The sequence below is a fragment of the Phacochoerus africanus genome, chromosome 2, assembly GCF_016906955.1.
Source record: "Phacochoerus africanus isolate WHEZ1 chromosome 2, ROS_Pafr_v1, whole genome shotgun sequence".
Taxonomy (NCBI): Eukaryota; Metazoa; Chordata; class Mammalia; order Artiodactyla; family Suidae; genus Phacochoerus; species Phacochoerus africanus.
In genome coordinates this window covers 162,907,909-162,979,997 of record NC_062545.1, presented here as the reverse complement: position 1 = coordinate 162,979,997, position 72,089 = coordinate 162,907,909, and the positions used below count along the sequence as shown (strand labels likewise).

At 35.7% G+C, this 72,089-nt stretch overlaps 1 protein-coding gene across 1 annotated transcript; it reads left to right on the top strand.

Moving 5' to 3' along the window:
* The first annotated feature begins 19,037 nt into the window (after positions 1–19,037).
* Positions 19,038–42,659, top strand: LOC125120780 (glutamate decarboxylase 1-like). Its single transcript, XM_047769207.1, has 13 exons — positions 19,038–19,344; positions 21,190–21,280; positions 24,614–24,726; positions 25,051–25,166; positions 26,720–26,799; positions 28,766–28,820; positions 29,330–29,446; positions 30,517–30,581; positions 30,683–30,761; positions 33,598–33,747; positions 38,620–38,727; positions 40,172–40,261; positions 42,486–42,659. Exons 1-13 carry the CDS (start codon positions 19,038–19,040, stop codon positions 42,657–42,659), a joined length of 1,545 nt encoding a protein of 514 aa, XP_047625163.1.
* Positions 42,660–72,089: the final 29,430 nt, after the last annotated feature.

The following is a 72,089-nucleotide window of genomic DNA, read 5'->3' as shown; positions in this document are numbered from 1 at the left end:
TATAAAATGTATATGGTAAACCTTAGAGCAAAAAATAAAACAAAGACATATAGGTAATGAGCCGAAAGTAATCTAAAAGAAGGCAGGGAAATTGAAAAGCAAAACCCAAAAAGCCAGGAACAACAACAAAAAAACAGATGGGACAGATGTAAATCAAATAGCAAGGTGGCAGATTCTGAGCCATATGCATGAGAAATTATAATAAATGTAAACTTCTAAACAATAAAGAAAAGGCAGACCGTATAACAAAGCAAAGCAGTATTAAAAGCAAATGGAATGAAAAGATGTACCTTGCAAACCCTAATCAAGAGAAAGCTGAAGTGGCTATATTAATATTAGACAAAGTAGATTCCACAAACAATGAAGATCATCAGGGATAAAGAGGAACGTTTGAAAATGATGGAGTGGTGACTCAGCAAGCAGATGCAAAAATCCTAAAAGTATACTCAATAACAGCTGTGGTTGTGCAGGAAGCAAAAACTTAAGGAACTGAAATAAGAATAAATAAATCCACAATTATAATTAGAGAATTTAATTCTTACTTCTCAATATTAGAAAGAAGAAGTAGACAGTGAAGGTTTAAAATTTTATAGTGGAAAAGAAGATGAAGAAGCTAATTAAAGAGCAAATTAAAGAAAGAAAAAACAAAACAATGATAAAAGCAGAAATCAAAAGAAAACAGAAAATAGAAAAAAATCAAGGAGATCATGAGCCGATTACCTGATAAGCTCAATAAAATAATATACCTTGGCTGGACTGATCAAGATAAAAACAAAAATAATAAATATTAGGAAAAATTGAAGAAATTACTACCAATTTTACAGATATCCAGCAGATGGTTATGAAAATATTATGAAAAAATTATAATAAATTTGACAACTTAGATAAATGGAAAATTTTCTTGAAAGATGCAAAGTTATCAAGTCCTCAAAATTTACTGCAGAAGGACTAAAATATCTAAATAGTTCTATATCCATTAAAGAAGTTGAGATTGTAAGGCAATTTCCAAGCTCAGGTTGGCTTCATGCTTGAACTCTCAAACATTCAGAGATGTTCTGGATGTGCTGTCTAGACAAAACAAAACTAAATGGATGAATCTCAAAAACACAATGCTGAATGAAAGAAGTCATACACAAAAGATATATCCTATGAATCCATTTGCATGACAGGGATAAAAACAGGCTAGTGTTTTCCTGGGGCTGGAAACAAGGAATGATGATTCCCCATGCCTGGACACAGAGGAATGGGCATAAAGAAACCGGAAATGGTTTGCATCTTAATTCTTGGCGAAACACCAATGATTATAATTTGTTAAACTCATGAGACTATACCCCGAAAATGAATACATTTTATAATGTAAATTGCTTCTTTATAAAGTTGCTTTTAGAATGTAAAATACAAAATTATCAAACTCAAACTCTTCTTGGATGTGGTATTTCAATTTGATGTTTAGTTCTCACTTCTGGAGGATTGGAGAAAAGTGATTTTAACTTTTGTTCTAGTAGTTTGCTCATTAAAAAACCCTTGTTATGAGCTTTTTTTTTGTCTTTTTTTTTTGTTGTTGTTGTTATTGTTGTTGCTATTTCTTGGGCCGCTCCTGCGGCATATGGAGGTTCCCAGGCTAGGGGTTGAATCGGAGCTGTAGCCACCGGCCTACGCCAGTGCCACAGCAACGCGGGAATCAAGCCACGTCTGCAACAACCTACACCACAGCTCAGGGCAACGCCGGATCGTCAACCCACTGAGCAAGGGCAGGGACCGAACCCGCAACCTCATGGTTCCTAGTCGGATTCGTTAACCACTGCGCCACGACGGGAACTCCGTTATGAGCTTTTTATTTGACAAGTATACATGTTGTTGGGCGGGGAGGAGATAAAAGGTAATGTGGGGGATGCAGACACATTTTTTAGGCTATTTTCCAATTCTAAAAACTTATTTTGACTGAGAGTAGCAAAGACACTGGTTTGACTCAGCAAGATATTTTATTTGAGGCCTACTCTGTGATAACTGGAGCAGCTGGACTTATATAATGAAGGCTCTGAAACTACTAAAGTGTCATTTATTTATATTTTATTTGAATTATGACTAGTTCCTAGGTATTAAAATTCCTCATTGTGATTTATCTGAGAGGCTTAAGTGAAGGTTAAAGGAGAGTATGTAAAAGATGTAGATATTTCCCACTGAAATAGTCACCGTGGATTTTATAAAAGTTCGGAATTAGAATATTTTAGCAAAATTACCCTTTTCTAGGATGTGAAACACTTTTAAATTAGACTATTTAAATCTTATGAAAATGATTGGTCTGAATTCTTTGGTTAATACTCAATTTGTGTGTTTTAACTAAAGTCTGGCATCAAAACAAAGGTAAAGCCAGGTAAAGTTACATAATCTATGTAAAAATTCAAACATATAATATTTATTCTTCTTGCTCTAATGATCTAATATTTATGTTTTGCTTCAAAATAGTCTTTTATTTTAAAAAACAATGTTTCAGTATAAAAAAACAAATTGAAATTATTTGCTATTGACCACACCTACTCTCTGATGAGGCGGTAAGGAAGATTCTATGGCTTGCCTATATACAATGTGCTTGATATCAGTGACACTTCTAAATAAAACAATGGCTCTTTATAAATACAGATCTGCAAGATTCATGATTTGCTTTCTAAGAGAAGCCTGAATTAAGCCCCAGCACTTTTAATTTTTTTTATTTATTTTTTTAAAGGTGTAAAATATTTTTTTTATTACTCAAATGAATTTATCACATCTGTAGTTGTATAATGATCATAACAATCTGATTTCACAGGCTTTCCATCCCACACCCCAAGCACATCCCCCCACCCCCCAAACTGTCTCCTCTGGAGACCATAAGTTTTTCAATGTCTGTGAGTCAGCATCTGTTCTGCAAAGAAGTTCCGTCTGTCCTTTTTTCAGATTCCACATGTCAGTGAAAGCATTGGATGTTGGTGTCTCATTGTATGGCTGACTTCACTTAGCATGATAGTTTCTAGGTCCATCCATGTTGCTAAAAATGCTGGTATTTCATTCTTTTTGATGGCTGAATAATATTCCATTGTGTATATGTACCACTTCTTGATCCACTCCTCTGTCGATGGACATTTAGGTTGTTTCCATGTTTTGGCTATTGTAAATAGTGCTGCAATGAACATTGGAGTACATGTGTCTTTGCAAGTCGTGGTTTTCTCTGGATAGATGCCCGGGAGTGGGATTGCTGGATCAAATGGTAGGTCTATGTTTAGTTTTCTGAGGAATCTCCATCCTGCTTTCCACAGTGGTTGCACCAATTTACAATCCCACCAACAGTGTACTAGGGTTCCTTTTTCTCCACACCCTCTCTAGCACTTATTGTTTGTAGACTTTTGGATGATGGCCATTCTGGCTGGTGTAAGGTGATATCTCATAGTGGTTTTGATTTGCATTTCTCTAATAATGAGTGATGTTGAACATCTTTTCATGTGTTTCTCGGCCATCTGTATGTCTTCTTTTGAGAATTGGCTGTTTAGATCTTCTGCCCATTTTTGGATGGGCCCAGCACTTTTAATAAATGTTGAAAGTAAAGGTTTATAAAAATCATACTATAATCCTTTCATGAAAACCAATCATTCTTCTATGCTGATAAGAAAATTGTAACTAGTCTCCAAAATAACTGTAATCCATCATGTGGAAATTGAAAGTTTCAAAGGGAAGATTGATCCAGTATTTTCACCTTTGCAGAGAGGATAAAATTATTTTGATTCCAGAGAAACTAACAAGAGGGTAGATTCTAGTGTAAGAGAATATGATGCATCATTTGACATCAGTATTTCACAGGAGATGCTCTATCTTTGATATAATAATTAAATGAGATGATCTCATGACAAAATGTATTGCTTATTTATACTATAGATGACTGCTATAAAAATGGAAGTTGAAAACTTGCCGAGTTGATGTAAGTGATCTAGTCAAACTATTCTATTCTGCTCTATTATTATTCTCTCTTACTCTCTTTTCTGGAGACTAGGCTTCACAAAGTAATAGAATATAAAGCTAAGTACAATTACAGGATAATAATGCCAATTACATCTTTCCACTGGAAGACACTCTACTTTCTTTCCATTTGTTAAATTTCACAAAAGAACAAACAATACTTGAATGAACAGTAATTTAATTTCATGTCCTATCAGCCAAATTTAAGGATGCTCCCAGTTATTGTCTCAGAGCACAAAGCATGGGTTTCATTATATTCAATGTAGAACAATATCCTTTAGAGCTGCTGACCTGAGCTGTGAGAGGCTGTGTAAGGACAAATACCTTTTCAAATAAGCAAGCCTTCTGAGAGTTCATCTCACAATAGCGACTGCTGGTTGAATTAAACTCTACCCTAATGTTCACCTTTCTCATACACAACACTGAAAAACTTAAGACAAACATATATAATTTTCAGCATCAGTAGTAATTTGGAGGTAAAATAGTTATGCTTTAACTCAACACTCTGACCTTCCAGGTTGTTTCACCTTAACTCACCTACTTGGTTCTTATGGTAAGAAAATGATTACCTTAGTATGATAATCAACCTACCAGGCATCCTGCTGTAGAGAAGGGAGGGAGCAAGTCAAGGTCAGAGGGGAGTGAAGGCTCAAGAATTGGGGATTTATTTCCAGGCTGGATCTCTGCAGAGAGATGGAATAGTTTAAATGCCTGTGCCCAGTGCTTGGGAGGGGTCGTGCCAATGCTCCCTTCCCATCCACACATATTTCTATGACTGAGTATTCATCAGATAGTGGCCAAGGTTTGTCTCAGAGCTGGGTAAACCCAAATAGCTCTAATCATTCCCACTTTCCCATCTCTAACCCAAATGCATTCAACAGAATATAGTGTAGAGTCATAACTAGCACCTTCAAATCTCTATATGTTTAGACCCACAGTCCTGTTTGCTTGAAATGCTCTCCTACCCTTCTTTACAACTTAATTTCAAAATCTAGTAAAAAGTTACCTTTACTTCTCAAACCTCCCAAATTCCCCCAAATTCTCTCAGGCAGAATGCTCCCCTATGTTTTATGCATCTCTCTTTTTTACCTAAACTACTTTGAATATTGCTTTCAGATTATTTGATTTTAGACCAGTTTTTTTAACTTTAGACAGGCTTCTTCTTTTTTTTTGTTGTTGTTGTTGTTGTTGTTGTTGTTGTTGCTATTTCTTGGGCCGCTCCCGCGGCATATGGAGGTTCCCAGGCTAGGGGTTGAATCGGAGCTGTAGCGACCGGCCTACGCCAGTGCCACAGCAATGCGGGATCCCAGCCGCGTCTGCAACCTACACCACAGGTCACGGCAATGCCGGATCGTCAACCCACTGAGCAAGGGCAGGGACCGAACCCGCAACCTCATGGTTCCTAGTTGGATTCGTTAACCACTGCGCCACGACGGGAACGCCCCTGACTTTTTTTTTTTTTTTTTTTTTTTCCAGGCTTCTTCTTAATTTGAGTCTATTGGAGAATTTTTTTTTTTTTGTCTGCCCCTTAGGTAGGTCTTTTTGAAAGTCTCTTGTCAGTTTCACAATTCAGGCAAAAATGCCTTTCTCAAGAACCTGGGAGCCACTGCTTTGAAGTTTAATTATCAAGGAAGATTGTGCCCTATCTCTGAGTCTGGTGGAAGGATAGGAGCCTAAATTAAGTAGGTTGTTGTAAACTACCTCTTGTTAAAAAAGTATGAGGAACTTGATTTTTCCTTTGAATAAAGTCAATTAGCACACACAGAAGGCCTGTGAATCCCCTTTTCCCCAATCTCAGGTCTTAAAACTCTGAGGCCCTTAGAATTGGGCTCAAACTGAGTTCTGGCCTCTCTCCTCTACTGCCATAACTTTGCATAAAGTCTTCCTTACCTGTTAAATTTGTTCAGTGCAATTTTTGCTTTGATGATGTATAACTTACTTCAAGACTGCTTGGAAGGGAAGCTTTATTTCTCATTCTCATAGAAGCAACTTGAGTTGCTATTAGACGTTATTTATAAAGTTCATTGAGAATGTTCCAAAGGAAAAAAAAAATAGAAAAATCAAATTTAAGGAGTACCTTTTAGAGTAAATCTCAAAGTTTTTGCAAAAACCCATCAGTCTCTGTGGTTTCAATTGTTCATGTATGCAAATAGCTGTGTGATTATTTAGCATTTTTTGCTGTTTCCTTGTTGACTGCTTTTGGCTCTGGAATATACTGCCACCACACCTTACAGTGTTTATCTTTGGTGTGTATTTTGTTTTTATAAAATGACTTTGGCTAAGTAAATACATTTCTTTTTCTTTTATTAGAAGACTTAACGTTGTTTTGTAAAACATCTTCTCATGGATATCATTGATACACCCTAAATCTTTGAATTACTTTAAGATATTCAAGTTAGCTATTTCCTTTACCAGTTGCAAAAAAGTCTAGTTTTGTTATGAATGTGCCTTTATTTTAGAAAAACAGATGTTTGAAGTCATATAAGGGACTTGATCCCATTTTTTTTTATCTTTTTTTTCTTTTCTAGGGTCGTATCTGTGGCATATAGAGGTTCCCAGGCTAGGGGTCCAATCAGAGCTATAGCCACCGGCCTACACCACAGCCACAGCAATGCCAGATCTGAGCCATGACTTACACCACAGCTCATGGCAACGCCGGATCCTTAACCCACTGAGCAAAGCCAGGGATCAGAATCCACAACCTCATGGTTCCTAGGTGGATTCATTAACCACTGAGCCACAACAGGAACTCCTGATCCTATATATTTTTTCTACGGACATGTTAGGAGAAACAAACATAATACTGGCAAGTTCAGAACAGGGAAAAGACACAATATGAATGCTTCTAGGGCATTATTAATTGAATGCCAGAGTGTAGTGTTTACGAAATGTTATTGTTAAGTCTCTTATAATTTTCTCATAAAATATTTTGTCAATTATTCCCTAACAACACATATTATTGTTAAAATAATATAGGAACAAAGGAACTAATATTATACTAGCTATATTTGTTAAGGTTTCGTTGTTTTTATTAAGTTCATATTGCCCTTGAAAATTTATAATATGCCCAGCTTTATACTATGTGGGACACAGCAAGGAGATGTTGAAATAGATTTTCAAAAAAGCTATACCAGTTTTGTTTAAAATACCTCTAATGCAAAATGTAGACACTGATTTATTTATTATTTCATTTTACAGATGTTAAGTCAATCAGTCCAGAAACTGATGGAAGCTGATAGATAACTGATAAATGATCACACCATAACAAAAGGATTTTAGGCAGGATAATTTGAAAGTCATATTAGTGTTTCAAACTTATTACTATGAGTACAGTGTCTGTCTGTCAAAAATGGTGATTAGGGAACAGGTTAGGAGACTATGTGGGAGAGAAGGATGGCCTAAACCAAGATATTAGAGATGTAATTAAGAGAAGTGTAAAAATACAGAAATATTGAAGAGGATAAGTCAAAAGTACCTAATTGATATATGGGAGATGTTGGAGAAAAGGGGGAGTAATGGTTGAACTAGAGATAGAAATTTGAAATCATGACCACGGAAAGTAAAGTGAGAATTGAAAAGAGTCAGTGGTGAACTGTAAGTAAAGAAACATAGAAGAGAAATAGGAGCTCAGTAGAGCTGGTGATGGAGTGATCATCTCTAAGAGAAAGGAAGAAAACCAAGCTAACACAATATTATAAAATACAAGATAAGGAAGTATTTGAGGAAGGAGGGAGTGGTCGCCAGGTTAAATTTTGGAGACAAGAAAGAATTTCTATACCTGTTAAGGTAGAATATGAATTGAAGTGAATTAAATAATTGATTAAAAGTGAAGAAAGCACAGGTAGAATGATCTGTAAGTCAAGAAGCTTGACTTTTAAAGGAAATAAAGAAATTGTGTAATAAAAAAGAGGGTCATGTAGCTTCAAAAATGGAGGAGTTTTTGAAATTGGTAAAGTTTTGAATTTCTGTAAGGGTAAAGAAATCTGTATTAGCTTGTTAAGACTTCTAAATAGCCATAGACTAAGTAACATAAACAACAGAAATTATTTTCTCTCAATTCTAGAGGCTAGAAGTCCTGAGATTAAGGTGTCAATAAGATTGGTTTTTGGAGTTCTCATTGTGGTGCAGTGGAAACGAATCCAACTAGGAACCATGAGGTTGCGGGTCCGATCCCTGACCTCATTAGTGGGTTAAGGATCCCACATTGCTTTGAGCTGTGGTATAGGTTGCAGATGGGGTTCGGATCTGGCATTGCTGTGGCTGTGGCATAGGCCTGCAGCTGTAGCCCCAGTTCCACCCCCTAGCCTGGGAACCTCCATATGCCGTGGGTGTGGCCCTGAAAAGCAAAAAAAAAAAAAAAAAGATTGGTTTCTTTTAAGGCCTATCTTTTTGGCTTTGTAGATGATCATCTTTCTCTGTGTCTTTACTTGGTCTTCTAGATGTTTCTGTGTCCTAATATCTTTTTTTCTATAAGGATACCAGTTATATCAGATTAGGACCCATCCTAATAACCCCATTTACATTTATCAGCTATTTAAACATCCTATTTCCAAATACAGGCACATTCTAGAGTACTGGGGTGAAGAGTTCAACATTTGAGTTTTGTGGGGACACAATTCAACCTACAATATGCTCTGTTGGAGCTCTGTTACCTGTTAAAGGGAAGAAGTTGAAGTCATAGGAGAAAGAAAGGATTCAGGAGGGAGTGAGGTCCCTAAGGGAGATAGGATAGAATAAGATGCAGACAAGGATCAGCCACAGAGGGGGGATATTGCTTCAGATAACAGGGATGGAAAACTAGGTAGTACCAGTTATATCAGATTAGGACCCATCCTAATAACCCCATTTACATTTATCAGCTATTTAAACATCCTATTTCCAAATACAGGCACATTCTAGAGTACTGGGGTGAAGAGTTCAACATTTGAGTTTTGTGGGGACACAATTCAACCTACAATATGCTCTGTTGGAGCTCTGTTACCTGTTAAAGGGAAGAAGTTGAAGTCATAGGAGAAAGAAAGGATTCAGGAGGGAGTGAGGTCCCTAAGGGAGATAGGATAGAATAAGATGCAGACAAGGATCAGCCACAGAGGGGGGATATTGCTTCAGATAACAGGGATGGAAAACTAGGTAGATGCAGATGCACTTAAGTTTATAGAGAAATTGGATTCCAATGGCTTTCTACCTTTATATAGTAGTAGCTGGGCTAAAGTTTTGAGGAAGATGTGCTTAGTGGGCAAGAGGCCAGAAAACAGTAAAACAAGAAGTTGATAAGAGAGTAAAATAATGAATGAACTAGGGGCCTCTGCTGGCTAGAAAAGGGACTAAAGCTAGGAAGGAGTTAATAGGAAGGTATTAAAGACTGTGTCAGGCCCTGGAGATCTCAGGATCTAGGACTGATTAATTTGAAAAATAAAGCCTATGGGTTCTTGCTTTTTCTAACTTTTACTATTAGCTAAACCTATCAGTGTTTTATCTTCTCCAAACATTATTAAACTCTCTATATAAGAAAGTTGCTTGTTCTTTCATAGAGATTAATACAATCACCCAGTACATCCTTTTATACCAGATGGGCTTGGTTTACAGTATAAAGCATGTTTATTCACTATCTTGTGATGTTTTGAAAGATGTTGCCCTTGGGTTTAAGATTATAATACTCATTTTGAAGGAACAGAACCAAGGGTTAAAATGTCCATGGCTAATAATGAAGATTGTTTGTTGCTAAGGACAAATAGTTTGCAGCATGCACCTAGAAGTGGGGGGTGGAAAAATAATTTTTTGGAGAAATAGCTGGAAAAGAAAACAATGGTGGGATTGGACTGGGGGAATAGATTTCACCTACAAGGGTATCATAGTAAATAAAATGAGAAATAGAATGACCACAATTTTGGCTGAGTTATAAATGTCTATTTTAAGTCTGTTTCATATAGTTTAGAATGTTTATTTTATCAGCTTCCTATATTATAAATTAATACTGTGCAATTATTAAACTCTGTTAAAATTTATACTTTCAAAGCAAGAATAGTAACCAGTGCATTTTTTAAATATTTAAGTATCAAGTGATGCATTTTTCAATTTTTTTTTAAATTTTCTAAAAGTAGGGCTAGGCTGTCACATGATCCAAAATCACATTGATGATCTTATTGCTCCTAAGATGTAAATTCACAAAACTCCATCATGAAATGTGGGTCCTCCCTCACCTGCTGACTCTGCAGTTCCACTCCTGCTCCAACGTTCCCATGATAACAAAGAAATACATTATTTGATGATTTACAAGATGGAATGAAATGCATTGTACATGCTTATGCTCATCCAGAGTTTTTGTATCTCAAAGAGCTTCACTGTTATATTTTCCACCTTTTTTCAAATTCTTTTCTCTGCCACCTTTTTTCAGCCTTCCCTAGATGCAAGGATACTGCAGATTTGATTGTTGAGATGAACATAAGTAGAATCAGAACCTCAGAGTTAAGTAACTTTTGAGGGCCAGTGGTAATTTCAAAAAGTGAATTTTTGGATTTGGGTACAGATTAGCTGGACTCATCCATATTTGCATTATGGCAACCAGTTTGAGGAAGGGGAATATTTGCTCTGGGATAGATGGAGGATGCCAGGTAAAACTCATCTCAATAAAAACAGGAGGATGTAGGGATGCCCCTCACAGCTTATTTGAAGGGAAGCAGTTCTTAATGTCGTAGATTCAATTCTGAGGCTGAAATAATTTTTTGTTCATTTGAGAAGTCTTAACTTGAATATGTATTATATCCTAGGCATAGACGAGAGGCCAGAAATACAGAATAACCCTTCCTAACCCTGACAAGATCACATTCTAGCTGGAGATATAACTTGGTTTCTATGTACTGGTTGCCATGACTCAATCAATTATATGACTGTAGTGGTTCAAATATCTCTTGGGCGAAGTGGGTAAGGTGTAAGTAACTTTAGGAGAAGTAGGGAATCTTCATAAATATGATAAGGTTAGAACTGATTTTGAAGTATAGTTAGCTAGGTAGAAAAACAGGAAAGTACTCCAGGCAGAGGGGATAATACAAACAAAGACACACGGGGAAATGTTTAAGTGTTTAAACATAATTCATCTGCTCTAAATAGAGAAGGGTTTTTTTTTTTTTCCCCATGATTTTTCTCCAGAAAGAAACAACTAATCCTTATGTGGCCATTTAAAGTTTTAAAAAATGCTTAAGGTAATTCAGTCTTGCAGAATTAAACATAGAAAGGGAACACTGCTGGGACACTATACCAGACTGGTGGGAATTAATCTAAAATGAAATCAAGCTGATGAGTTTACTAGTAGAATAAATTATGATTTTATCCTATGCTATGTATGGAAATCTCTCCTAATTATAAGAAAGAATTGGTCACTAATTTATTTATAGCACGATCCCTTAAATCATATTTATTACCATTATTTTTGTATATTTCATAATTAAACCTGGCTGGCAACAAAAAACTGTAATCTAAAAGCAAAATGTGGAAAGTCTAGATGATTGCATGAGGTAGGTAATCAAGAGAAAATCGGTGTACATGTAAATGTCACCATTTCACTGATTAAAACTGTTTCTGGTTTAGAGTAGCAGCAAGAAATCCTACATATTTTATGTTATTTAGTTCAAGAGTTTGAAAAATCAAAAGGCAAATCACTCCGTTTTTTCAAATCTATAGCTTGTCAGGAGGACAATAACCTTTCCACTTTAAATAAAATCCAAGGTTGTTTTGCTTCTGAAACACCATGTGCTGCTTTCTGTGAAAGTGAGAATTTGCACAGGAAGTTTGTCAATAGGATCACATCAGAGGAGGAAGTATTTCCAATGAAAGGATGTGAATGATGAGACAGAAGAATAGTAGTAGCAAAAACAAAGCCATATATTTTTTTTGGTTGCAAAGGAATAGTCCTAGTAATACTCATGGTAGTAGATTGGAAGTGATTTCATGATTGGAGCTCTCAGATGCCTCCCTCTCTGTACCTGGAAGAGGAAGATGAATAAATCTCTAGAGAAGAGATGGGGAAGGCAATGATGTAAATTTGCATAACAACCATAACCTTGTTTACCATGCTTTTCCTGATAACATCCCATACCTGGTCTCCCCACCAAGCCTCCCACATCTTCTTTTGTCTTTAGCTAAAGATGGTATTTAATGTGGTGGGTTGGGCCATTTTGGAGAGTTACAAAGTTTTTCTTCCTGAGTATCTTTCATGTATACAGGAGGTAAACAGGTTATTAAACTTCTTTTTGTTTTTCTCCTGTTAATATGTCTTTATTACAGGTGGGTTTCAGCCAAGAACCTAGAAGGGTAGGCAGAAGGGCATTTTTCCTTCCCTCCAGACACATTGTAGTTAATAAATGTCTTTTGAATAAATCAGTGAATGAATGTAACACTCACTTGGCCTTGGTTTGTAGGATTAGAAGAAAATGTAATTACAGAGAATAAATTCAGTCAGGAAGATCTTGAGGTGTTGTTGGCAACTTAGAAGATGAGTGAGGCAAAGATGTGATAAAAAATTGACTCCCAAAGTGGAACTCTGATGTCGCAGAAACTGCAGATGCCTTGATTCTAGGTCATATCTCTAATAGTTTCTCTCTCCATATAACCTAACATTTAGTAATTAGGACTTTGATATTTTAAATTTAGAGGAAAAAAGAGACTATATTTACATTTTCCCCAGTATTTAAGAACATACAGTTTGTGTATAGTTTCTTTTACAACAGAAATAAGGGATTCACAAATTCTTACTCAATAATAATGCAAAATATAAAGATGGTACTCTTGATGCTTTATTTCCTTGAATAAAATTTATTTTTTGGTCCTCACACCAAGAGATTTGGACCAAGCTGACAGAACTTGCGAGGTTGTTTAATTCACTTCCTTAACCCAAAATAACTGTCTACTAAGTTTTTGGTTTTGCATCAGATCAGTATAAATAGGTGAGAAAGACACAATGCTAGTTACTTCAAGGAAGTGATAATGTAGTCAATGAAGTAGAATGTATAAAAATAATTATGTTGCAAGATATGTAATAAACACTCTAAGGTAAAAGCTCAGAATAAAACTCAAAATATTCTATAAGGAAATAAAATTATTTAATCATATAGTATTGAGAAAGACTAAGGGAATTCCTGTAGGCATAGGCAGGATTTCAAGTAATAAAGGAAATTTTGGAAAGGCATGTGAAATTGAGTTAATAGCAAAATAAATAAACTTAACCATTAACTCACATAAACTAAGGAAATAAATATATTTTGAACATACAAGACCTTATCTTGTATATTTAGATCACACATGAGAATAAGTGAATGAAAATTAAAAGATGAATTGAACTCCATCGCTCCATCCTTATTACTGTGAAAAATTAGAGAGATGAGTGATAAATGTACTATCCTCTGCTCTTTTCTAGTTAATCATCACCATCTCTGACAGTTTTAAAGCTTTCTAATGTGTAAACAATAATCAAGATCAAGCTAATATCTCATTTTCAAATGGTATTCAATTATGTAAATCTCCATCTTTGCTTTATTTTCATAGTAGTGTCCAGTGATTATAAGGGAGAGCACTTTTTCAAACTATTCGAATGTTATTTGTGTAAGAGGCCAAATTTTTGCATAATACATCTTCTACAAAAGAGCCAATAGATAAATAATTCAGAGAATATTTATGAGTTTATTCATTTGTTTTATCTATAGATGAATTAATGTGCAAATAAATATTCATGAGCCCATTTGTGTTATTGGGTTTTTTTTGTAATATCCAGATGTTATTTTTTTCCTCTTCGCATTCAGTAATAATCATCTGAGATTCAAATGCAAACACTAGTTGTCATACCTGTCCATCATTAGAGAATGAATAATAAATCTCCATGAGGAAAAAAAAAAACATTTAACTTACTGCCTCCTTCTAAAGAAGACAATATCATTGGAAATCATATTTACCTCAGAATAATTTTGTATCTATAACATCTGTGTTTATGAGGCAGCGTCTTATATTGCAAGTTTTCTAAAGCTTTTTGGTCTCAGGAAAATTATTGAAAAATTTTCAAAAATTATTGAAATGAAAACCTCAAAGAATTCATTGTATGTATGTTATATCTAATAATTTAGATATATTAGAAATACTGTAAATTAAAAATGTTTAAAACATTTATCAATTTATTTAAAAGCAACAATTATAAAGCTCTTATATATTATATAAATAACACTGTTTTTTGTTTTCCAAAACAAAATAAAAATAGTACTAGCATTTACTTGTTAGCCCCCTACAGACTAGTTTCTGTTGTTAATATTTTATTGCAACTTTTTAGCAAATACAACCAATATTCTCCACACTGTCTAATGTGACAGTCACTCCTCATCCTATGTCCTTAAACTATTAATTTTATCTGCTGAATCTGAGAAGAGTATTAGTAAATTTTTTTTTTGCTTTAAAAGACAAATCAAAAAAAATTTAAATGTAAGATTAATGACCTGATAACTTTTTCTGAACACTCATCATTTCCAATATTCTTCATTCCTTTGCATAGAAACAAGTTTTTTATTTTGTCTATTTGTTTGGCCGTGCCCCTGGCATGTAGAAGTTCCCAGGCCAGGGAGAGAACCCGAGCTACAGAAGTGGCAGTGCTGGATCCTTAACCCACTAGACCACTCGGCAACTACAAGCCAAGTTCTAAAAATATCTTTTTATAATTTTTATTTAACCCTAAGAGTGTCCTTTAATGTATCCTGCAGCACTATCAACAAATTCACTTCTGTTTGTGATATAGAATTCTGCCTTTTAGTCTTTGCTTTCAATACTTTAAAGAAGTCTTTTTATTACCTTCTGACCTACATTGTTTCTTGTGAGAAGCTCTTGATCATTAAGTTTTAGTCCCCTGTAATTAATGCATCTTTCCTTCTAAGTGCTGTGACTTTTTAAAAATAATTGCTTTTAGCAATTAGATATATTCGTCCTGGTGTGGTTTTCTGTCTGTTCATTCACTTTGGGATTTGTTGAGCTGTCTGGGATCTTGGATTACAGTTTTCATCAAATCTGCAAATTTTTTTTAGTCATTACTTTTTCCAACTTTTCTGCTACTCCTTTCCTTCTGGAATCCCAACTGAAGATACATTAAGCTTCATTATTTTGCTGCATATATGTATATGATTCAGATCATATTTTTTCAGTATTTTTTATCCCTATAAATTCAGTTTGAATAATTTTTATTGGCTTTAAATTCATTAGTTTTGGGTCCTTCTCCCTACCCCCCACCCCATAACCTCTAATCTTCTATTTGGCCATTTTAGGGAATCTTTAATCTAAGATATTTTATATTGTTACTCTCTGAAATCCAACATGGAATTATTCATCCCTATTAGCCCATATTCTAAATCATTCTTCACAATGTGGGCTTTGAGAAAATGTGGGAACTTTTGAGAAAAGAAATATAAATTATGTGTGTTAACAGGCAGAATGTAAAAATATGAAATGGCAATTAAGTTCCCTCAATGTAGAGAGCCATTTATTTAGACATGCCTCAAATCACCCAGATCATTGAAATCATTAATTTTGAAAGCAAATAATCAATATTGCTTTATGTATTAATATTTTATACTGAAGTAAAAACATACATTTACTGAACATAGTTTAAAATACAACATGACAAGGTGAATTTAGAAAGCTACTAGGTGGGAAGAAAAGTATGCTATGTTTCACATGGCTGTGGCTGTGGCATAGGCGGGTGGCTACAGCTCCGATTAGACCCCAGCCTGGGAACCTAGAAAAGACCAAAAAAAAAAAAAAGTATGCTATGTTTTTTAAAGAAAATGAAGAGTTTAAAATTGGAAACTCTGTGTTTTGGTCTGGGGTTAAATTACTTCATTGGCTGTTGCTGGTTGTACTTTGTAGGGGTAAACTCCCTAGGTTTTCTATAAAATAGTTTCTATACTATTTTAGAAACTTTTGTTAGAATTATATATCTAAATAATGTGGTGATTTATAAAAAACAAAAGACAAAAAATAAAGCTTTCAACTTTAAAGAACAGGCTAATAAAAGAAAGACGTCCTATAGTCTAGACACAAAAACTACAAAGAACAATATGGGTTCCAGTATATTTTATGATTGTGATCTTTTCTCCTTACAACATGGAAAATAATATGTTTGCAAGTGCTTATGGGAAAATTAAAGTGAAATGAAAGATGAAAGAGTTACATGAATGAAAGACCAGATACTTCAACACAGCAAGAGCTTTTTACTTTGTACTTTGTGTATTTAGAACATTGTGCTTCATGGTATTATTAAAATAACTTCTCAAAGAAATTCTCCCAGGAGAGATTAGTGACTTATGAAAACAAATCAAACCTTACAAAGTAAACACATATCATTATGTCCTCTGGGTATTTATAAAGTTATCTTTTCATTCCACAGTTTTAGTTGTTTATGCTACCTTCAAATTTATCCTTCTATTTGAACCCAGACAATTAGTTGTAGATCTGTAGGTAAAAGTTGTAATTGTTAAAAGGAAGTTGAAACAAACACGTTATTTTTTTTTACATTAAAATCATACTTTTAAAATGCAAATGATGCTTAAATACAAATCCACTGCAATTATCTCTTAGTTAATTCTCTAAATGAATAAAAGCATTGTATCCCTGCCTATTTTACAAACAATGGAATTGCTCCAAATTTTTGTGCCATCAAAAAAAAAAAAAAGACCTTGAAAAAGTCTGTTATAAATCACAGCAGTTATACATCTTTAATGGTCAAGTTCTTTTTCATTACATAAAAGCACACTCTGCATCCAGGTATTCTATTAAAGTAGATATTCGTTTTTCACTGTACATGGATTTCAAGGAGTGTGGATATAACTTTCAAGTAAGTTGAAGTTTTGTGAGAAGAAATGAAAATTAAAAATGCATATTGTAAAGTCTTGCTTATTTTCTATGATTATTAATTATTAATATATACAGAGCATATTAGCAATCTTTGTCTTATGCATTTAAAACAAGCATTTTGTTATTAAATATTAATTTAATGCAGTTTTAGGTTGCAGATCAGTTGAACTATTAATAGGATATAATTCTTATGCCAGTATATAAAATCTTCTGGTTTCTACATAATTTCTGCATGAATGTTCTGTAATATTGTTTCATGTATAACATTTTTTAATTTTACTTTTTCTTGTCATTTTCCCCACTATTTAAAAGAAGTAATTCTTCTAGAGCTCTAGTCACTTTGACGTTTATTTATTATCAATTATTATTAATTGTTTATATCAGTGAAACTTAAAAAAAAAGCATTTTTCCTCTAGAAAAAAATTGTACAAAGAATTAATATATGTCTGCTAGGTCAGCATGTAATATGGAAATTTATTTCGAAGTATCTTGCATTCTTTGTGAATCATCTCACATTTCTATAATTTATGCTATTTCATGCATCAAGATTTATGGAAAAAGCTATGATAGAACACTTTAATCTGTTATATGTAAACATTTTAAAATGCTTAAATGTATAAATGCTTAAAAATTAAATGAAATTAATCTTGCTGTTAACAAATGCAATTTGGATTATTTAGGGAGATAGATTATTTTATTCTAAGAAAATCTATTAGAACTGGTAACAATACCACCAAGCTTATCAAATCAAAACTATAAAACTTAGCCATCAATCATTTTCTGATTACTTCATGTTCTTTCTACATAGCTACACGTAAGCAAGTTGATTTTATAAATTATAGTTTGTACTTTATTTTCCCCCTGCATTGTCCACAACATAGAACAATGCTTAACAGTGACTTGTTTACTTGACTAGAGATTTGGTTAATACTTTTTCTGAAGAAGATACCACAAGACTTACTATTTTAAAATACTAATTTTTAAAGAGGATAGATAACTTAATGGTCTTTGGACCTAAGCACCTGTCTGTAAATTCTAGTTCTACCATATATAAAGCTATTTTTGTTAATAATAATAGTGTTTACATTATGAACCAAGTTATGAGGATTGAGTAGAATAATAGATATGAGATACTTAGAACAGTGCCTGAACCATAGCAATGTGCTCGATGAGTGTTAGTTGTTACTATTACTTAACTCCTTTAAATCTGTTTAATGTAAGGACATTTATCTGCATAATGGGAAAGATTCCTTATCTTGTAGGATTATTGTGAGGATTAAAATATGTGCAAAGCACATGGGGCTTTTAGTGTAGTAGACATTGTTAATGTTTAAATGTTAATATCTGTGAGAGGAATCTTATCATGTAGTAGGCATTATTGTTTACAGTTAAACATGATAGGTCTTACTGAATTCCGAATCCTCTACACTAAACTGATATAAATCTAACAAGTAAGAATTATGCCATTTGCTCCTTAAGTAATTATAAAAGAGCATTACATAATTTCAGTAGAATTAATGCTTCTCTCCAGTTTATACCTAAACACCACAGATCACATGTAAATGTAAATAAAAATTTCAAATGTTATGAATTTCTTGGAGGCATCTATTTGGTTACAGATAAAAGCAGTGAATACATATTGTTAGTATGTTTTAATAATCACAAATACTTCTTTTCTCAACTCAGATGGGAAACAGATGAGAAAAAAGTCTGTTCATCCTTTTCAGTCAGCTGACAATGATGTGAAAAAAGAAGTTAACACTGAGAATTTAATGACTAATTTATCAAATTCATATGCTTCAGGTATGGATGCCATTAACAAATGTTATTTAATTGTTTTTTTTGTCTTTTTTGTTTTTACAAAATTTTATTTCATCTACATATTTATTGAAACAATTATAACTTCCTTAAGACCTGACCCTTTAACTTCTTTTAAAAGTACAATTAATGGCTCATTTTTTGACAAGACAATCAAATAACATCCATCTAAGAGAACTTGAAGGGACAGTTTCTCTGAACAATGGTGTTAATCTAAAATGGCTAATTTTTGGTAAAAACTGTTACACAGTGGGACTTTGAAGATTATTTGTAGGATTCAGACAAATGCAACTTCATTTGCTATTTTGACATAGCCTTTTAATATCTTTAATTTCCAATGATCAAAACTCTATCCCATGGTGATTATCTTTGGCTCTCTAGTTACTGACCTTACTGTTTATATCTTTTTTTTCTCTCTAGATTTGTTGCCATCCAAAGATGACAAAGATTTAACAAAATGTTTTCTGCTACAAGTGGTAAATATTCTTCTGCACTACATCGAAAAAACTTTTGATGTCAAGAGTAAGATATTGGACTTTCATCATCCTCATCAACTTCTTGAAGGTTTGGATGGGTTTAACTTACAACTGTCTGACCATGCTGAGTCTCTGGAGCAGTTGCTTGTTGATTGCATAGATACCTTAAAATATGGCGTTAAAACAGGTGATTTTCAAATTTGTGCACCCAAACTGGAGACTGAAATGAATAGCCTTGAGTCTATAATTGTGTTGAAAAATATTCCAACTGTATTCATTTTTATTTAAAACATTTGTCTAGTTCATTTTAAGTTGGTGTTGTCATATATGAATTGCTTATTAATAAACAGAGAAAAGTAAATAAAATGATTTTGGTTTGGGGAGTTATATCCCAATGGAAAATAATATACAGTTTTTATTTTCCTTTTTTCATTTTTTTATTTGATCATATTCAGTATTGATGCTCAATTTATTATCTTTATTTGTCAATAAATATAGAGTGCTATAATTATGTATCTGTATAATTTATATATACATCCTATATTTCAGAAGGTGTTTTTTGATTAAATTAACACTGTTGTAACTTGATTCTTAGTCGTATGAAGGAATGATATTTACAGGAACAAATGCTATTTGAATAGGCTGTAGAGGCAAAAAAGAGATTTGTCTGCACATCATCTTTAAGACCTATGGTAAAACTAGTGCAAAGAACAATCCATTTGGGGCTAAGAAGGGGAAGATTAATTTAAACTGAGTTGAATGTAGATTGTTCAATATGATCACCAATGCTTGGTAATTCTTTCTTAATCTAAATCTTCAAAAAATCATTATAAGATAGACCTAAGGAGTTCCTGTTGCAGCACAGCGGAAACAAATCCACTGGTATCCATGAGGATTCGGGTTCCATCCCTGGCCTTGCTCACTGGGTCAGGGATCTGGCATTGCCTTGAGCTATGGTGTAGGTTGCAGACACGGCTCAGATGTGGCTGTGGTGTAGGCTGGCAGCTGCAGCTCCTATTTGACCCCTAGCCTAGGAACTTCCATCTGCTCAGGGTGCAGCCTTAAAAGCACACACACACACACACACACACAAAGGCAGACCTAACATTTTGTCCAAAAAAAAAATGAATAAGCAGCTTTTGAGAAAAAGTATTTAATATTTTAGGTGCCCCCTCCCCCATTCACTGAGGTGGCTGTACAAAACCCATTCTTGGTCTTTTTACTTTAGATGGGTTCTGCACTCTTATGCAAGCCTTTTCTCAATTCATTGCCTTCTCACACTCATAATGATCCATCCCCACTTTTGGAAACAAACTTTAAATCTTCCCTAAACGATGACTTCCTCCAAGCAGCCATCTCTGGAGATTGCCTCTCCTGCTTTCCTGACTGTCTTAGATCCCCAAGGAATGGTCTTAGAATATCCTGAGCTTTCCTTGTGGTGATTTTTTTTTACTGTAATGAAACACCGTCTGTGTCATTCTTGAATTATTATCTTTTCTTCTACCTGTCAGTGAGACCCCCATGATAGCAGCTATGTCCACCTTTATGCCCATCAAATCCCTAATACCCTGCACTGTCCCTGCATATGACAGTTGCTCACTAATGTTTCCTGAATGAAATAAAGTGTACTTGATTTATGTTTACTGACAAACTACAATAAAACTTAATGGCTTTTTAGCCCCGTGTTGTTTTTTTTTTGTTTTTTGTTTTTTGTCTTTTTGCTATTTCTTTGGGCCGCTCCCGTGGCATATGGAGGTTCCCAGGCTAGGGGTCTAATCAGAGCTGTAGCCACTGGCCTACGCCAGAGCCACAGCAACGCTGGATCCGAGCCACATCTGCAACCCACATCACAGCTCACGGCAATGCCGGATCGTTAACCCACTGAGTAAGGGCAGGGACCGAACCTGCAACCTCATGGTTCCTAGTCAGATTCGTTAACCACTGCGCCACCATGGGAACTCCTGCCCCGTGTTTTTATTTTGACCCATCTATAATTTTGTCTTTTTTTATTTTTTATTTTTTATTTTTTAAGGACATCCTCGCTATTTTAATCAGCTCTCCAGTGGGCTGGATGTGATTGGACTTGCAGGGGAATGGTTGACAGCCACTGCAAATACCAACATGTGAGTATCCTTCTGGGTCTAAAGAGTGTGATGCTATTAGACATCCAAGCAAGAGTGAAGATGTAAACTATGAAAGTTACATTTTGCTGGATATGATGTTTACCTTATCATAAACAAGTAGTTGATACCCTGAGAGAAGTTCAAAGAAGCTGCTACTTGTGTAACATTTTGTAATTGACCTTGTCCCCTGCACAGTCTTTCTCTAAAAATGCTCAGGATTTGCATTTCTTGTTAAGCAGTAAAGTTCAGTTGATTAGTCTAAGTTATTAGTGTGCAGACTGGGAGTCCAGCTCTAGAACTGGAATCATTTCAACACTACCCAAAACAGCCCAGAGCACATAGCTGTCTAAAAGACACACTCAGGTATATGAAAAATTGCTTGAATATAAATTCGAATTTCAGTCTGCTCGAAGGTGAAGAAAGTAAACTATTAAAGTTAAATCAAACTCTAATGTGAATCTTTAAAAAAATTGACCTTTGCCACAGGAAAACTTTCAGTTACATAAAAATTAGTTATGATGCTATAGTGTTTTGAAGTAAAGGTAATTTAAGGGCAATATATTTCAAGGTTATAAAGGATAGGGAAATGATTGGATATGAAATTGAAAGGAACAGTCTGTGTCAGATGTTAATATAATTTAACTAGCAATCAAAAGAGATAGCTGGTAGAAATTTAAACTTTAAAACCAAGAACTAAACATTTATGAGAAGCGACTGCTTTGCTATGTGGGAAAATTGTGGTTTATTTTAACTGTTTAGTTGTCATTGAGATGTTAATGATGAACAGGATTTCATAGATGTGGAATGCATATAAAAAATAACCTACACAGTTTACTGTTATTTTTAATTTTATTGCTTGATTGTGGTCCTTTATTTAAACATGCTTAGAGAAATACTTTAAAAAATCATGTTTTTGAGACTTTTTTTTTTTTTTTTGCTTTTGCTTTTTAGGGCCACACAAGCAGCATATGGAGGTTCCCAGGCTAGGGGTCCCATCGGAACTATAACCTCTAGCCTATGCCAGAGCCACAGCAATGCCAGATCCAAGCCGCATTTGCGACCCACACCACCTCTCATGGCAATGACGGGTCCCCAACCCACTGAGCGATGCCAGGGATCGAACCTGTGTCCTCATGGATCCTAGTCAGGTTGTTAACCACCGAGTCACGAAGGAAACTCCATGTCTTTGAGACTTTATGATGGATTTATATATTATATAAATTATTACATAGAGCTCAATCTGTGAATATTACTCCTCTATTCAGAATCCCATTGTTATGAGACTTATTCATTCACTGTGTGAGAAAAATACAGATTCTTGGTTTAAACAGAGAAATAGTGGAAAGAACACATAGAAGATGCAAAGTGAAAGGATTTGAGAGAGCATTCTTTACCTTTGACTTTTTTTTCTTTTAAATGAATAGATATTTCTTACCATGATCTAAGATAGTGGAAAAGCATGTAAGATAGAATTAAAGAGAATCAGATTTGAGTCCTAAATCCACCATTTAGTAGGTCCCTGTTGTCTAAAAATAACAATGTCTACTCCATGGAATTTGAACATGATCACAAAGGTAATGTGTGTAGAGGCTGAAATCGACACAACACATTCTGGCAGAAATGAGCCTCATTGAATGGATATCTCTAAGACCTGTTTCTTATTTTGTCTCTTAGAATTAGAAACTTAATTCAATCAAGCAGTGGGTTTTCTTGGCCTGGGTCTTTGTGCAGAGCCTTGGGCAAGAGCTTATGTATTACTGCCTCCTTAGGGCATGCCATCAAGAGAAGTAGGATTGAGGGAAAATAAGGGCTGTCAGGACAGGAGAGAGGGTAACATGAGGGGCATCCTGGGTCCAGCTACCACTTAGTATAAGCAGAAGTGAGTGTGATCTCCTGGGATTTAGTGTCCTTCTATAAGTAAGTGAATGTTTCTAAGATCAGTCCCTCTGCAGGGAGCAAGGGGGAAGAATTTATTCCCAATCAGATTTCCAATGGCTAAAGGACTCAGGATGGGATGTTAGGCTCCCCACACATAATGGCTGGGCATTCTTGGGACTCCCAGTTGCTTCCATGATTTGTCTCACTAAAGGCAAAGCCAGTGACTGCAAATGTGAGTGGGAGGAGATTCTCCTTTGGGTTGTAGGTGTGTGTGAGTGAAAGAGGTCACTGTGCTGGTTGGGCCCTAATAGAATCCAAAGACCTGAGAGACAGAGAAAGTCAAGAACATCTGAAATGGAACATAACCAGTGCCTGATAGTGGTATCCCTATATAATTATAAATAAAGTGGTCTTTAAAATTTTTTTGAGGACAAATAAAAGATTTCTTGAGAATAACTGAACCCAGTCTTTGATTTCAGAGGTCACTGTAAATAGTTCATCGTTTACTGCATACATATGGTATATATTGAGAAAAACTTAAATGCTTCTGCCTTTTTTTTTTTTTTCTTTTTAGGCCCTCACCTGTGGCATATTGGAGGTTAGGGGTCGAACTAGAGCTGCAGCTGCTGGTCTGCACCACAGCCACAGCAAGGTTGGATCTAGCTGTGTCTGTGACCTACACCGCAGTTCACAGCAACACCAGATCCTTAATCCACTGCACAAGGCCAAGGATCGAACCTTCATCCTCATGGATATTAGTTGGGTTCGTAACCCACTGAACCACAATGGGCACTCCTCAGTGAATTTTTTTTTTAATCCCAGCTTCTTTCTGTGGAGTTAGTTTCGCAGTGTGCCTCAGAGGCAAGTCCCCATAATGGTCCTCTCGGAATCCTTTTCCATGGGGCCTCGTTGTTCTTGTACCTTTTTTTGCTCCTGGCTTTTATTAGAAACATAATAGTTTTTAACCCCTTTCTGGGGGGGGGGGGTGTTTACTCACAGTATAATCTTTAGGTGAAAACATTTATCAATCAATTTTTAGAAAAGGCTCTTTCATATTCTGCCAAATAAGGATTGTCTGTAGCTCTAGATCTCTGTCCTTATGCTTTGTCCACTAGGAAATATGCATATATTTTCTTGATAACTGGATATTTTCTCTTGCTAAGAGTACTAACAGTATTTTGAGTTTGTGCTGAAGGGATGGGGCTTCAAATTCCTTTTGGTGGAAGATGAATTTCCCAGCCACTGCACAAAACAATGGAAGCCATGACACTTTCTTTGTAAAATGAATATACTCTTGATCTGGAAGGGGCGACTTAGAGCATATAAAATTTAACCATCTCTTGCACAGTCTATTATAAAACATAAAAATGTGTATAATCTTATCTAGCACATAATTTTATTTATCATCTTCTATATGATACAATTCACAGTAGAATTTCTATGCATGTATTATAGGTTTACATATGAAATAGCTCCAGTATTTACTGTCATGGAAACAATTCTGCTCAAGAAAATGTGTGAAATTATTGGCTGGGGAGAAACAGAAGCAGATGGAATATTTTCACCTGGTAAGAAAGAAGTTTATAAGATAAAAGATATAGCTTATAAGGAGACACTCAAAATATATTTCAAGTAACATGACTGTTTTTAAGAGATGCATGTTCATAAGCCATTGGGTTGGTTATCATTATAAGTATAGTTTTTTGGAAATTTAAATGTTGTGAATTGTGTCATTTGAGCTTTCTCTTAACACTTTCAAGGAAGGCTATTTTTAAAAATAACAGCAGTAATTTGGCACAATTTTGTTTCAGAAAACTCTCAAATTGTCATGATTTCAGTCAATGTTTCTGATTTTTGAAGTTAGATTAACAGTCGTGATTTCTCTTCTATAGGTGGGAGTATATCGAACCTCTATGGTATATTAGTAGCTCGTTATAAGCAATACCCAGAGATAAGAACAAAAGGCATGAGAGCACTTCCATGCATTGTATTATTTGTTTCCGAACAAGTAAGTATCAAATCTAGATTTTCAAATTTTTAAGAACCTTCCAAGCGACTGATAAAGTAATTGAAAGACTAAGAACATTAGTTTCATTTTTACACTAAATGAATTCAGTAATCTCTGTGTCTGGATTAACATATTGATATCGGAAAGGGAAAAACAACTTTCCCATCGATGGAGACTCTACACATTAGCAATACAAGTAATTCTGGTTGAAATTCTATTTCAACATAGGAGAAACTAACAGAAAAAAAATGTGAGTATAAATATAAAACATTCTTCTCTCTTTACCAGAAACATCAAACCATAAAAATTTAAAAGATTTAAGGGTTCTCTTTAACTTTGCATGAAGAGAACAAGAATGTGATGAATATTTTATTTTTCCAGTTAGGACCAAAAGAGTCAGTGAAATGAAAGCTTTATTTTTATAGGTCCTCAGCCAAATGTTTCCGATATTGACAATATATCCACTTATGTCCCCTTTAGCTTTAATGTTCCAACCCTAGGCATAAGATCAGAACTTATTTAAAAAAAATCAATTCATCCTCTAGTAAATCAATCACTTTTTTTTCTACTATGGTAACATTTATAATCCTAGAGTTCAACTGTAGTCCCAGCTTGAGCATTCTACCAAAACGTACTTGGAAACACAGGGTTTTCTTTAAAATGTCCCTGTCTGCAATGGCCCTCTTTCACCAAACTCATATTGGCATTATATAAATGCATATTATCAAGTTGGAGACCACTGCTGCATACTTAATTTACTATAAAACTTTAATACAATTGAAGATACTTGTTTACAAATATCATTTTCATCATTTGACATATACTTTTTAAATATAATGAGCAAATAAGCTGAAATTCCATAATGTAGATTTTTTAAAAAATCATTTCCTTTTTAACTGTGTATTCTCTGTTAAATGAAAATATGGTTAGGGTTTTAAATTCCTCTATTTTTTTCTCTCATATGGTCTTTTCCTGGCAACTAAAAATAGCTCAGGCCGAGTTTATCTTTTGAGCTGCTACTACCTCCATCTTACCGATCCTATTTACATTGTACAAATGATACAAGGAGATAGAAGTCACCCAGAAGGCAAGAAATCAAGGTAGATGTCAAAGTCATACATAAAAATTGTAAGCAGAAGAATCGATGCATTTCTTCAGGCCTTACTCTTTAAAAAAAAATCAATAATGCAAGACTTAAAGCTGTCTGTAACATGTAAGGATTTACCTGGAGGATATTAGCACTAAATTTATAAATGACATGATTCATGTGTATACAGAGAACTGGGATGTTTAAACTTCTGCACGTGAATAGCTGCATGTGAAGGTTCTATGACAGTGCCTTCTAGAAAGAGGTACTATAACCTTCATCTCAACAAATGTCTTGATAAGGGTTGGGAAATATGTCTTGAGAACTGTCCTTGTGTATATACATATGTCCATGCACAAACCCATTCAAACCTATGTGTATATGCCCTAGTGTAAGTGATGCACTAGTGTAAGTGATGATTTAATGCAGAAAAATTAATACTTTTCCTGTTTTCATTTTTACCAAGGGTCATTATTCAGTAAAAAAAGCTGCAGCAATCCTTGGTATTGGAACTGATAATGTAATTGAAGTAAAATGTGATGAGCGGTATGTTTCTTAACACATTCTCAAAATATTTTATCATTATGTTTCAAATGAATATTAAAATCCCATTTTTCTATTATCCCAATTTTTAGCAAGAATACTCTCCCAGACAAGTGTCAATAATTTTAACTAGAATTAAGAAAGAGGCACCGAAGTTATCCTATTTTACTGTCAAGATTTCTTTATTAAATATAGTGTTATACAAGCAAGGTTGCCACATATCTGTTCCTTGCTTTAAGTGTATTGAACTATTGATATAATGATATTTGGAGGTAAAAAAAAGAAGTTGTAACTGCATTAGAAATCTGCAGAGTGAAAATGTATGTCCATTTGTCCTGATCTTACTTTTCATAAGTAAACTGCTTTGCAAATACATATATTATGGAAGATTATTTTGATGCATATCAAATTTATTCATACATTTATGCATATCAAATTCTGTGTTGTACTCTGCAACTTAATCTTTTAATTTCTTTGACTCTAGAATGTCTTAGAAATCCTATCCCATGAATTTATAGTGACCTTCCTTATTCTTTTTTAATTACTTCAGAGTTCTCCAATTTATAAATGTAACATAATTTCAAAAATATTGCATAAAAGAGTTTTTACCTAGATTTTAGTATTTAAGAACAATGCTTAAATGAATGTAATTATACAAATATATTTGTGTCCATTTGAATTCTCAAATGAATTCCTAAAATTTAAATTGTTTCAAAGAATATCTGCATTTACAACTTCATAAAGATTTTTATTTGCCATTCAAACATTTTTGAGTTAACTGCTCGTCTTATCTATCATGTGAAGCTTGAATGTTGTCAATGTTTCTGTATTTGAAAATTCTGATAGACAAAAATCATGTTTATTTGTTTGAAACAAAGGACATTTAATATACTGATTAGGCCAATTGTGTATTGCCATGATCTGTCTGTTCCTATTCTTTGCTCATTTCTTATTGATAGTTTATTATTTATTGGCTTGGAAAAACTTTATATATTGAGAAATTCTGAAATACAAAATATTTTGCAACTATGTCTTATATGTTCATGATTCGATACTTTGATTTTATTTATATAGCCCCAGTGTATTTCCTGAGAATCCCTCCCCTAGAAATTTTGCATCTTTTTTTTACTATTATGAATAAGATATTATCTATCATTTATTCACAATAATTAGTTTAAAAGAACATAAACTTAATTTACATTTTCATACTTAAATTACTTAATTTACGTAATCAACCACCCAATTGATCAGCAGTCTTACTATTTTTAAAACTATTCCAGGTATACATACACAACCACATGTACTCAAATTGGTTTAAAAATTTTTTTTATCTGTGTATCTATCATCTACCTGTCATCATCTAGCTAATAGATTGTTTCTTCAGAAAAAAAATACTATAATATTGATAGTGGTGAGCATTCTTATCTTATTTCTGACTTTAATTATGGCTTCTAAAAAAATCATCAGTAGACATTCTGGCTTTTAATCTGGCAACAGGGTGGAGTAGGAAAATATTACCTTTTGTTCTTAGAAATTTTCTGCAAAGACGTGTGAGGCCATCTGATTTTGTGACACCCTCTTTCCCTCCTCCCCAGTTTGGATACCTGATTTTTCTACCTTGATGTCAAGAGGTCTTTATTTTATAATTTAAAGTTGACAATGAGAGAGAGAGAGGTCATTTTGTATATTTTTTAGAAAAACTAGAATCTTCTGATTTGTAAGTAATGCAGATTTTAAGATGACTGCATAGTAAACTAAGCATTTTTTTTAAAAACTCAAATAACAGGATATTTAACATTGGTTCTAGGGAACTGAGCATTTACTTAATACTTATTTTTACACCTGTGAAAGCTTTTAGGAAACACTAAAAGCTAATTTTTATAATCTTGAATATTATTTATTCTTCTAATTGATAGAATTGGTATGTTTATTCACTTATAATAAATCAAAGTGTATTTGCATTTTTAAGGGGAAAGATGATTCCAGCTGAGTTAGAGAAAAATGTATTACAAGCTAAAAGAAAGGTATGTTTTGCAGTTCCATATTTAACATGCAAATGTATCATGGTTTTCTTTACCTATTTTCATTAGTGGAAAACAACTGATAAGATAAAGGAAATAAAATAATCACCAAATGTAAGAAGTTTCTTCTGAAATTAAAGTAAGTAACATTGCAGTATTTCTCTGATAATTTTGTTTCTGTTAAATATCAAAAGAAAACTTATCTGGATATTTACTAATAAAGGAGTTTTGTTATCTCTATTGTTGTGATATGATTTTCAGTAAAGAAATTCAGAAAGAAATAACAATAAATGAGACTTAGAGAGAGTGATATTAGTTCATCTTACAGTTAAGGCACTTTTTTCTCCAATACTATAAGTACCTTCGAGTATTTGAAATAATTAGATATGTACTGCCCTTAGTCAAAGTTATCCAGGTTCCTGATGTCCAGAGTGTAATGGTTAAGTAACAATACTGGCATTCCTGTGGACTTCATGAGATGGTAAGAGTGATTTGGTTTTTGTCATCACCAGGGCCAAACTCCTTTTTGTGTCACTGCCACTGCTGGCAGCACAGTGTTTGGTGCCTTCGACCCTCTTCACGACATTGCAGACATTTGTGAGATGCACAAACTCTGGATGCATGTGGATGTAAGTCACATCCTGTGATCCAGTCTGGATCAAGATTTCCCTTTATAAAAAAAAGAAAAAATGTATTCTATGAACAGTCCCTAAAATTTCTTTCTTTTTTTTTTTTTTTTTTTTTTTTTTAGGGCTTCACCTGCAGCATATGGAAGTTCCCAGGCTAGGGTTTGAATCCAAGCTGCAATTGCTGGCCTATACCACAGCCATAGAAACACCAGTTTCAAGCTGCATCTGCAATCTACACCACAGCTCGCAGCAATGACAGATCTGAGCCCACTGAGGGAGGCCAGGGATCGAACCCACATTCTCATGGGTACTGGTTGGGTTTGTAACCCACTGAGACACAACAGGAGCTCCTAAATTTCTTAACTGGCATTGCAGGCAAGATGAAAATTTCTCTGTAAACTTAATTTTTATGATGAATAAGTATCAAGAAAGAACAGTCTTATTTCCCTAAATTATCTTAAATTAGACTTAAAACATTACCATGGAAAGAGTTACAAATGTACCAAATGTTTTTTTAAAAAGTCTAAACCTCTATCGATATTCAACCAATGATTTAAAAAATCAGTTTGAAGAAATAGTTAAGCCTGATTTTAAATCAAAAGGACCTAGCCCATTACTCTAATATACATATCTTAAATAATAATGATTAAGGAAATTAAAACTTTTGATGCTGTTAGTTTAGTACAGTGACTTTAGGCAAAAATGACTTTGAATTTAATTAGAGTTGAACAATTTAAAGTTGTATAGTATGGTAGATATTTTAATTTTTCTGTAGTATTGCCAAATTTGATGCCAGCTTTGTTTTATTCTGTCTCTGGAAATTATACAGAAGGTGTCTCTGAATTAATTAGAAACATAAAACCTTTACTGTGTCATGAATAGAAAATGAGAATTCATAAGAGGAAATTTTAAAATATATTGTTCTTATAAGTAGGATAATTAAAGACAAGCTTATAATTACCTAGCATAGCAATTAAATCTTCACCAACTTTTGAAATACATTTAATGTAGGAAAAAGCAGTCAGTGCTCTTTAAAAAGAAATAAGACATATCATTTGTATCTGTCATAGGCAGCGTGGGGAGGTGGATTGTTGCTGTCTAGAGACCATTCCTATAAACTCAGCGGCATTGAAAGGTGAGACCCGGGCCATTGCTTGTGAAAGCAAGAGAGCCTATCTAGGCTTCTGTTTTCGTTCATAGACTTTGAGCACTAATTGGAGCTGTTTTATCCCCTAGGGCCAACTCTGTGACCTGGAATCCACATAAACTCATGGGTGTCCCCCTTCAGTGCTCTGCTATCTTGATCCAGGAAAAAGTAAATGATTTCAGATTTTTTGTTTGTTTGTTTTTGTTTTTGTTTTTTTAGGGCCATACCCATGGCATATGGAAGTTCCCAGGCTAGGAGTCAAATAGGAGCTGCAGCTGCTGGTCTACACAACAGCCACAGCCACAGCAACATGGAATCTGAGACACATCTGCCACCAATTACCACAGCTTGCAGCAATGCCGGATCCTTAACCTACTGAGCGAGACCAGGGATCAAACCTGAGTCCTCATGGTTACTAGTTGGGTTCTTAACCCTCTGAACCACAACTGGAACTCCCTATTTCTATTTTTAATGGATATCTTGGTAATAATTAGCTTCACTGTGAATGTTTAAAATGGCTCAGGTCACTGTTGTGGTGCAGATTTGATCCCTGGCCTGGGAGATATATATATCTCCTCACTGAATTAACACAGTACAGCACAGTTTGCCCTAATGAGGACAACTGATCCTTCCCCCTTATCTTTAAGTAATAGCCACTGGGTAACTAAAGTGTCATGAAGTCAAAATCAAATGACTATAGGGCAATAGGTAGTCAGTCAGTGTGTGGATAAGATATGATCTGGGTTGAGACAATAGATAGTGACACAGACTATAGAAGACTGATAATTTATGTCCCACTTTTAAAAACACCATGAACAACTAATCTCTTTGAGGTCAAATTTGGCTTATGGACACCCTCTTATGTCAGAGTATAGGGCCAAAGTAGGACTCATTTAAATGTGAATAACTATTAGTAACTGTGATATATTTTTAGCATTAAAGCACAAATTTACCAGTTGGATGAACTTATTTTCTCCTTAGAAATTGGTGTATTTTCTCTCTATCAATAGTAAATATAATGCTGTATAAGGAGATAAGCCCATGACCTTGTCCCAGAAGAGATATGGCTCTAAAGTTCATCCTGAGTACTCCTATCTCTACCTAGATGTCAGAAATGCAAACACGATCCATGTGGCTATCATATGTAGCTTTGTTTTCTTTCTTTCTTACTGATAGGCAATCCAGTGGGTTTGGATTTAAAAATAAAAGTGCTTGTCTTCCCATTATAAACTGCCTGGGCTGGTAACCCCTCCACTTTCTATAGATTATTAAATACCCACCTTACCTCCTCTAGCTCTGAGAGAATTTTTGTTTTCTCCTCGTCTAAATCCTTCTTAGTTACTCAGGCTGAAACTGTTAGTTCTGATTCAGATTCTGCTCAGTTGGCCGAATGGCAATGGTATCCCTTCAAGATCCCATCAGTAAAATGGCAGCTTCCTTGTTTTGGAAATCTGCAGGTTAACAAGTTAATTCCTCCCCTTCACTGGTGTGTGTCCAGTATGCAGAAATTACAGTGTGGCTGCATTTTTTTAAAGAAGGTTTTGAGTGTGCTCCCCCTCCTCCTTGCTAACAGGTCTATATTCAAATATCAGACTTCGGAGACTTTTATGGTTAGAGCTCAAATGCAACTTTTCTGCAGTCTTTCTTGATTTCTTCACTCATAATTAATATACTAAAATAGTCCTGCCCTCACCCACCCAGCTTTCTGCAACCCAGATTGTAAACCCAGGTTGGCTAGATTTTTTTTCTACCCTTTTTCTTATCACAAATCCACTGTCCCAGCACAGTGTATGGCAGATCATAGGTGCCATAAATATTTGCTGCATTAATGACTAAGTATAGCTTAATCTTTGCATTGGAACTGATAGTTAAAACTCATATTGATTATACTGTTTTAAAATATTTTAGTCCCCAGTTCTTATACAACAAAAAATTAAAGTAGGGAGTTTGAAGTAAACTAAAGAATAAATATTTTCAAGTGTAAATAAGACACCCTATAATATGCATAAAATAATCACCTTTGCAAGGTATCATTTCTATTGCATTTCCCCTAGATGTTTCAACACTTTTCATCACATTGTGGTCCTCTCTCTAGATCCATACACCACTCCTAAAAAAGGGTGTGAGTTTTTATCCAGTAGAAATTGGATTTCTACACACTCTGACAAACTGCCCTTTTGTTAGCTCCCAAATTTACCATCTTATAGACATATGATCTTGAAAATTATCTACCATGCTATAGTTTTAGTTTCTTCAATCTATAAAAATATAATAGTATCTGTGCTGTAAGTCTTCCACTAGGATCAAGTGATATACTTGTGATGTGTCCAGCATATAATAAGCACATAATAAATACATTGTTATTTGCTTCTTATTCAAAAAGTTATACTTGGTATATATTTAAACTACACCTGTCAATGCACATAGGTTAAGCCTATGTCATGCTGTAACAACATTTGTCTTCTGAGAAAAGCCTCTTTTTAACTGGGTAATGGAAAACATTCCTTTTCTCTGGTGATTATTCTTTAACCATCCAATGCAAATACTTCTTGATTCTTCAATACTAAGGAGGAATGTATTCAACATCTTTTATGTGAGAGGAAATGGCTAAAACACAAAATTAAATAAATGGATTATTTTATTCCCTACCTTCTGTGGTTATCAGAGCAGATTATTTGGCAACTACACAGTTGATTCACAAAAGAGTTTAAGTGAAGCAGGCATTTGGTTCTTATTAACTTTAATACATGATAGTTACAATTTCAAAAGAGCAGCAAAACTTCAAGGCTTTCAAGAAAAGTTAAAGCAAAATAGTTAAGCAGTAATCCAATTATACCACCTACTGTTCCAGAGAACAACTGAATCCACTAAAATCCTAAGAATGTAACAAACTTTTATATAAAATAAATAAAAATTCTATTCAAAAGTACATGTAAAGTAGGAATGCTAAGTGAATTGAAATAAATAATTGTAGTCTCTTACTGCTATATTATTCCTTTTTCAGGGACTTCTGGGAGCATGCAACCAGATGGGAGCTGGATACCTTTTCCAGCCTGATAAACTCTACAATGTTGACTTTGACACTGGGGATAAAGCTATTCAGTGCGGGCGACATGTTGATATCTTTAAGCTGTGGTTAATGTGGAAGGCAAGGGTAGGAATTTGCCATCTCTTTTCTTATCCCATGTATTTGGATATCCAGTATAATAAATTCCATTTTTATTTGGGTGTCTTTTCTCAAATTATAGCCTTATTAATTTCTTAAATACAGGAAATTACTCTATTTCTAACTAGAAATGGCAAGCTTGGTTTCTCAGATCAAAATTCTACTGAGGTGGAAAAATTTTGAGCCTGTTTTATTATTACTATATATGCTACCAATGGTAGGAATAAAAATCTGTTAGGAATATAAACCTGTTTGCAGCTTTTTCAAAACTGTTTTTTTTTCTTTCTATTAATTGGAAGTAGAAATAGGTCAAGCTACTTAAAGTCCATACAGATTTCCAGATGGGAACTCTCATTTATTGCCAGAATGTTCACTCTACCTTAGAGTCAATGGTAACAGATAGAGTCTCTCCTAAGATTATGACAACAGTAAGACATGCTCTACACCCTCTTTCTGCACCTTTTTTATAATTATTAAACTAAATAAATAACATGCTTTTAGGAAGCTATTTTTATCACCCCCTTCCCAATCCTCTATATGAAGATGGACAGTAGGATATGTGCAGATGAAAGCTTTGACATGAACTAACAGCATTTTTAACGTACTGGAGACCTAGTTCTCTACAACACATTACCCACGTGTGGATCCTGGGCTTTCTCAGGTACCAGTATCAGAGGTGGTCATACTTCTCCAGAACAATTGGTTATATATTTATTTGGTGGATATGGAATTCCTAGGACAAAACACAAATAGAAAAATACGTTCTGTAACATAAATCACAGAGGCAAGTTCATAGTCTTTCTTTAGTTCTTCTGTAATATATTGGAAACTTTTTCTCTTCTAACTTTCTCTCTTTCATCATCTGCTTTTTCTTAACCTTATAATGCTTGTTCAAAATAAGCATTAAAAAAAAAACCTATTTCAAATAGTAGATATGGATTGGTAACCTCACCTTAAATTCCTTCAATAATAAGGCATGAATTTTGAATACATCTGTTCAATGATAATGGATCATCCATTCATTGAACATGTATTTGGCTAGAAAGATTTATATATGTTATTTAGTTTACATTTCCCAAAAATTGTGTTTGGTGGGTGTTGTGTCTTTTAAATAAGTAATTTAACTTGCTGATGGCTGGAAAGAACTAAATCTCAGCAGCAAAGCTGGTAACTCACCTAAACCCCAAATCTATTTTTCCTCACAAATCCATATTGTCTTTCTTAATATAATTCATAACACTGTGAAAATGCCAAAATTCAGGTAGGAAAGTGATGAGAAAGCAGACTTGATATCTTTTGCATATTTGCATTTTTTACTACTTCATAAAAAGTTATATAAACAGATGTTATATAAATAGGACCATTCCTGGGAGTAGGAAACAAAATCTCAGTATACTGTGGAGTGGGAATTCTTTTCCCATTAAAGAATGTTTATATATTAGAAAATCATGTTCAGGTAAATTTCCATGATGGGCTTGAAAGGGAGCAGTTGACTTGTAAGTTTGTAGCATGATTTATAACTATTAAAAATTTAAGCATTTGATATGTGAGCCTCTGTCTTTGCTCTTGACAAAATAATGGGCATCAAGAACAAAGTCTAGAGAGATAAATGAAAGAATTTTCATTTTTTTCTCACTTGCAATAATGACACAACGAATAAGTCACTGATGGTAGAAAAAGGAGTCCTCTTTAATGGAATACATATTTCTTAAAATAATATTAATTACATAAAATACTGTGAGAGGTTATAAACTTAAGAAGAAAATCATATAATAATATAAGATTCTATAAACATTGATGATTATGCAAAAGCAAATCTAATGTAAAACCTTCTTTTTGGATAGATTTTCCTCATAGATTGGACTCATTTTATATTCATAAAATGACTGTGTTTGGCTAGGAGAAAGCTATAGGGAGCTTAATTGTCCAAGAGCCCCATCTGCTTCTCTTAAATTCATAATTGCATTTACCCTGAGGCTGTGCTCCCCAAAGTTTTCTCCTAGTCAGTGACTGAGCATGGCCAGGATTCTAAGGCATTCCCATTCTTCAGAGAGAGGAGATTCTTCTTGATATCTGAGTTGGTGTGAAGAGTTCCCAAGGGCCTTTCTGCATCTTACTTAGATTTTATAGTAATCTAAGATGTTTTACCTCTCTTTTACCTGCCTTTTCCCTTCACTTAGAGTCAGATTTATTCAATCTGAAAGGTCTCCCATTCTAACTGGCTCCTTGAAGACACAAGTTCTTCCACTAATAAAATCCTTGCACCTTTAATCCCATCTTGGTGTTTGCTATTTGAAGAGCCCGGGCTAACAGAGTCCAGTTAAGTTCAGAATAGAATCACCATTGTTGTTACTATTCAATCTTTGTAGATTTATTTTTCAAGAAGCTTAAAAATGCATTTACAATAAGGACGCATATGCTGATGTTTTTCACTGCCAATTTTTTTTTTAATTTTTGTATTGATTATCTCAAACTTTATTTCATTTCTCTTTAAAATCTTTCAACCCCTTTGAATTTTTTAAAGTTTTATTGAAGTACAGTTGAGTTATAAGGTTGTGATAATTTCTGCTGTACACTGCCAATTTAATATGCATTGAATGCCACCAGAAGTCCTATATGGAAAATTCCTGGTGAGTAGTAAACTCTATGCCAAGTATTTCAATGATCTTGAGCCCCACTTCCTCAGAATCCAGAGTAGGAATATTCTTCGTCAGTGATTTCTATTAACCTTGCTGCAGTTTTTTTCTTTTAACTACTTATGGCTTCCCCCTCAACCAGATTGCCTTCAAAGAAAAATATCTGACACAATTTAAAATGATAAAGTGGTGAGTTCAAGTAGTTAGTCCATTGATATTTAACTATTTCTATTCTTAAGCATTCAATGACTAACAATGCCTTTTTCCAAACCAATATTTGTTCAAAATTGTGACAGTTGGAGCATCTGACCACATGTCATATAATCAAAGCTTTTTACATTTTAATTTGTATATAGTTCCTGTGGAGAAAAATATGGCTTTGAAAAGGGATTAGAAGTGAAAGGGTGCTGGGGTAAGTATAATTTCAGACAGTATAGTCATTGTCATTAAGAAGGGTACATTTGAGCAAAAACCTGCAGAAAGTAAAGAGATCATGCTGAATTTTAGAAGTCTAGCTAGAGTGAATCTCAATTTAAAATCTTTGAGATTGAAGCATGCCTGTTGTGTCTGAGACACAAGAAGATCAATGTGCCTAACATGGAGTGAGCTGAATAATACAGGGAATTAATGTAAGAAGGAATATGAAAGGGTTCCTCGGTTATTAATCTTTCATAGAACTCTATTGCCTCTGTCTCTGTGTAAAACAAGTTCTGATTTAAACAGAAAGTGTGGCCTCTTGGGGGCTCCTTACATCCTCACTTATTCAGTTGTAGATGCAGCATCTTTACCTTGTACTATTTGCACTGTCACCAAGTTCCCACCTATCACAGGGCAGGTGGAATTCCATGCTCATTGTGCATTACAAAGGCTATGTGTGGATGGGGACTGGCGTGGGGGGGAAAAGGGTAGAAGACATGTACATTGCCTGTATCTCCTTAGCTCACAGGCATGATCCATCATCCCATTGGATCTCAATAAAAAACACAAATCCAAAATAAAATTTTCAAGAATTACAGTACAGCAACAGCAGAGCATTAAGTAAATCATGAAACCCTTCTGAGTCTGGGGCCCTGTGTGATTGCATGGTTTGTATGCCCATGAAGCCAGCTGTGATCACAAAGGCTTAAGCATGAGGATACACTGAAGTACCACTTCATATGGTTGTAAAAGCTCCACACCACACAAGCCTGGAATAACTACAAATGTGTACCCTCAGCATGGACATACATGGGATGTATGGGCAGAAGTAAAGAAATCAGTTAGGAAGCAATTTTAGTAGTGCAGGAATGAGTGATTGGGCCAGCATAGTGGCAGTGAATGGGTTAAGATATACTAGATCCTAATTACATTTCAAAGGCAAATCCATTGGAATTTTCCAAAATATTAGATAGATGTGGGATGTGAGAAAAAGAGGGTCAAGAATAAGAAAATATTGAAAAGGGTAAAATTAATTTATTATTGAGATTGGAAAGACTGAGAGAAATAAGTTTGTGGAGGAAGGTCAGGAATTCAGTTTTGGACACGTCATTTTGAGATATTTACTAGTTATCTGAATAGGGGGTTGAATATATGAGTCTGAGGTCCGGAGATGAGGACTCAGATGGAAACCCAAGTGGAAGAGTGATCAACCTGGACATACTAGTTAGAGCCATAAGTCAAGTGGAACTTACCAACAAAAAGAAGGTGAATGGAGGCAAAGACTGACCTATTTTTCTGTGCCTTGGTTATCCACTTTACAGGAGTCTTCTAAGAGTAAATTACACCAAGAGTACAAAGCACTAAACTGCATACCTGTTACATAGCTGAAGCGCAACAATTTTTATTTTAAAATACACTGTGCCAGCAAGTATGCCAAGGGCTTTATTTGTAGTATTTCTCTTATTCCTCACAGTATTATATATAATTTTAAAAAATTTGCTCTGTATAATAGATAAGTATTTCATGTCAAAATATTTATCAAACATTTGTAGATCTAGGCAACTGAAGCTTAGAAAGGCTAAGTAACTTGCCTCAAGTTCCACAGGCAGCAGGGACTAAAAGCAGGTTGGGGAGATAGAAATAAGAATGCAGTGATAGCAGATAATACCTACTATTAGTGCGATAATAATCACATTTACTTAAATAAGGACATTTAAATAAATTTAATACATTTCAGGAACTTTGGTGTAATTTAAAGGTACTGACTTCAATGAAGCTTTTGATTTTTTTTTCTTTTTAATTACAGGGAACCTATGGCTTTGAAGCACAGATCAACAGATATATGGAACTTGCAAAATACTTTTATAAAGTTTTAAAGAAAAAAGATAACTTTAAGCTTGTGTTTGATGCAGAGGTAAGGACTCTTTTAGTGGGCTTTTTTCCTTTGGATAGTTTAATGGATCTATACTTTTCTTTGCTGAGTATTTTTTACTTGAATCTATTACCTAATACTTTGAGATAATTTAAGAGTTATACATAATAATTACCATAAATATTTTATTTTATCTAAATGCAAAACATTTATGTTTTTAAATTTTTTTCCATTTAAATTTGCTGTCTTATAGGCCAAGGGTATTAAAAACATTTAATTTGATGATTATATTCAATTTAAAAAATTTTTAAGATGAAACTCTTTGGTTATAATTGCTTTTCTGATTTTGATGGCACCAAATCAAGAGTAATTTAATTGTTCCTAGCTTTTTTCTCATATGTTGAGAGTATCCAGTTGGGTTTCCGGATAATAGATGGCATAAAAGAAAGTGGGCTTTAAGTTACATGATACTCCTTGGTTAATCACGATTAAAGTACTAAGTAGACACTAATAAAAAATTGAGAGTTTTGCCAGTATTATATCCATCTTCCTCTTCAAGACCAGTCAGTCATTCAATGGCATGCATTAAGTCATGCTCTTAGGAATCAAAGGTGTTTGGTCTGTCTGCATTGGCTCCCTCTGATTGTCTTATGTCTAGTTTTTGTTAGTCTCTTTCAGTCTTAAGTAGAAACTAGAAGTTTGTTTTTAATATTATACATTCTCTGATCATTTATTTTCCTCTCTGAAATGAAATTTCATAATTGATTTCAATAAAGTTCTCTTACATCCTTTATCTATATAAAAGACATCCAGTCACTGAGGCCAGAACCTTGTATTTATCTTGAAAGCCTAGAAAAGATCAATTTTATCTTTTGAAGATTTTGAAAATATAAATCTTCCTATTTATCCCCATGGCTATTGCTTTAGTGAAGTTTTGTCCATTCTCTCTTGAATTATTATGGCATTCTATTTATTAGTAGTCTCCTCTCCCCAGTTGTTCTCTCCTCTAATCAGTTGTCCATACTATAACCCGAATGACTTTACTCAAGAGACTGTTGTTAAAATATTTAAGATATTTTGAGGAATGGGTTGCATGGCTGAAGACTGGGCAGTCTGTGAGGACAATATTTTTTTTATCTGTGTATTTGGTGCCTGGTATGTATCAGACCCCTCAAAAACTATTTCTATTTTATTTTTTATAATTATTTGACTATTAGCTTTATTTTTTTAATTTTTACAATTCTTTTTTTTTTTTTCATCATGGCTGGTTTTCAGTGTTCTGTTAATTTTCTACTGTAGAGCAAAGTGACCCAGTCACACATACATATATACATTGTTTTCAAAAACTAATTTTAAGTGTATTAAAAGTTAAATTAATTAAAGTACTTCTGGGATAGTTAAGTAGGTAAGGTGTTAAGAATATTTATAAAAATACTAAAGAATTAGGTAAAACTAAAAATACATATAAAATTAATTTTTGATTTAGCCCGAATTCACCAATGTCTGCTTCTGGTACTTCCCACCAAGACTTAAACATATTCCAAAAGGTTTTGAAAGGGATCAAGAACTACAAAAGGTAAGTTTGTGTACATATGGTGTGGTATTTATAATTTTAATATACTACTTTTTTTTTTTTTTGTCTTTTAAGGGCCTCACCCATGGCATATGGAGTTTGCCAGGCTAGGGGTCAAATCATAGCTGTAGCCTCTGGCCCACACCACAGCCACAGCAATATCAGATCTGAGCCGTGTCTGTGACCTAACCACAGCTCACACAACACTGGATCCTTAACCCACTGAGCAAGGCCAGGGATCAAACCTGCTTCCTCATGGATGCTAGTGAGATTAGTTTGTGCTGAGCCATGATGGGAACTCCAGTATTACCTTTTAAATAATGTGTCTGAGTTAGCTTGATTGATTAATGAATGGCAGTCATATGGTCCTAAGCCATGTGTTTAACACTCTGATGGAACCAAGTAAAGTCTCAACCTATAAGTCATCTTTCAAATTAACCCAGTCTTCATTTATATATTTGAAGATATTTATTACATGCTTATTTTTTGGTCAATGGATTTTCTTACACTTTGGTTAATTCATTCATCAGTTTAAATTTGCTAGGTGTTCCATAGGAATTAAAGATATAAAATGAATAAGACAGAATCTAAGACCCAATTTGGCTGGAAGGCTTAGTAGGGAGAAGACAAGAATATAAATAATGACAATTCCAGAAACAACAGTAGAGGTACTTGGAGAAGTGTTAATATATTTGAAATACTTATCATAAGGTCATCTGAAAAAGAATCTGAGAGATATTTATGAAGGAAAAAATGATCAATATTGAAAATAACCTTGGGCAATTAATGTTTACCTTAATAATGTATATTAAAATAAGGAGGATTACCATCATTATGTGTTATTTAGCACATACATTTACTGAGGCCTTCAACCTATCTTAAGCATGCATCCTATATATGCATTTTATAATAGCATCGCCACCATTTTTGAATTGACCAACATCACAACCATTTATCTTAGTTAATGTGAGGTGCCCTAGGATAAGCTGAAGACAAACTATCTGATATCAGCATTTACAGGCATCAGTTTTTTTATATCATCAGAAAACATCACTGGGCTTGTAAGTCCTAAGAGAAAATAGAGGTTTTCGTTTTGTTTCAATTTTCGTAATACTCCTTGTTTAAATATTTTATGGCTTAAGGCATGTATTAAGCGAAGCTCTTAATTTTTTTTTTTAACATATAAGTGTTATCTTCCACTAGAGTAATTACTACCAGCTGAGGGTTAGTGGGGTGCCTGTTTACAGACTTAGAGTGCTATTTCCTGGAGGTATCCACACTCCCTCACCAGAGAGTTGTCCCTCTCGGAACTCTGTGTGTGTCCCTGGATGGAGGGCGAGGAGGGAATAGAAAGCAAGCTTTTTTAAATATTGCAGGCAATAACTAATATCTTTTATTTTGTGGCCATGTTGATTAGTTACAATAATAAAGGACATTAAATGAAATGTCTGACTATTTAAAGGAGATTTATATACATATCTGTATATGTATGTATTTGCTTCTGCTCCACCGTTATAAAGCCATATGGGAAAGTTAAGTAATGGATGGCATCTGTTGCATTTTAAAGGTAAACTGTGTCCAGGAGCAGAAGTTTTGAGAAGGACATGTTGAATGGTTATAGAATGCCCTCTCCTGACTTTCCCGAGTCACAGTTCCACTTTGTCCTAAAATAATCATAGTAATCCGAGTATAATGTGACCTAATGGCATACACATGGTATTGTTTCAGGAGCTGTAACAAAACAATTAAGCAGATAGAATTTGTATCTGTGAAATTTACAAAGAAATTGTCTTTTGCTGCAAAACAGTGACCTTGTAGGAAAACCCAAGATGTACTGTAATAATTCAAAGATTGTAAGTTATAATATCAAAAGATACTACTATTTTTCCACTCCCTATCTCATTTTACCTCTCTCCCAGATACTTCTATTTGAATGGCCATATAAATAATATAAATAAAACATCACATGACCTTATTTAGTGTATTCTAGCACATTTGCATTACTTTGTTTCTGGTAATTATGAATCATGGAGTAACAAGAGCTACAGTATGAATATAGAACATGCTGCTTTTTTTCTGTACTAAGCTCCTTCTCAAAATTTATCCCTGACAGTTTTAAATTGCCTTCAATTTACTTCAAGCTAATGATAGTTCTGTAGCCATCAAGAATGTGGAACAGTATTTACCTGTAAAATTTCCTTCTAATGATATATTCATTTATACACAGATTGCTCCAAAGATTAAAGCACAGATGATAGAGGAAGGTACAGCCATGATAAGCTACCAGCCATGTGGGGACAAAGTAAATTTTTTTCGAATGGTCTTTTCTAATCCTGCCACAAGACAAAGAGATTTTGACTATCTTATTGATGAAATTCAAAGACTTGGGAAAGATTTATGATGCTGCAGTATGAACTTGTATACCAAATGTAAACATCAACCTAAAAAAAATCTGCTCAAGGTAACAAGAAAGGAACAGTATAAATAATATCCTCTTTAGAACGTTTGATTCTCTTTAATCCTATGCTATCCAAGATGATGAAAAGGGAGTGGGTTCATTGAAGACAGATAGATAGATAATGGATTCAGATTTGTTTATGTATTTGTTGTTTTCATTAATTTAATAAAAATATTGAAAATCTGTTAAATGTCAGGGACTTGTATTGGTGTGCTTACATCAGTAAATAAGAAAGACAAAAATCCTTCCTCTTATAAAGAAAGAAGTTCCATTGTGAACATTCAGTAAGTTAGCATATATTTACACGATTGAATTAACTGCATAATGACTTTTTGTGCTGAAATCATTTTCTTTCTTTTTTTTTAAGGGCTGCACCTGTGGCATATGGAGGTTCCCAGGCTAGAGGTAGAATTGGAGCTTCAGCTGCCAGTGTATGCCACAGCCACAGCAACGTGGGATCCGAGCTGTGTCTGTGGCCTACACCACAGTTCATGGCAATGCCGGACCCCTGATCCACTGAGCAAGGCCAGGGATTGAACCCGCATCCTCATGGATACTAGTTGGGTTCATTACCTCTGAGCCACAACAGGAACTCCTGAAATCATTTTCAATATCATATGATATATTCTGTCTCTGTAAAAAATAAAATAATACATACTTAAAAAGTAAAATATGTACTTTATTTCAAATAAATCAGATGAATAAAATGTTCTGTATTTTGGAGAAGAGAGTCAGGGAAGGGACTGACAGGGGCTGACGTGATTGCCTTTTAATCCTTGCATTTTTATTTAGAAGGAACTATGGCTTCTATCAAGCTTCTGTGACAAAATGATTTAATTCTTTTTTTTTTCTACCATGCCCTTTTTAATGTTCCTAAAGATCAACAACAATGACATCCTTTTACAATTCTCCAAAAGCAGGTTAGCCGTATTTCACAAAATGGCATCAGGTACCTCCCCATTTGTGATAAAATTAGTGTTTTACAGCTCCTTTTTTGAGATAATAGAGTTAACATTAACTGAACACTTAGTGTGTATCGGATCATATATTAAGCATATTAACTTGCACGGTCTCAGTTATTTCTCTGTTAATATTATGATTTAAAATCCCTGTATTATAAACGAGAAGACTAAAATTTGAAGAGTTTAAATAATGTGTCTAACCCCGTGCTTCTGATAAGTAATAAAACCCAAATTTAGAGCTAGCCATGTTTTTTCTCAAGTGTGTATGACAAAGAACCTGCCAGATGCCTTGCTGCAATTCAGGTGTACTACCGACCAGATGAGCCATTTGTCAAACCACTTGACTTATGCAGCTCTCTTTCCTCTTCTCTGAAATAGGGATAACTGTGCTTATACTTCAGGGATGTTGTTAGAATACAAGAAAATAATTATGTTAAATATTTTTAGAAATTTGAATCATTCTGTTATTTTCTTTCATAATGTGTGCATACATCAAATTGTCATGATGTAAATTTTAACTACTACACCATTTTATTTGCCAGTTATACCTCAATAAAGCTGAAAAAATTGCCAAAGTGCTTTGGAAAGAAGTTCAGGGAGCCTGAAGTTTCTAGCTTAAGAGACAGCTTAGATCACAGTTGCTCTGAAATCCATATTAACATGATGTCATTGTTCTATTTAGCTTAGTATAGTAAACAAACTGAAAATTTTGGATTCATAGGGCTTAGGTCTCTGGAAACTATCACACAAGTTATGTAGCTATTTGAGTACAAAGCAGAGATGTTTCATGACTGAAAAATCTCCCTTTGGTGTAATTAATGTAGCATCATACATGACTTAGAGGCCTCATGTGTTAATGTAGTCTGAACCAGCAAGAAAGGACCTGGACAACTATTCCACAATCCCATACCTCTCTCTACTTTGTGCTTCACAATGACTCCTATCCTAGAAATTCTTAGTAAAGCTTCATGAAAACAGGATCTCTGCTTTATTTGAGTCTGATTTGACAACTGAACACTTAATGTTATCTCAATGATTATTTCACCTGGAAGACTGAGACGGGGATGTTTGAAGATCCTGGTCTAAGTTAATTCCTTCACTATTTCCAACACAGCCCTACAGATGCGGGTCTGGAAAGGAAAAAAGTCACCAAGGCACTGGATTCACTCTAAATCTTTCCTTTGCTGAATCATAATAGCTCTATATTCTTGATTTCTTTAGCTTTTTGTTTGGCTTTCCTCTCAGCTCAGTTGATCCCTTAATTCCTTTTGATGGAAGACTCAATTTTTTTTTCTTGTTTATTTTGTTTTTCCCTCTGATGTCTGGCTTTTCACATTAGTCCTCTCTGGCACACTTTTTGCATTTATTCTACTCAATCAGCCCTCTGCTCTTCCCCATGGGCTGCTTGCCCAGCCTTCATCAAGAGATTAGGAATATTGGCTCCAGCCAGAGGCTCTATGCCTCACTTGTCACCTTTGTTTGTTTTAATTTGAATAGTTTCTAACTCTTTTTATCTAAAAATGTCCGTCTAAATGTACTTGCTTTTTCCTAATCTAAACCCCAGTATGGAATGTGTGGATAAATTTAATAAATATTTTACAAGAATATTGTAGTTTATTTTTCCAATCTCCTGTGAGATTTCTTATCTCTAAATTGCCATTAGAATTTTCCTTTCACAAATATAAGAATGAATTGGCATTAAATCTTTCTGATCTTCACTCCCACATAGAATGTCTTTTCACAAAGAAGAAAAATTTTCAAGATGCTTCTTTGATAAAGTGGCTTCTTTGATGCTAGTGGCTATGCTGATATATTAAACTACATATAGGAATAATATATATCCCACTAAGTCACATCTGTATACTCTCAAACTAATGAACCACTGATAAAGAACACTGTTTTACCTTAAATTCTGCACTTTGTAGGATATTTAAACAGCCTATAGTCTCCCAACTTCCTCTCAGTATTCTGAAATATCCTGTTAAGAATAACTTAAAAATTTCTTAAAGAAGTAGCTTTGGTACATCTAGTTGCAAACTTCACCATGTTTTTAATAATTAAACAATTAAGTTTGGTCAATAAATTCTAGCAGTACTTTATGAGGCTAGAGGTCCATGAAAGGCTATGAATATTTTTGCAATTTTTACTTTGATTAAAAACAAATAATCGAATTAAGTTCTACAACCTCCTACATTTAAATCACTAGTAAACTGCACTATGAAAATTCTATGTATTTTTGAAAATGTAATAATAGCTAGTAGTGATAATAGCTAGTAATAATAATAACTTTTTTTTTCTTTTATGGCTGCCCCTTGGCTTATGGAGTTCCTGGGCCAGGGATCATATCCCATCTGCAGTTATGACCTATGCTGCTGCTGCGGCAACACAGGACCCTTAATTCAGTGGGCAGGGCTGGGGATTGAACCTGCAGAGATGCTGCAGATTCCATTGAGCAATGTTGGGAACTCCAATAATACCTAATTTTTGAAAGCCATTTTCTAGTTTAAAATCACCTTGGCATAATTTATTTTAGCTGATTCTGTTTTCTAATGAAGGCATAGCCATAAACTCTGTCAAAATAAAAAGCATGACAAAGAAGTTAAAGAGCATGGATGCTGTCCCCAGGTATTTTAGGGTCGAATCCTAGCTTTGCCCCTTTGTATCAACTTTTATGATCTCCCTGTATTCACTTTCCCCATCTCAGTAATAAATAATAATTCCTCACAGGTAAGTTAATTAATTTGTATATATTAAGTTCTTTCAACAGTGCCTGAATTGTGCAATACAGACCCTAAATACGTATTAATATTACTACTGCAAACACAAGCTTTAAAAGTTTTTTTTTTTTTTGAGATAGGTTTTGAACTCACTGTTCAAAATTCATATCCTTTCGAGTTTGTCATTCTGCCTTTCCATATGCAAAGACTTGTGTTAGAGGCATGACATGGAGTGAACAGACTATAGTTGGGTCTGGAAGTATGGGTAGTCATTGACAGGGGATGTATCAAGAAAGGTATGATCTGAAACTATGTAAAGAAAGATGTAAAAAATATTTCAAATATAATTCAACAAAGCCAAAAACATTGGAACATTTTTCAACTGTATTCTGGTTTTATAATTTTACTTCCTAAGTGCAAAGAACACCACCTTTCTGATAAAATGACCAGACTTTATCAGAAAAATGTAACATTAATCTAGAAGGAAGAGACATAACATTACCAGGAAAAGAAGTTTAATGTAAATTTTATCCATGAATGACCCTTGATCCATGGTCATTTTTCCTGTCTTTCTCCTACATTTCGCTCGCCCTGTGAGCTCAGCGTCTCCCAGGCTGAGATAACAGCAAGAATAAAGGTTATTTTTGTGGTTCCTACTTTCCATGTTTACCAACATAAAGAGTTTTATGGAGACATTTTTGGGAGTAAGAATTTTTTTGAGACAGCAAGCGACACATTTGGATCAAACAAGGTATGCTATATTTGCTAAGGTTGATTCTGTACTCCCAGGCAGACCAAATAATCCTGGTGGCAGAGACCTTGCATGCATTTGGCATTTGTACTTGGAACTGACCCATGATTTCAAATTTTCTCTCTGCAACTTTGCAATCCTATCACAGTATTTTATCACTGTGGTCCCTTGGGAATATTTTATGACACATTTAATCTTCCACAGGCAGTAAACACAGTATTTCTAAGTCTCGGCTCCCCTATTTCCATTTGTCAAATCATTTAAATAGAAATAGAAGTGATGCCATGCAGACCCAAATTATCTTTGATTTAGTCAAGAGCTGGAGGTATGACATAATTCATAGTTTATGTTAATATCCTTTGCCCAGACCATATAGCTTTGGGAATAATTGGCATAATTAAAAGTACAATTTCATTCAACAATTTAACTTTAGCATAAGCACTTTATTTCAGTGATTTATGAATAACTTTGAAAATCAACATTACTCAGCCTCTCAAGTCTTATGGATTGATCTTCGTATAATTACAGCGAGTGCATTTAGTAACTGTTATAAAGTTTCCTTTGAACAGACGATTTATCATCATCATTCAACAGTGCTGAATTTTTGTTACAAAGACTCTGTATTAAAAAGTTAAATGCCTCCAGGAAGTAAGATAACAAAAATGTGAAAATTCCAACTATGTACAGTTGTTTTCTAGCTTTTTAAAATTTGGTGTCTACTTTTTTCTTGACATCTAAAATGAAGAACATTTCTGTGGGGTTTTTCTCCTTAAAGGAGAAGAAGAATTTTGCATCATTTTGCTTTAAGTATTATGCTTACCTTTTACCTCCTAACTCCAAGGCCATTAAAGGTAGAGACTTTCGTAATTGAACACTGTGAGGCAGGGGTCAGTCTAGGACCTGGTATATATGTCAGAGACCAAGAGGATCTGTATTATTTAGTGATTGATTTACACATTCACAAGTCCTCAGCATAATACATACATCAAATGAGATCATGTGCAAATAAAGATAGTTTTGTGGGACCTGGCTAAATATTACTACTTATTTATGACATTTAGAACTTGTTATGCAAATCACAGAAATTGAAGTTGTTTCTGTTTTCTAAGAACAGGAACATATTTTATTGCAGACTTTTGGGTCAATATTCTAAATTCTATATCCTGAGTTTCTAAGGCTTCTCTGAAGTGCATAATTATTGCCAATCAAAAGTATTATGACTGATCTCATGCAACCCAATTATGAGACCCAGTATAAGGCTACATTAATCAAGACAGTGTGGTATTGGTGAAAAGGTAGACATGTATTATTGGAACAGAATAGACAGCACAGATATAAACCCACATAAATATAATCAATTTTTGACAAAGATTCTAAGATCAATTGAGAAATGGTATATTTTAATTAAGTGGTGCACATGAAGCAGGAGATAGATGGGTCCCAGGCAGCATAAATGTAATCTGTGGACAGATAACTTCAATATAAAAGCTGCGTCCTGCTTGGATAAAAGATAGAGACCATCTATTTCTCATTCCTGAGGTCAATGAGACTTCTGTAACTACACACTCACAGAAAGATACCTCAGGGGGTCAGAGAAAGGAGGGGCACCAGAGCATAGTAAATCCTGTCAACTTCCCAGAAACCCTTGTGCTAAAAATTCATCCTGAGGCCAGGGCTCTGATTCAGGCCAAGGCCAGACAAAGCAAGATGACTGGCCAGAGGAAGCCCGGAAATACTGCCTCTTACAAGTTATGCAAATGACCTCCAAACCCAAATCAACAGAAATAAAAGCAAAAATAAACCAATGGGACCTAATCAAACTGACAAGCTTTTGCACAGCAAAGGAAACCATAAAGAGACAAAAAAAAACAACTTACAGAATGGGAGAAAATAGTTTCAAACAATGCAACTGACAAGGGCTTAATCTCTAAAATATACAAACAACTTAGGCAACTCAACAGCAAAAAAGCCAACAACCCAATTGAAAAAATGGGCAAAAGACCTGAATAAACATTTCTCCAAACATCACTGATTATTAGAGAAATGCAAATCAAAACTACCATGAGGTACCACCTCACACCTATCAGAATGGCCATCATCAACAAGTCGACAAATAACAAAAGCTGGAGAGGGTGTGGAAAAGGATACCCTCCTGCACTGTTTGTGGGAATGTAAATTGATACAACCACTATGGAGAACAGTATGGAGGTACCTTAGAAAACCATACATAGAACTACCATATGACCCAGCAATCCCACTCTTGGGTGTATATCCAGACAAAACTTTCCTAGAAAAAGACACATGCACCTGCATGTTCATTGAAGCACTGTTCACAATAGCCAAGACATGGAAACAACCTAAATGTCCATTGACAGATGAATGAATGAAGTAGAAGTGGTATATATACACAATGGAATACTGCTCAGGCATAAAATAGAACAAAATAATGCCATTTGCAGCAACCTGGATGGAACTGGAGACTCTCATACTGAATGAAGTAAGTCAGAAAGAGGAAAACAAATACCATATGATATCACATATCTGGAATCTAATAGCATAAAAACCTTTCTACAGAAAAGAAAATCATGGATATGGAGAACACACTTGTGGTTGCCAAGGGAGAGGGGGACGGAGTGGGATGGACTGGGAGTCTGGGGTTAATAGATGAAACTCTTGATTTTGAAATGGATAAGCAATGAGATCCTGCTGTATAGCACAGGGAACTATATCCAATCACTTGTGATGGAATATGTTGGAGGATAATGTGAGAAAAAGAATATATATATATATATATATTTGCTCTACAGTAGAAATTGACAGAATGCTGTAAACCAACCATAGTGGAAAAAATAAAAATAACCAACCATAGTGGAAAAAATAAAAATCATTGAAACATTTATGGAGTTCCCGTCATGGCACAGTGGAAACGAATCTGACTAGAAACCATGAGGTTGTGGGTTTAATCCCTGACCTCGCTCAGTGGGTTAAGGATCTGGCATTGCTGTGAGCTGTGATGTAGGTTGCAGATGTGGCTCGGATCTGGTGTTGCTGCGGCTGTGCTGTAGGCAGGCAGCTACAGCTCTGATGAGAGCCCCTGAACTGGAAACCTCCATATGCTGTGGGTGTGGCCCTAAAAGGACAAAAAAAAAAGACAAAAAAATAATTAAAACATTTAAAAAATAAATAAATGACCTCCAAAGCATGTGTTGCCTCTCTTCCTCTCTCTTATTCTTTCTCTCTGTCTCTTTTTTTTTCCCTCTCCACCTACCCTGAGCTTGCCTGTGCTTGAGCTTTCTCTGCACCTGTCTTCTCTCTCTTATCTCTTTAAATAAACACTTATTTGCCTCACTACCCTCAGTCTCTATGCCAAATTCTGTCTCCAAAGGGACAAAGGTCTGCAGACCTACTTCAAGTGGTTAGGATTCAGTATTCTCACCCAACAGTCACCTGAGAACACACACACACATCTTGACCCATAGCTCACAACATATATGTAGAAAATATAGAAGAAAAATCTTTGGGGGTCAGTCAAATTTTAGTGAAATACATGAAAAGAAAATCTGAGCTTTATAAAAATTAAAAACTTGAGGTCTGTGAAAACACCGTTAAAAGATAGAATACAAACTATAGATGGGGAGAAAATCATGTTTTTGACAAAGAACTTGTTTCCAGATTATATAAAAACTCTCAAAACTCTATAATAAGAAAAGAAGGAAGCTGATATTAAAGAATATGCAAAAGATCTGAACAGATGGATCAAGATGGCAGAGGAGTAAAACTTCACACCTTTTCCCTCAAACACATCAAAAAAACACATCTACATATAAAATGACTCACACAGACCATCTACTGAATGCTGGCAGAAGAACTTAAGCCTCCAAAAAGGGCAAGAAACTCTTGACATAACTGGGTAGAACAAAAGAAGAGAGACAGAAAAGGAATCAAGATGGGACTAGCCTTCCTGAGAGGGAGCTGTGAAGGAGAAAAGGAACCCACATTCTGGGAAGCCACCTAACCCACCAGGAGATCAGTCAAGACAGAGGGACCTCAAAGTCACGAAGACAAGCACAGCAGCTGGATTCTACTCACTCACAGTAGAGTGAGAGTCACACAGATATCTGCACCACTGCCCCAGACACCACAGGCTGAGATTCTTCGACAAGGGCTGGGTGCTGAGACTTAGGCTCTGGAGGTCAGCTCCAGAGAGAGGACTAGGGTTGGCTGTGTGAGGACAGCCTGAGAGGCTAAGGAGCAGTGTGCCACAGGTGGGGGAGCAATGCGCTATGGGCTGGGGAATGGAACACCTTGGCAGAGGGAACCAGGGAAAAGATCTGGGCCCACAGGAGAAGCTGTGCCATTGTTGGGGAGGTCAACAGGAGGAGGGGTGGACCACCATGGGAATTTCCTGGTGCACGCACACGCAGGCTCTTGGAGGGCGGGGCACCTCTGCTGCAGAGAAGCCACGTGCTTGGGCTACAGGAGACTGGGCGCTTCTTGTGCAGGCTATGGGTGGCTGGGCACCTCTTGTGTGGGCTAAGGGCAGCAGGGGGCTAAGTGCAATGTGTTGCTTCTTGTGTGATCTACAGGCAGCAGGGACAGACTGCAGCAGTCATCTCAGAATCCAAAAAAGAGGGCACCTCAACCAAGCACCACACATTGCTCTCACTCCCCTGGGAAAACACCTGCCCTGCAGCTATCACTGCCACATGCTCTGGGCAGTGCCCAGACGCTAGATCACTGTCCTTTGCCAAGACCCAACGACTAAGAGCAGCTGGTGCAGTACCTTCTGCTTGGGCTAAGCAGGATGGGATGATTCTTGTGTGGTCTGCAGGTGGTGGGGGCAAACCACTGCAGTTATCTCTGACTCTAGGGGATGGGCATAGCCCACCAACACTGGGGATCCCTGAACAAGAACTGCTTGCAGCTCCAACCACCTCACAGGGCACCACAGAGGAGGACATTGCAATAGAACACCACCAGTTGTTGCTCTCACTCCACTGGGAGCACACCTGCCCTACTGCTGCTACTGCTGAATGCTCTGGGTAGTGCCCACACACTTGACTTCTGTAACTTCCCAGGATCCTGCAACTAGAAGCAGCCTGTGTAGCACCTCTTGTGTGGGCTAAGTGAGATGGGGTGCTTCTTGTGTGGTCTGCAAGTGATGGGGGCAAACCACTGCAGCTATCTCTGACTCCAGGGGTAGGCGTGGCCTGCTACCACTAGGGGTCCCTGAAAGGCACCACTTGTGGCTCCAGTCACCTCAGAGGAGGGCACTGTAATTGAACACTAGCTGTTGTTGCTTTCACTCCCCTGGGAACTCAAACACTCTGCTGCTGCCACTGTCAAATGCTCTGGGCTCCTTGTAAATCTGCCTAAGGCTCGTTATTACCTCCCAGGGCCCTGAACCTAGGAATAGCCTGCGCCACCTTCCTGCAGGTCCTCATTGCTGTTGAGATCCCAGCAACCAGGCACTGATTACCAGCCCTACCCACTGCCTCTTTCTACCTGGAAACACACTCAGGACTCTGGCATAACAGCCTGCTCACACTGAAGAAAGAGACAGGAAATATTCAAACTCTCATGCCAAAAATACATAGCAACCCCCCACAAGATAAAGAAAGGTGCTCTTGTATAGAAGTAGCCCTCCAAGACTACAGTTTGGCTTCCCTAATCTCACAGAAAAAGAAAAACATAAGCAAGATAAAGAAGCTCAGAAACCATTCCCAGCTAAAGGAACAGAAGAATTCACATGAAGCAGCAAAAAATGAAACAGACCTCCGCAGTCTGACAGACATTGCATTCAAAAGGGGATAGTGAAAATACTGAAGGAATGAAGGCTGAATATCAAGGAATTAAGAGCAGATGTGAATAGTAATGCATATTCCTTTAGAAAATAATTGGAAATATATGGAAGAACATAGAAAAATTACAAAATTCATATGCAGAAATGAAAACTGAGTTAAGGCACCAAAGAGCAGAGAATGATGCTGAGGAATGAATTCGTGACTTGGAAGATAAAATAATGGAAATCAACCAATAAGGACAGCAGACAGAAAACCAAATTTAAAAAACATGAAAGCAATACAAGAGATATATGAGATAGTATAAAGTGGGCCAGTCTATGCATAATAGGAATTCCAGAAGGAGAAGAAGAAGAAAAGGGTATTGAAAACATACTTGAAGAAATTATGGCTGAAAACTTTCCAAACCTAAAGGAAACTGACATCAAGATATAGGAAGCACAGAGGGCCTCAAACAAATTGAACCTAAATAGGCCCACACCAAGACATATTATAATAATAATGGCAAAAGTTAAAGATAAAGAGAGGATTCTAAAGGCAGCAAGAGAAAAGCAAAGCGTTAATTATAAGGGAACCCCTTTAAGGCTATCAGCTGATTTCTCAACAGAAACACTATAGGCTAGACGGGAGTGGCAAGATATATTGAAAGTGCTGAAAGGAAAACATCTGCAACCTAGACTACTCTGTCCAACAAGAATATCATTTAAAATAGAAGGCAAAATAAAGAATTTCTCCAACAAAAGCTAAAAGAGTACAGCAATACTAAACCCATTCTAAAAGAAATACTGAAAAGGGCTTCTCTAAATTAAAAAAGAAGTAAGAAGAAATAGGATGGAGGAAGCCACAATTGGAAAGCAATCACTTAAATAAGCCAGCATACAGATCTAAAAGAGGAAAGAAAGCAAACAAACAAACAAAAAACAAAACGAAAAAACCAACTATTGTAAAAGCAATGATCAACACAAGGAACAGCAAAAGGACAAACATGAAGATGTTAAAAAAGGACATCAAAAATCATAAAATGTGTGGGGGTAAAGTAAGAAAATATAGACTTTTGTTTGTTTGTTTTTGAGCCTACATGACTATCAGGCTAAAGCAAGCAGATAGAGGAAGGAGTTAACATACTTAAAAAAACAGGACAACCACAAATAAAAACCAAATATTACATTCACAAAAACTAAAAAGAAAAGTACTCAGGCATAATATACGTGGAAATCATATAGGAGCATGCAGATACCTACAACAAATACTAAAAGATATAAAAGGAGAAATTAATGGGAATACAATCAGAGTAGGAGATTTTAACAACCTACTCACATCAATGGACAGATCCTCTACACAGAAAATCAATAAGGCAAGAGAGGTCCTAACTGATACAATAGAAAAGTTAGACTTAATTGACATTTTCAGGACATTACATACAAAAAAATCAGGATATATATTCTCAAGTGCACATGGAACATTCTCAAGGATTGACAACACACAGGGGCACAAACTTAACAATATAAAAATTATTTCAAGTATCTTCTCTGACCACAATGGCATGAAACTAGAAATCAACCACAGGAAAAGAAATGAGAAAAAACTGACTACATGGAGACTAAACAACGTGATACTAAAAAACCAATGGTCAATGAGGAAATCAAGAAGGAAATTAAAAAATACCTTCAGACAAATGACAATGAAGACACAACCACTCCAAATCTATGGAATGCTGCAAAAGCAGTGCTCAGAGGGAAGTTCATAGCAATACAGGCCTTCCTCAAAAAAAGAAGAAAAATCTCAAGTCAACAGCTTAACCCACCACCTATATGAATTAGAAAAAGAAGAACGAACAAAACCTAAAGTCAGAAGGAAGGAAATCATAAAGATCAGAGAGGAAATCAATAAAACAGAGACTCAAAAAGCAATAGAAAAAAATCAATTAAACCAAGAGCTGGTTTTTTGAAAAGGTAAACAAAATTGACAAACCTCTGGCCAGACTCACCAAGAAGAGGAGAGAAAAAACCCAAATAAACAAAATAAGAAATGAAAAAGGAGAAATCACAATGGATACTGCAGAAATACAAAAACCATAAGAGAATACTATGACTGTTGCATACCCACAAATTTGACAACCTAGAAGAAATGGACATCTTTCTAGAGAATTACAGACTGCCAAAACTGAATCATGAGGAAATGGATCAACTGAGCAGACTGATCACCAGAAATGAAATTGAACATGTAATAAAAATAAAACACTGCCTACAAATAAAAGTCCAGGACCAGATGGCTTCACAGGTGAATCCTACCAAATGTACAAGAGGAAATTATACCCATCCTCCTTAAACTTTTTCAAAAGGTTGAAGAAGAAGGAACACTCCTAAAGACATTTTATGATGCCACCATCACCCTAATTCCAAAACCAGACAAAGATACCACCAAAAAAGAAAACTATTGGCCAATATCTTTGATGAATATAGATGCAAAAATTCTCAACAAAATTTTAGCTAACTGAATCCAACAATATATAAAAAAAAGATCATACACCATGACCAGGTGGGATTCATCGCAGGTTCACAAGGATGGTTCGACATACACAAATCAATCAATGTCATATACCACATTAACAAAAGTCAAAAACCATATGATCATCTCAATAGATGCAGAAAAAGCATTTGACAAAGTCCAACATCCATTCATGATAAAAACTCTTACAAAGTGGATATAGAGGGAATATACCTTAACATAATAAGAGCCATTTACAACAAACCCACAGCAAATATAATACTCAATGGAGAAAAGCTGAAAGCCTTCCTACTAAAATCTGGAACAAGACAGGGATGCCCACTCTCACCACTGTTATTCAACATAGTATTGGAAGTCCTAGAGACAGCAATCAGACAAACAAAAGAAATAAAAGGCATCCAAATAGGAAGAGAAGAGGTAAAACTGTCACTGGATGCAGATGACATGATACTGTATATAGAAAACCCTAAGGACTCAACCCAAAAACTACTCAAACTGATCAACAAATTCAGCAAGGTAGCAGGACATAAGATTAACACTCAGAAATCAGTCACATTTCTGTATACTAACAAAGAAATATTAGAAAAGGAATACAAAAATACAATACCTGGGAGTTCCTGTCGTGGCGCAGTGGTTAACAAATCCGACTAGGAACCATGAGGTTGCGGGTTTGGTCCCTGCCCTTGCTCAGTGGGTTAACGATCCGGCGTTGCCGTGAGCTGTGGTGTAGGTTGCAGACGTGGCTCGGATCCCAAGTTGCTGTGGCTCTGGCGTAGGCCAGTGGCTACAGCTCCGATTCAACCCCTAGCCTGGCAACCTCCATATGCCACAGGAGCGGCCCAAGAAATAGCAAAAAGACAAAAAAAAATACAATACCTTTTAAAATTTCACCCCCCAAAAATGAAATACCTGGGAATACACCTGACCAAGGAGGTAAAAGACTATATGCTGAGAACTACAAAACATTAATCAAGGAAATTAATGAAGATGTAAAGAAATGGAAAGATATTCCATGTTCCTGGGTGGGAAAAATTAATATTGTAAAAATGGCCATGCTACCCAAAGCGATCTAAAGATTCAGTGCAATCCCTATCCAATTACCCAGGACATTTTTTTCACAGACCTAGAACAAACTATCCAAAAATTTATATGGAACCACACAAGACCCAGAATTGCCAAAGCACTTCTGAGGAACAAAAACCAAGCAGGAGGCATAACTCTCCCAGACTTCAGGCAATATTACAAAGCCACAGTCATCAAGATAATGTGGTACTGGCTGGTACCAAAACAGACAGACAGACCAATGGAACAGAAAAGAGAACCCAGAAACAAACCCAGGAACCTATGGTCAATTAATCTTTGACAAAGGAGTCCAGAACATAAGATGGGAAAAATCTTTTCAGCAAGTATTGCTGAGAAACCTGGGCAGCTGCATGCAAATCAATGAAACTAGAACACACCCTCACACCATGCACCAAAATAAACTCAAAATGGCTGGAAGACTTATATGTAAGAGAAGACACCATCAAACTCCGGGAAGAGAACACAGGCAAAACATTCTCTGACATCAACCTTACAAATGTTTTCACAGGTCAGTCTCCCAAAGCAACAGAAATAAAAGCAAAAATAAACCAATGGGACCTAATCAAACTGACAAGCTTTTGCACAGCAAAGGAAACCCAAAAGAAAACAAAAAGACAACTTACAGAATGGGAGAAAAGAGTTTCAAATGAGGCAACTGACAAGGGCCTAATCTCTAGAATATACAAACAACTTACATAACTCAACAGCAAAAAGGCCAACAACCCCATGGAAAAATGGGCAAAAGACCTGAACAGACATTTTTCCAAGGAAGATGTACAGATGGCCAACCAGCACATGAAACAATGCTCAACATCACTGATTATTAGAGAAATGCAAATCAAAACTACTATGAGGTACCACCTCACACCTGTCAGAATGGCCACCATTAATAAGTCCACAAATAGCAAATGCTGGAGAGGGTGTGGTGAAAAGGGAACCCTCCTGCACTGCTGGTGGGAACGTAAGCCGGTACAACCACTATGGAGAACAGTATGGAGGTACCTTAGAAAACTATACATAGAACTACCATATGACCCAGCAATCCCACTCTTGGGCATATATCAAGACAAAACTTTCTTTGAAAAAGACACATGCACCTGCATGTTCATTGCAGCACTATTCACAATAGCTAAGACATGGAAACAACCCAAATGTCCATCAACAGACGACTGGATTAAGAAGTGGTATGTATACACAATGGAATACTGCTCAGGCATAAAATAGAACAGAATAATGCCATTTTCAGCAACGTGGATGGAACTAGAGACTGTCATACTGAGTGAAGTAAGTCAGAAAGAGAAAGACAAATACCAAGTGATATCACTTATATCTGGAATCTAATATATGGCACAAATGACCCTTTCCACCGAAAAGAAACTCATGGACTTGGAGAATAGTCTTGTGGTCGCCAAGGGGGAGGAAGTGGTATGGACTGTGAATTTGGGGTTAATAGATGCAAACTATTGCCTTTGGAACAGATAAGCAATGAGATCCTGCTGTAAACTACTGGGAACTATATCTAGTCACTTATGATGGAGCATGATAATATGAAAAAAAAAAAAGAATGCATACATGTATGTGTGACTGGGTTACCTTGCTGTGCAATAGAAAATTGGCAGAACACTATAAACCTGCTACAATGGAAAAAAATAAAAATCAAAAAATCAACAGATCTGAACAGACATTTCATTAAAAATAAGACACGTGGATGGCAAATAAGACAAAATATGCTCAACATAGTCATTAGTAAAATGCCTGTTAAAACGAGATATTACTACATACTTACTAGGATGAAAAAAAAATGACAATACCCATTGCTTATAAGAATGTAAACCAACTTTAACTCTCATACATTGCTGTTGGGAGTGCACAATGTTGCAGCCATGACAGAACACAATTTAACCTTTTCTTATCAAGTCAGACATAGACTTCCTATAAGCCCCAGTAAATTCCACTCCTAGTTACCTAAGAGGAAAAAAAACCCTTACATTTGTACAAATAATGCATGCAAATGTTTATTTATAACAGCTTTATTTCTTTTCACCAAAAACTAGAAACACCTCAAATATCTTTCAACCAGTAAATAGATTAAAAAAAAATGTGGTACATATTCCATTGTATAGTCTTGGTAAGAAAGACAAGTTAGTGATTACTGTAACAAAACAGATGACTTTCATATGCATTTTGATAAGTGAAAGACATGATGCATGGATTGTAGGAAAAGGTAGAATTATGAAGACAGAGATCAGATGAGTGATCCCTTGGGCTACAAGTTGGGGAGCGGGGTTGTCTCTAAAAAGGCAAGGGATTTGGGAGGTGATGGAACTACTCTGTGTCGTGTCTGCAGTGATGGATATGTTACTCTATGCCTTTGTCAAAATCCACAGAACTGCACACCAAAAGAAGGTAAACTTTACTGTTTGCAATTTTTTTTTTGTCTTTTGTATTTTTAGAGCCACACCCATGGCATATAGTGGTTCCCAGGCTAGGCGTCTAATCAGAGCTACAGCTGCCGGCCTACACTACAGCCATAGCCACAGCAATGCCAGATCTGAGCCATGTCTGTGACCTACACCACAGCTCACAGCAATACCGGATCCTTAATCCACTGAGTGAGGCCAGGGATTGAACTTGCAACCTCATGGTTCCTAGTTGGATTCATTTCCGCTGTACCACAACAGAAACTCCTCCACTGTTTGTAATTTTTAAATCAAGAAATAAAAATTTGGGAAATTAAAGCAAAGTAATGACTACTTTGTTCTAGGTTGCACTCTCCCTTCCTCTGAGGTAATACAATTATTTGATTCAATGGTTAGAGATGAATTTGAGAAAAATTGGAATTATAAAATACCGTGCATCAGTAAATATTTCAAAAATATTACACTGCTACTATACTACAAAAATTTGGAGATTCAGTTATAGTCATTTTACCAGATGTATTAATTGTTGTAGTTTATAACATGGATGGACTTTATTTTTCACTCTGTTCTGTAGGCAGAAACTTGATGCAAAAATGTCGGGATCCAAAAATTCATGACAGAATCATCCAAGAAGCAATATTGATTTTAGATGCCATTTCCATTGTGCTTGGGACAAAGATAGCTATAATTGCTTCTATTGCTAAAAAAAAAAAACAAAATTTGCAATGATCTATTGATATATATTTGTTCACCGAAAATTCACTAATGATAAAATCTATAGAGACAAATAATTGACCTGAATACGTTCGCTAAACATAAATCAAGGAGAGAAAGAGAAAGATTTTTTCCAATATAATTAAAGGAGCCTATCTTTTACAACTGGAGCTGCACAAAAAATTTCTACTTTGGCAGAAAATCAGAACATCTACTTGACAGATGATCTGCAGTCTGAAAAGAACAGTCACAAAAATTTAAGAGAAGTCAGTGTTTAATAGGATCCCATTTAATGGGCTTCTGATTGCATCTTCTCAAGCAAGGGAAAATAGAGAAGTTTATATCAGAGTTTCTCTCCTTCATTTCAGATGACTGATCACTCAGTGGGTCCTCTACATTGTTGCCATGACAACATAAATGTGGAAATAGAGCAGCTATTAACTATAGCTCTTTAGAAACTCAATTATATAGTTGATAGAATGATGTGGCTAATAAAAAATGACAGTGCAACAGATTGCTCCACAGACTGACTCTGAGTTCTCCTTTAGTGCAAACTGTCTTATGAACCATCCCATCAATTTTAATGCTAGAAAAGCTTGGTAAACCATTTGCTCTTGATCCAGTGATCCTCATCGTTTATTGCTTCTTCTGACTATATATATTTCCACAATATGCTCCACTGAAGAAGCCACTGTTGTGCCCAGTATGTACTTATTAATAGTTTGATGGTTTTCCTGATGCTTGTTCACCTTCAGCAGAGGAGAAAGGCCTTGTTCAACTGACATGTGAACACAATCAACTGAGGTATGAATTTTAACCCTATCTTTACCTATGTATCCCCACTCATTAGAATTATTTTTCTGAAATAATAGATCTCTGATAATAGATACATTTTTTTTTTGTCTTTTGTCTTTTGTTGTTGTTGTTGTTGTTGTTGTTGTTGTTGTTGTTGTTGCTATTTCTTGGGCCGCTCCCGCGGCATATGGAGGTTCCCAGGCTAGGGGTTGAATCGGAGCTGTAGCCACCGGCCTACACCAGAGCCACAGCAACTCGGGATCCGAGCCGCGTCTGCAACCTACACCACAGCTCACGGCAACGCCGGATCCTTAACCCACTGAGCAAGGGCAGGGACCGAACCCGCAACCTCATGGTTCCTAGTCGGATTTGTTAACCACTGCGCCACGACGGGAACTCCTAGATACATTTTTATATTTAGTTAAATTATTATCTCTACAAGTATGGGGACTATCTATGGAATGCCATTTTGTAACCAGGGCCAATGACATGAGTGTTAAGAATACAATTAATATATGTTTACTAACTTGTATAGTAATGAATATATTACATTGCAATGACATGCTTGGCAAACTGGCTCTCTGACTAGACAGTAACCTCTTATGGACCAGGGATGATTCTATTCTTGGAAAATTATGGGCATGCAGTGATGCCTAGTGTATCAATGATTTTTGTGTACTTATCTATACAAAGGTTCAAGGTTTTGATGATAGGATGAGAAGATCTAGAATTGTTACTCTCTATATTATACCATGTGTCATTTCTCATTCCTTGTTCCCAGTGGAGAAATGGTAGAAAAGGGAACTGGTACAGAATAATTTAATACAGTGAACATAAACTGCACACTTATAAAAGTTACATAAAATTGGGAGCAATTATATAAAACAAAAGTTAATTCTTTTGCTATTATATATGGCCCTAAAATCAATATCCTGAATTCCGAGCTATTAGGTGGGTGTATTATGAGGAAGCAAAGCCAGAATTTTTACAATAAAGTGATATTATTCAATTAACTCTTCACACATTAACTTGCCAAGGTTTTGATGGCATTCTTCTCAGTCATTAAGCAGTTTTCTACAGTATTCTCTTAGAGATTGTTTGGCTGGAATTCAGTGCTTTGGGTGTTTTAACCTTGTTTTGTCTCTGGTAGTTCTTTAAGCCTGGGTCATGACCGGGTATGTTGGCCCAGTCCATTGTTTCTCTAGGGAAGCTTTTTTTTTTTTAAGAAAAATACAAATGCATGTACCTACCCAAGTAAATTAAATCAGAATTTCTGAGACTATGAACAGATAATTAAAAAAAAAATCCCCAGTGATTCTAAAAAATAGTTACAGTTGAATAACTGGCTTATCAGCCAACAAAGTTAAATAGAAAAGTCTGACCTCAGAGTTCTATCCCTAGAACAGTTATCAAGAAATTGACTAGTTTCTTGAGAAAATGATTGTATGCATTTATTGTAAACAATGTTTTGCTCTACCATAACATTTGATGAAAGATGATATATTTACTTTGAGCCTAAACAAAGTATCCAGTTGACCCAAAGACCTCATTATCTGAGCATTTAATGTTAATCATAAGAGATCTATGTTATTTTGATAGATATGTTAAGTAGAAAAATATGAGATTGTTGAAGAAGTCCTTATAATCCTGGAAAAGCAATTATTCACTCCAGATTGGAAGTAGTTGATCTATTTTAATCACATGCTCCCTTAATCAAAAAGAATAATGTAATTTGCAAAATGTAGAATATAACTAAAAATTATTTTAAGGTCTAATGTAACTGACTTCTGCTTCAGTTAAAGGGATTATTGATGACTATTTTATTTCTCCATAATCTAATGTGTATCAACTAAACTCATATAACTTAAAACCAAATACTTAAAAGAAATAAAAGAAATTGATTTGTTTAAGTGCAGGAAAAAAATAAGAAAATAATAGCAAGCCTTCCTCTTCTTTGTAATTTATTCACACAGCTAAGTTGTCTTAGGGTTTTTTTTTTTTTCTCCCTTTGGGTAAATAAAGTCTTCAATCAAAGAAGAGTTAATCCAATCTTTGATTTCAACTAAATACAGTTAAAGAAACTTATTGGAAAATGTCCTTCCATTTTCAAGGTATTAAGAATGAATCTAAATTAGAGAAGTATGAAATGTATGTCACCTGTCTCTATCTAAAGGTCAAAACTCTAATATCAGTCTTTGATAAAAGAAATATTTATACAAAAATTTTGACCTTCAAAAATTCTTGACTTCTCTACTGCTATTGAGTTTAATATTAAAAAAATTCTCTTCCCAGATGATGTATACTGCAAATATTCTAAATAAATGAAAGAAACTTCTAGCAAAATGAGCAATAATAACATAGAAGTACAAGTTAACACTTAAGATGAAACAAAGCCTCAAATACATATTTTACAGATATTTAAAAAATCATAATAAAATTCAAAACAAAAACTACTGCTAGTAATTTTGAAGGACATATTACCATAATTTTCTCAAGAAGGAATAGAAGAAAATAAAAACATTAAATGAATTGACTCAGTAACTTTGCTACCTTGTGAACAGAGACATACATCATGTCTTGGTAATTTAATGGATGGGTTTTATATACCCTGAAGGAACAGACATTAACAACTTTATATAAACTACTTCATCGCAGGCTAACAGAGAGAACCCCATTTTTTGTATTCTAACTTTTAATAAAACCAGACTAGTACAGCTTAATAAAATTACTTTTATGCCAAACACTATTGTGAACATTGATGTATATATTCTAAATAAAACACAATCAAATAATATTTAGCAGTGTATGCTTATCAAAAAGAAGACTCAATATCTTAAAAGACTGCTCCCTTATTTAATCTTTACATTCAAAGCAATTTTGATCAAATTCTCAATAAGTGTTTTGTGTTTATTTTCAAAATTTCACAGCTGGTCAAGCTTCTCATAAAGAGATAAAGAACTATGAATACCCAAGTCATTTTGAAGCATAAGTATAAGGAAGAAGAACCTTGCCTTACAAAATATTAAAACTTTCTGCAAAAGTCAAATAATTCAGACACAGGTTACTGGTACAGGAGTAGATCGATAGATAATTTAGAGGATAACTAGAGTTAAAAGTGAGAATTCATACGTATGTAATAGAAGAGTAAAAATGTGGGGGAGCAGGATACACACCAATTTCAGGATTAATAATTTCCTTCTTGAGACAGTAAATAGTCTGAATGGCCTTTCAACAAAATATGGAAAGTTGCGTTTCTTTTTTCCCCAGCTTTGTTGAGAAATTATTGACATATACCCCCCCCCATTTTTTTGGCCACACCCATGGCATATGGAAGTTCCCAAGTCAGGGATTTCATCCAGGTTAACAGCTATGACCTATGCCACAGCTGTGGCAACACTGGATCCTTAACACACTGCATGGGGCTGGGGATCAAACCCATGCCTCCACAGAGACCCAAGCTACTGCAGTTGGATTCTTAACACACTCTGCCATAGTGGGAACTGCAACATATATCCCCTTTTAAGGTGTGCAACATGATGGTTTGATTTACATACACTGTGAAATGATTAACACAGAGGATTCAGCTAACACCCATCATCTCATATAGAAGTGATAGAAGGAAATAAGAAAAAAAAAGTCCTCATTGTGATGAGAGCTCAAGACGTGACAACTCTTAACAACTTTCCTGTATACCATAGAGCAGTGTAAGCTATTGGATGAAGGTGGTTTAAAAAATGTGCCAACTTCCAGTTCTCAGTACAAGGGATATGATGTACAACATGATAACTATAGTTAACACTGCTTCATAGTATATAGAAAAGATGACAGGTTATATTTCTTTAATCTTAAGCAAAAGCAAAAAATATTAAAGTTTGTTTCTCTGAATGATGGGTGAATGGATATTATAAATCATCTTCCATATGATTGAAATATTTCATACTTAAATGTAAAACTCATTTTTGGTGTAGTTAGGAAAGTTAAGGTCAGAAAACTTGAATTTTTGTCTCTTTTCAGTGATTAATGATCCCTATACCTTAACTGTCTAAGGATCAGTGTTCTCATTTATAAAATAAAGCCACTAGAATAGATGTGTGCTTTAACCATGAGGTGGAACTGTCCCTGGCTGCTCTAATACATGTAATTCTCACGAATTTCAATATGCTTTGACTTTTGGCTGAATTTATCAGTCAGCCTGTATTTGTCAAGCAGGTGATTACAGTTCTTAACTCCTCCCGCTTAATCCTCCAAGGAAGTAATTATGATAATATCATCAATGTAATGCACTAACTGGCTTTTAATGTTTATCATTTCCAAACCCTTCCTCACTTAATTATGACAAATGCCCATGAATTCAAATATCCCTGTGGGAAAACAGTAATTGTATACTGGGTTCCATCCAAAGGAATGCAAGACGAGCCTGGATGGGGTCCAATTTTGTATTGAAAAGAAGGCCTTAGCTAGGTCTGGGAGGGCATATGGCTCCTGCTGGTCTCTCTCACTCCCTGTTCAGTCTTCACATTTGACACAGCCAGTGAAGCAAAGACACCACCTTCCCTAATTCTCTATACTCTTAACCTCCAGAGTGTCTGCTTTACATACTGACCAGAGGGGCCTGGTAAGAGGGGATTTAATAAGAAACAATACTCCTGCTTTGCTTGTTTTCTTAACAAGAGCAATCATCTCTTGCTGCCCTCCAGGCAATTCTAAAAGTTGTCATTTAGCATGGTCAGTTAAAACTGGGCATAAGCCAGAACTAGACAACAGTAAAAGGATAAGGGCAACACGACCATTCATGCTTTATATCCGCCGCACTCATGCATTTGGGAAAAGGCAATGAGACTGCAGAACCATCTTTCCAGTTACATTTTCTACTTTGTAACCCATCTCATACTTTTCTATCCTTTCCAATACAGACCCTCCACCCTCCCCATCTTATCACTGGCCCTCTCAGAACTCCACAGTGGCCTCTCAAAATATGACGGTACCTCCGGCATTCATACCTGGCTTAACAAAAACACTTTGCATACACCGCTCCAGGGATGCTTCACTCACATGGCTGCATGAGACCTAAGATCTCCCACCAGGGGTTGGATAAGTGGGTGAACAGATCACCAGCTCTTAATTTTTTTCAGATTTTATCTGATTTTATTAACTGAGACAGTGAAATAAGCTCTGGTTCAAATATTTTTTTTCATTCCAAACCAAATCCTCACAGGTAAATTTGGATTCCTCAAGGCTTAGAGGTCCAAGGAGAATAGAGAGTGTCATCTTCATTGAAAGAGCACTGAGCTCTGCTTGGACAGGCACTTAGATTATCAGAGTTACGTTCGTTCTTGTCAGGCTTACTTTTATTCTTTATCATGGCAGATCTACCTCAGGTTTTAGCTTAGTCCTAGGGCACAAGTCCTCCCTTTTGGAGCTTCATCCTTTGTCAGAAAGCATGGTTTTCCAGAGTGTCCACCAAGTGCTCTAGGCACCCAGCAAGACCATTTCAACTCTGCTTGGACTGGAGGGAGCTCCCAGTGCCCATAGGTCCAATGGTAGCTATTCTCTGCTAAGCTTCATGGGGTCTCCCACTGTTCACCCATAACCCAGCCTAGGAGACCCACAGTGAAGCCACATTCAGGCTTCTGGGACCTCTCTCTGCACAGTAGCCTCTTTGGCATTGCTCCACAAATTAATCCCAGCTGCTTCAGCAGTACAGAACTTCAGCTGTTGCCTTCTCAGCTCAGCAAGACACCTCTCCCTGGGCCCCAGCTGTAGCAGGCAAGTACTCTCGGCAGAAGCAGTGATCCCTGTGGTTTGTGGTTCTCTTCTTTCAAGGATCATGGTCTTACACTGCCTTGTTTGATGCCAGGAAGCAGTTGCCTCAGATGTTGTTGCCAGTTGAATAGTTACTTATGACTGGAGGGTAAGCACAGTACCTGTTACTCTGTCTGGTCTGAGAGTGGACACCTGTCTTTCCAGGAAGGTTTTGCAAAATAGCCAAATATTTTCATGAAAGTGTCAGCCTATGTCAGCGAAAGGGAGGGCAATGCCACATGAATTTGTACTGTGATGCCAAATATGTAATTATCAATTAGAGCTTAGCAAACATATCAATTTTTAAAATGTAAGGGCTCTACATATAATTCCCTCTTTGAGGGGGGCAGATTGAATAACAAGAGGAGGAATTTCATCTCCAAGGTGGCAGTAGAACTTCCTACTAAAAAAACCCCACCCATATGGCAATAAAGATGGTTACACGTATCTGTGAATATACTAAAAAACCATTGAATTGTACATTTTAAATGGGTGAATTGTTGGTATGTGTACTATATCTCAATAAAGCTGTTATAAAAATGAACAGTAGGAAGCTTCTAGTGCCTGCCAGCTAAAATAGAGCCTAAAAAGACAAGAATTCTTCTCATGTTAATAGATTTCTTAGTTTGTGTTTCTGTTTCACATATTAAAGAATTCTTTGTCTTTTAGATATTTCAAATGCTTTAGAACAGTATTCAGAAAATTATACAACTTATAGAACAGTGATTATTGTGAAATTTAAGGATAACTGAAATTGAAAGGGTTGATTATATGCAAGCTAAGTAAGATTTAAATATTTCTTTAAAGTTTATTATATTATTTAAAACTATTAAAAAGTCGAAGTTTAGCAGCTTTTCAAAAAGGTCCCTGAACCCCAAAGAACCAATAATCTTCCTGAGTAAAAATCATATTTACTTTATTCATAATTGCTAAATGTATGTAACCTTAAATGTACATATTTGTTAAAAGTTACCTAAGTGAATTTTGTTGATTCCATGCAGGAAAGCAGGATTAAGGTACACTGTGAGTCTAGGAATTGAAATCAGCTTGTTATACAAATAAGACTTTATATAATAACTGCTTTGTAAAATAGGATTCTCCCACATAGAATAAAGCCAAAAAGAGTCCAATTCCCTCATAAAGATTGCAAATCCAGGTTTAAATAACTTTCAAAGTTATTTTACTCTTTCTATTAAAATATGAAATTTGAATAATATTAAATATGAAAACATTTATATAAAAATTTTACATAACAAGAAGAAAAAGAATTAAAGAATGCTAGGTAGGTTTGGCTGCATGGATTTTTTTTTTTTTTGCCTTTTTGCCTTTTTGCTATTTCTTGGGCCGCTCCCGTGGCATATGGAGGTTCCCAGACTAGGGGTCAAATCGGAGCTGTAGCCACCAGCCTACGCCAGAGCCACAGCAACTTGGGATCCGAGCCGCATCTGCAACCTACACCACAGCTCACGGCAACGCCAGATGGTTAACCCACTGAGCAAGGGCAGGGACCGAACCCGCAACCTCATGGTTCCTAGTCGGATTCGTTAACCACTGCGCCACGACGGGAACTCCTGCATGGATATTTTTACTATTAGTTTGCTAGTTTTTCATATAAAGCCATGAAAGTAATCTATTAGACTTTAGGGACCATATGGTCTCTGTCACAATACTCCACTGTGCTGCTCTAATGTGAAAACAGTCATAGACGATATGTAAACAAATGGGCATAGTTGTGCTCCAATAAAACTGCCTTTACAAAAATAATTAGTAAGCTGGATTTGGACCATGGGTCATAGTGTGCCAACCTCTTTTCTAGACTAAAATTGGAAGAGTTGGAGTTCCCGTCATGGCTCAAGTGGTTAACGAACCCGACTAGTATCCATGAGGATGAAGATGTTTCCTCCCTGGCCTCACTCTGTGGGTTGGGGATCCGGCATTGCCATGTGCTGTGGTGTAGACCGCAGATGCAGCTCGGATCAGGCGTTGCTTGCTGTGGCTGTGGTATAGGCCAGCAGCTGCAGCTCCAGTTCGACCCCTAGCCTGGGAACCTCCATGTGCTGCAAGTGCAGCCCTAAAAAAAAAAAAAAAAAAAAAAAAAACAAAAACAGTAAAATACAATTGGAACACTTTATCTGTTATCTCAATGTGGTATGGACATTTCTTTGCCTCAACTCAAGGATGCCCATTAATAACAGAGAACTACAATGATTGATTTTAAATGTAAAACAATGAAGAAAATTAATATGTCCCTTAATATGGGTAAGCAGGAGTTCCTGTTGTGACTCAGAGGTAATGAACCTGACTAGGGTCTGTGAGGATGCGAGTTTGATCCCTGGCCTTGCTCAATGTGTTAAGGATCTGGTGTTGTGGTGAGTTGAGGTGTAGGTCGCAGCAGATGTGGCTTGCATCCCGCATTGCTGTGGCTGTGGTGTAGGCTGGCAGCTGCAGCTCTGATTCGACCTCTAGCCAGGGGAACTTGCATATGCTGTGGGTGCAGCCCTAAAAAGCAAACAAAAAATAAGGGTAAGTAATGAGTTTTCTATTCTTTTCGACTGGTTTGCTATTTACCTACTTTACATTATGCATTTTTACACAGTATTTACCTTATTTAAATTACACTGCTCAATACTGTAATTCATTAAGTTCTTCTGTAGTAATATTAAATTATGGAAGAAGCTATAAATTTGATTTTGGTTGTTTATCCTTAGGAAAGTATAAAATATGACACATTTTATCAAATTTTAATATTTTAATAACAAAAACACTAATTTAGTTTATGTTGCTTTTCCTTCCAAGAAAATGAAAGTAAAAACTGTATCAATGATTCATAGGTGATAATTTATTTAGGGTACATAAAAGGACTGGAATAAAGATATTTTATTTATATTTTACCAATTTTAAATGATTTAAAGATCTGAAGAGACCCATGATTGTACCAAACAAGCAAAAATATTTCTATCACTATTCAGACAGTAATAAAGAGCATGTAATTTATGTGTACCCAGAAATAGACCTTGAGAACCATATTTGAGATTATATGGAAAGTGAAGGGAACACCTTCGGTGGTGAAGGGGAGGCAGCTGACAAGGGTCCCTCACTAAGCTCACCACTCGTGAGTAAATAGAGCTTAACTCCAGTGGGATACTATCCAAATCAATAATCATTGTCTGAGGGCTGTTCTGGAGAATGTTAATTCCCCAGCATCTCTGGCTTGCTATATGCACAAGTCAGGCTTCAACAGCAGGATAAAGCACTTAGACAGAGATATAGGTGCTGGCAACAAGGAGTTAGGCCAAGACATGCTCAAGTGGGATGTATGAGGGGGTTTAGATGGGCCATATAAATATACATTTACTATAATGTATTTAACTCATGAGTCTATACCAGGTTTTGATGCTTAGGAAACATTCTTTTTTTAAATTGTTATTTCTCCAATACAGTTTTTTTTTTTCCTACTGTACAGCATGGTGACCCAGTTACACATACATGTACACATTCTATTTTCTCAAATTATCAGGCTCCATCATAAGTGACTTTCAAATTATCTGGCTCCATCATAAGTGACTAGACAGTTCTCAGGGCTACACAGCAGGATCTCATTGCTAATCCATTCCAAAGGCAATCTATTAACCCCAAGCTCCCCACCCACCCCACTCCCTCCCCCTCCCCCTTGGCAACCACAAGACTATTCTCCAAGTCCATGAGTTTCTTTTCTTTTCTTTTTCCCTCCCCATCCCCCTTGGCAACCACAAGATTGATCTCCAAGTCCATGAGTTTCTTTTCATTTGTGCTGCATATTAGATTCCAGATATAAGTGATATCACGTGGTATTTGTCTTTCTCTTTCTGACTTACTTCACTCAGTATGACAGTCTCTAGTTCCATCCACGTTGCTGAAAATGGCATTATTCTGTTCTATTTTATGCCTGAGCAGTATTCCATTGTGTATACATACCACTTCTTAATCCAGTCGTCTGTTGATGGACATTTGGGTTGTTTCCATGTCTTAGCTATTGTGAATAGTGCTGCAATGAACATGCAGGTGCATGTGTCTTTTTCAAAGAAAGTTTTGTCTTGATATATGCCCAAGAGTGGGATTGCTGGGTCATATGGTAGTTCTATGTATAGTTTTCTAAGGTACCTCCATACTGTTCTCCATAGTGGTTGTACCGGCTTACGTTCCCACCAGCAGTGCAGGAGGGTTCCCTTTTCACCACACCCTCTCCAGCATTTGCTATTTGTGGACTTATTAATGGTGGCCATTCTGACAGGTGTGAGGTGGTACCTCATAGTAGTTTTGATTTGCATTTCTCTAATAATCAGTGATGTTGAGCATTGTTTCATGTGCTGGTTGGCCATCTGTACATCTTCCTTGGAAAAATGTCTGTTCAGGTCTTTTGCCCATTTTTCCATGGGGTTGTTGGCCTTTTTGCTGTTGAGTTGTGTAAGTTGTTTGTATATTCTAGAGATTAGGCCCTTGTCAGTTGCCTCATTTGAAACTCTTTTCTCCCATTCTGTAAGTTGTCTTTTTGTTTTCTTTTGGGTTTCCTTTGCTGTGCAAAAGCTTGTCAGTTTGATTAGGTCCCATTGGTTTATTTTTGCTTTTATTTCTGTTGCTTTGGGAGACTGACCTGTGAAAACATTTGTAAGGTTGATGTCAGAGAATGTTTTGCCTGTGTTCTCTTCCCAGAGTTTGATGGTGTCTTCTCTTACATATAAGTCTTCCAGCCATTTTGAGTTTATTTTGGTGCATGGTGTGAGGGTGTGTTCTAGTTTTCATTGATTTGCATGCAGCTGCCCAGGTTTCTCAGCAATACTTGCTGAAAAGATTTTTCCCATCTTATGTTCTGGACTCCTTTGTCAAAGATTAATTGACCATAGGTTCCTGGGTTTGTTTCTGGGTTCTCTTTTCTGTTCCATTGGTCTGTCTGTCTGTTTTGGTACCAGCCAGTACCACATTATCTTGATGACTGTGGCTTTGTAATATTGCCTGAAGTCTGGGAGAGTTATGCCTCCTGCTTGGTTTTTGTTCCTCAGAAGTGCTTTGGCAATTCTGGGTCTTGTGTGGTTCCATATAAATTTTTGGATAGTTTGTTCTAGGTCTGTGAAAAAAATGTCCTGGGTAATTGGATAGGGATTGCACTGAATCTTTAGATCGCTTTGGGTAGCATGGCCATTTTTACAATATTAATTTTTCCCACCCAGGAACATGGAATATCTTTCCATTTCTTTACATCTTCATTAATTTCCTTGATTAATGTTTTGTAGTTCTCAGCATATAGTCTTTTACCTCCTTGGTCAGGTGTATTCCCAGGTATTTCATTTTTGGGGGGTGAAATTTTAAAAGGTATTGTATTTTTGTATTCCTTTTCTAATATTTCTTTGTTAGTATACAGAAATGTGACTGATTTCTGAGTGTTAATTTTATGTCCTGCTACCTTGCTGAATTTGTTGATCAGTTTGAGTAGTTTTTGGGTTGAGTCCTTAGGGTTTTCTATATACAGGATCATGTCATCTGCATCCAGTGACAGTTTTACCTCTTCTCTTCCTATTTGGATGCCTTTTATTTCTTTTGTTTGTCTGATTGCTGTCTCTAGGACTTCCAATACTATGTTGAATAACAGTGGTGAGAGTGGGCATCCCTGTCTTGTTCCAGATTTTAGTGGGAAGGCTTTCAGCTTTTCTCCATTGAGTATTATATTTGCTTTGGGGATGCTTAGGAAACTTTCAATGCTATTTTTCCTACTCTTTTGGACATAGTCAAGAGCAAGATTGATTGATTGATTGATTGATTTCCACCCATGTATTTTGGAAGTTCCCA

What these genes read in the sequence shown, in the direction of transcription:
- LOC125120780 (XM_047769207.1), top strand. Translation starts at nt 19,038, where the DNA reads ATGGTGATTATCTTTGGCTCTCTAGTTACTGACCTTACTGTTTATATC. An exon ending in AAAATATGGCGTTAAAACAG is followed by an intron (nt 19,345 to 21,189) that starts GTGATTTTCAAA and finishes TTATTTTTTAAG; the next exon opens with GACATCCTCGCTATTTTAAT. An exon ending in GGGATCAAGAACTACAAAAG is followed by an intron (nt 40,262 to 42,485) that starts GTAAGTTTGTGT and finishes ATTTATACACAG; the next exon opens with ATTGCTCCAAAGATTAAAGC.